The 56,037-nt window shown below is 42.2% G+C and overlaps 1 protein-coding gene across 2 annotated transcripts; it reads left to right on the top strand.

The window, feature by feature from the left end:
- The first annotated feature begins 20,069 nt into the window (after nucleotides 1-20,069).
- LOC129813173 (protein EURL homolog) lies at nucleotides 20,070-48,232 on the top strand. Of its 2 annotated transcripts, none has more exons than XM_055865444.1 (5): nucleotides 20,070-20,228; nucleotides 26,464-26,595; nucleotides 42,859-43,386; nucleotides 44,319-44,381; nucleotides 44,786-48,232. In XM_055865444.1, exons 2-5 carry the CDS (start codon nucleotides 26,469-26,471, stop codon nucleotides 44,959-44,961), a joined length of 894 nt encoding a protein of 297 aa, XP_055721419.1. In that variant the 5' UTR covers nucleotides 20,070-20,228; nucleotides 26,464-26,468; the 3' UTR covers nucleotides 44,962-48,232. The 2 variants fall into 2 exon arrangements, with proteins under 2 accessions (XP_055721419.1, XP_055721410.1); XM_055865435.1 differs by having other exon boundaries at nucleotides 26,468-26,595.
- The last annotated feature ends 7,805 nt before the right edge of the window (nucleotides 48,233-56,037 follow it).

Raw genomic sequence — 56,037 nt, forward strand, 5'->3', positions numbered from 1 at the left:
CTGCAATTTCTGAGGCTGGTAACTCTAATGAACTTATCCTGTGCAGCAGAGGTAACTCTGGGTCTTCCTTTCCTGTGGTGGTTCTCATGAGAGCAAGGTTCATAACGCTTGATGGTTTTTGCGATTGCACTTGAAGTTCAAGAAATGTTCTGGATTGACTGACCTTCATGTCTTAAAGTAATGCTGGACTGTCATTTCACTTTGCTTATTTGAGCTGTTCTTGCCATAATATGGACTTGGCCTTTTACCAATTAGGGCTATCTTCTGTATACCACCCCTACCTTGTCACAACACAACTGATTGGCTCAAATGCATTAACTTCTCTGCGATATGTGGGACGGTAGCATCCCACTTGGCCAAAAGCCAGAAAAAATGTAGCGCGCCAAATTCAAATATATTACTATAAAAATCTATCTTTTATGAAATAACACATGAAAGACACCAAATTAAAGCTACACATGTTGTGAATCCATCCAACATGTCTTATTTCAAAAAGGATTTACAGTAAAAGCACACCAAACGATTATGTTAGCTCAGTACATAGCCACAAAAAAACACAGCCATTTTCCCAGCAAAAGATAGTAGTCACAAAAAGCAGAAATAGAGATAAAATTAATCACTAACCTTTGATGAGCTTCATCAGGTGACACTCCTAGGACATCATGTTACACAATACATTTATGTTTTGTTCGATAATGTGCATATTTATATCCACAAATCTCGGTTTACATTGGCGCCATGTTCAGAAATGCCTCCAAAATATCCGGAGAAATTGCAGAGAGCCACGTCAAATAACAGAAATATTCATCATAAACTTTGATGAAAGATACATGTTTTACATATAATTAAAGATACACTTCTTCTTAATGCAACCGCTGTGTCAGATAAAAAAAAAAATATACGTAAAAAGCACACCATGCAATAATCTGAGACGGCGCTCAAACATAACAATTCTCCGCCATGTTGGAGTCAACAGAAATACGAAATTACATCATAAATATTCCCTTACCTTTGATCATATTCATCAGAATGCACTCTCAGGAATCCTAGTTCCACAATAAATCGTTGTTTTGTTCGATAATGTCCATTACTTATGTCTAAGTAGCTACTTTTGCTAGCATGTTTAGTGCACATGTCCAAACGCTCGTGCAAATGCAGGTGAACTCGGACGAAAACTTCAAAAAGTTATATAACTGTGGTCGAATAAACTGGTCAAACTAAGAAGAGAATCAATCTTCAGGATGTTGTTATCATATATATCCAATAACGTTCCAACCGGAGCATTCCTTCATGTCTGTAGAAGTTATGGAACGCAAGGCGATATCATGAGGAAAGCGCGTGACCAGGAACTGGCAATCTGACAGACCACTGACTCATTCCCCTCCCATCCGGCCCCACAACACAGCATAAGCTTCATTCCACGTTCTACAGACTGTTGACATCTAGTGGAAGGCATAAGAAGTGCAAACAGATCCATATCTTACAGGGAATTGAATCGGCGATGAGTTGAACATTGACCAGTCTCAGAATTCTCACTTCCTGTTTGGATTTTTTCTCAGGTTTTTGCCTGCCATATGAGTTCTGTTATACTCACAGACATCATTCAAACAGTTTTAGAAACTTCAGAGTGTTTTATATCAAATAGTAATAATACTATGCATATATTAGCATCTGGGACAGAGTAGAAGGCAGTTCACTATGGGCACGCAATTCATCCAAAAGTGAAAATGCTGCCCCCTGTCATAAAGAAGTTAAGAAGGAAAGAAATTCCACAAACTAACTTTAAACAAGGCACACCTTTTCATTGAAATGCATTCCAGGTCTATACCTCATGAAGCTGGTTGAAAGAATGCCAAGAGTGTGCAAAGCTGTCATCAAGGCAAAGGGTGGCTACTTTGAAGAATCTAACATCTAAAATATATTTTGATTTGTTTAACACTTTTTTGGTTACTACATGATTCCATATGTGTTATTTCATAGTTTGGATGTCTTCACATTCTACAATGTAGAAAATAGTAAAAATAAAGAAAAACCCTTGAATGAGTAGGTGTGTCCAAACTTTTGACTGGTACTGTATATATTTTTGCTGTTTGTTCTTTGTTATAGAGCCCAAAAAATTGGAGAAGTGGTATATCCATACATTTCCATACACAACTCTTTGTGTTGTTGTTAGTTTAGTGTGTTCCAATTTTCCCAGAAGTGGTTAGATTCTATGGATTCTTCAGTTACATTGATCTGATTTCTGATACGCTGTACCTTATATTTATGTCTGTATTGGTATTCTGGGTCTCTATATTTTTGGTTCTATAGGTTTCTCAGTTTCTTTCTTTGATCTTTGCATTCTTCATCAAACACATTTGTCATAGTTGTTAATTTTCTTAGGTTGTCTGCTTGAAATGTTTTGATTTGATTGGAAAGCTGAGAGGTCAAATACAGTGCATTTGGAAAATAAGGTATTTCAGTTTTGTAAAAATGTCTAAAAACCTGTTTTCTGTTTATACTGTTTAGGTTTTCTACTGCCAAGTTTCCACCTTCACTATTAGTGAAACATTTTGTCCAGGAAGTTGTATAAAAAGGACAGAATTTGTTGTTGCCTAATTGTTTTTTCATAGGTTTCTACACTACTTTCCTTCCATCTATAGCATTTCTTAACATTATGCATTTCCTTTGGCTTTGATGCCTCATGATTGAGTATTGCTCTGTTCAAGTAGACTGTGATTTTGCTGTGATCTGATAGGAGTGTCAGTGGGCTGACTGTGAACACTGAGAGACTCTGGGTTGAGGTCAGTGATAAAGTAATCTACAGTAGTGCTGCCAAAGGATGAGCTATAGGTGTACCTACTGTAAGTCCTCTCGAAGCCTACCATTGGCTATGTACAGACCCAGCATGTGACTGAGCTGCAGGAGTTGTGACACGTTTTTGTTGGTTGTGTCTTGGGGGGCATATTTGGGACAGAATGCTGTCACCTCCAGGTAGGTGTTTGTCCCCCTGTTTGCTGAGAGCATCAGGTTTTTTGTCCAGTTCTGGCATTTAGGTTGCCACAGACGAGTACATGTCCCTGGGCCTTGGATGGAGAAGCTGTCATCATTAAAGTATGTGGATCCTATTGGGGGGAGATATATGTAGCGCACATGAGGACATTTTTCTCTGATGTAAAATGTTCCTGTTTTGACTAATTTAATAGATAGGGTTAGGTCTGCTCTATATCAAATTAGCATACGCCCAGAGTCTCTTCCCTTTTTTCACACCTGGTAGTATGGTGGATGGGACTACTAGCTCTCTGTAACCTAGAGGGCAACCAGTGGGTCTGTCTCCTCTGTACCATGTTTCTTGTAGGATGACTGTATTTCCAATTTATGTGAGGAAGTCTGGGTTCCTGCTGTTTAGGCCAAAGACAGATGACCTCCGACCTTGTATATTCCAGGATGAGATAGTAAAAGCTTTGTGTTCAATCAACCATGTGGGTATATGCTTCTAAAAACCAATGAGGAGATGGGAGCGGCGGGACTTGCAGTGCATTAAGCTTCAAAAATAGTTATATTTTAGCGTCTGGCTACACAGCCTCGTTAACCCGCGCGAGCAGTTGGGATGAAATTATTGAATAACATGTATGTGTACATTTATTTTGCAACGCTCAGTCATGCAATGCAGCAGTGTGTTCAGAATGTAACTGTGCTTTTGGCAACAATTAAATAATGTTTTTGTTTTTTTTACATTTACTGATGCAGGTCATATTCAACGGCTGTTACGCGTTTGCAAATTCCTCAGTTAATCTGCACTCTGGCACACAGACTAGAGTGCTCTGAAATCGTAGTAGAATTTACAAATGCACCCAATTAATAATATTGTAGCGACCTGCTTGGACAGTTATTTGCTTGTGTTCTGATGTTATTTTGTTGTGTGGTGATTAGAACACGTTTATCACTTTGCTCTGTATTTCGCAGAGAGCTTGATCCTATGTCCTGAACATTCGTTTTAAACATGATCTAAATAGATCATTACAATATCATCTCTAATGGTAGCCTATTTGGTTTGTACAACAGATACATTCCTGAGGTGATTCCATCTGAAAGTGAATAAAACCCAACTGTATTTCATTAGAAACAAGATGTTATTGTCTGCCTTCTCTGTGTGGTAATCTGACTAGCCAGGCCTTTTTCTGTTGGGGTCTGTCTCAAAAGTAAAGAGATCCCCACCCTGGAATACACTGGTACAGGTTGTGCTCACCTGGATGCTACAACAGGGACTTTTTGTGACGAATGGAGTCAATGACAGGAGACTTATGCTGCGTTCAAAACAACTGGGAAGTCGGAAAAATACGAGGTCAAATCATGATGTCAGTGACCTTGCTGTCGGAAAATGTCGGAGCTCTAGAAAGAGGAATGATTTCCCGAGTTAGAATTCCGAGTTGGATGACCATTCAAATCGTTTTTACCCAGTTGGAGATCATTTTTTCCCGACTTCCCAGTTGTTTTGAACGCACTGAAATCGTGAAGTCAGACATTTCCCAATTCCAAGTTCCCAGTTGTTTCAAACAAGGCAAGAAGACAAGAGTCTAAAGGTTGAAATTACGCAAGCCTGTAGTCTATTTGTCATCTTATCAGACACTCTAGTCAGTAGTCAGTCACACAACTGTAGCATTAGCCAAATAGACTGACCCGTTTAAAAAATAAAATATACCAAATTGAAAGACTGATTAGAGAAGGGGATTATCTGAAACAGTGGTAACATAACAGTAGCCTAACATATATTACACCATAGAGCTAAAACGATTCACATGTTCACTGAAATCTGAGGACTGTTTTGCTTTCTTTATTTGTAACCTGACAGAGCTCGTCTAACCAGATCTGAGCTGGTGTCGCTGAAGTTGTGAACAAGCAGCAACCTGTAGACAAGAGATCGCCCCGGGGTTAAGATGTTGGTGCACTGAGGCAGACATGATGATTTCATATAGATTAATGGCTGGATATGTAGACGCTAAAAGCACAGTGTTGAACTCATGGAAAGTTACTCATTGACTGAGTCGAGAGGCAGAGAGAGAAGGGGGCTGGTTAGTGGGTGTTTTCACAGGCATGACCAGGATCATGTCCAGTGAATTGGAAAGCAAACAGTTTAATGGATATTATTTCTGTTGTGTCTAGATAACTATGTTACTGTGTGTCTTATTATTGATGTGCCTATTTTCAATCTGTACATTTTTTTCAACATTATTTACAGATTAAAACAGTATGTTTGGCTCTGTAGTTGTATGCCCACATACAGTGCATGCCTGCATAAGTCATTTGAGTTGTTCATCCTCTTCCAATCCAAGTGCTTCTTCAAAGTGAATGAGATCCATTTTGGGAGCTGGTTACATGATTAAATAAATATTTGTTCCTAACTTTTCACCCCTAAAATGCAGAGAACCAAAATGTTCACCCACCCCACCTGCTGGAGGTCATAAGAGACTTTGTTCAGGTTGTGTACCTGTAGCACTTTGTCTGGCCAGAAGGTGGCTCTGTTACCCTGTCTTAAGATGTGTTGCCCATCATTTTTACACGTGTGTTAATTGTGATGTTGATTTTTAGAGAACAAAGAAAATATTAGCATAGTGGTACATTTGTTATGGTTCACAAGCTCCTCAATTACACCCGTCTACTGAAGCTACAGCTGTTTGTTTGTTTTCGTCCCTATAATAAAGCTAAAGGTGATGGCTACTGAACAATCAATTCAACATAAATCAGATTTCTCTGATTTGAAATGGGGACGGCATGTTTCTGGTTTGATAAAGCAGAATCACTCAGACAAAAACAGCTCTTTATTCTGGTGCCAAATTGAAGGTGCTGTGTGTTGTGTCCATGATGCTGGCATGAGACGAAACACAAAAACAGGCTGATACATGTCACGTATTAATGACCATTGTTAAATTGTACTGAAATAGATACAGAAGCAGGCTGCACTGAATCAACACACGTTGTTTTAGAGGACAAAGATGTTGGATTAAGGACATTTTATACTTGAAAAACACATATCTGTGGACCATCAGAGGGCCTAATTAGTCATTAAGCCTCTTTCAAGATATGTTGCTGCCATATAATCATTGAGCAACAGTAGATCTCTGCATATAGAAGTCCATGTGTTTTGGTATTAGACTTGAGCAAATTTGTAAAATGAGGACTGTTTAGGGAATACCCTCCTGAAGTAATTCCCTTTATATGGGCCAACTCATGGTGGCTGATGATAATGATACTGCAACTGCTATGTGGCAATGGAGAAAACACTCAATTGTCAGTTTCCAATGGGGCCATAATAACCCTGATGGGGAGTAGTAGGTCATAAATATTGTCATGGCTTCATGATCAGGATGAACAGAGATCACAAACGGCAGGGTGTAGTAGGGAGGCCTAACAGAGGAGGCCAGAGAGACATAATCACTCATTGCTTGTCAAGGGATCATAAATTCACAGCACCACTCCATAATAGGACAAAGGACTCATTTATATACTGCTTCTCAGTCCTGGTCATAAGCGGGATTTGTCTCGTGGGAAAAAAACATTTCAGTGGACCCCCCCTTAACAGTGGAGAGACACATTTTAAGTGTCAAAGCTAATTTCCTGCAATTCTACATATTTTTGCCATGACATGCCATTTTTGGTCTTAATTTAATGTTCAGGTTAAGCTTAATGTTAGCAGTGTGGTTAAGGTTAGGGTTTAAGTTAGGGTTAGGTTTCAAAATTGAATAAGATAAATTGTAGAAATGGTTAGGTTTAGCCATAATTGTGACTTTGTGGCTGGATTCAAGTTGAATGTAAATGCATATCTTTGTAGGGTGGTTAATGGAGATATTTGGAGAGGTTCGGTGAGATTTTGTTTACATACAAAGCTTCTCTTTCTCACCCTTTCATAATCTGTAGCCTTGTCCCAGATGTGTGTGCTGCCTTGTCAACTCTTATGGACAGGTGTGACAATTTATCACATAATCAGAATTACTTTTATTCACCAAGCACATTTATACGTACTCAGAATTTTACTTGGTGATATGGTGCTGGTAGTGATAGACAAAGTTTAGAGACAGAACACAGACAGCAGAGTTTAAACAAAGTTTACATACATTATATACAACTTGGTAGAGTGAGCATAGAGCTATAGAGAATGGGCAGGGGATATACAAATATACAAACAGTAGGTATACAGTTGATCTACAATGGATGTACAAATGTACAGAATCAGTATGAATATATCTAAATGCAGAGAGATGAACAGAGTGCTAAATGTATAGTATAATGCAGTTATTTTGTGTACAGTTCAGAGATGGCTTAATTGTTGTGCAGCTGAGAGTGCATAGTCCTTTACTCTCTATCGGCCAGTTGGTGAGGGCCACAGCCCGGGGAAAGAAACTGTTCAAGTAGCGGGAGGTTTTGGTCCTGAACTGCCTGCCAGAGGATCATTTTTAGAAGAGAGGTTGACCGGGGATGGAGGGGTCAAATAGCCCTTACACAGCCTGTAGGTGTGTTTTGGGTCATTGTCTTGTTGAAAAACAAATGATAGTCCCACTAAGTGCAAACCAGATGGGATGGCGTATTGCTGCAGAATGCTGTGGTAGCCATGCTGATTAAGAGTGCCTTGAATTTAAAAAAAAATCACAGACAGTGTCATCAGCAAAGCACCATCACACCTCCTCCTCCATGCTTCATGGTGGGAACCACACATGCAGAGATCATCCGTTCACCTACTCTGCGTCTCACAAAGACACGGCGACACGACATACTCGGATACATATCCCGAAATAAATAAATGATCTCACTCAATACATTTTTATAGAAAGTTATCAAAAATAGATAAGATCTTGCAACCATGGAAAGGAAAATAGTTATCTATTTGTGGAAAAATTACCCTGATTAACTCTTTAGTCATATCGCAGTTTACATATTTGCTTTTGGTCTTGCCTAACCTAGCAAACAGTTATTTAAATTATATGAGAAAAAAGATTCAATTTAATTTGGAACGGCAAGACAGACAAAATTAAACAGGCCTATTTATATAATGAATATGAATTCGGAGGGCAGAAATTATTCAATATTTAAGCGTTAGACCTCTCATTTTAGCCATACAAAAGTTATACTTAAATCCAAACTGGTTATTTTGCTAATTAATAAGAATGTCTCACCCCATGTTCAAGAATGACCTTTTCCCCTTTATTCAGATTACAACCTCGCACTTTCAGTTATTTGAAAAGGAAATAATCTCTCAAATATCGCTATTCTTATAACAAGCCATAGAATGTTGGTTGCAATTTCAATTTAATCCACCAGTGTCACAGTTGTGTGGAGAGACGGACCAAGGCGCAGCGTGATTAAAGTTCCACATATTTATTTATGCGAAACTTCCAAGCAAAAAAAGGAAACAAACAACGAACCGTGACATCAGAGGTGCCACATGCACTAATTCAAAACAAGATCCCACAAAACACAGTGGGTAAATGGCTGCCTAAATATGATCCCCAATCAGAGACAACGATAAACAGCTTCCCCTGATTGGGAACCATACCAGGCCAACATAGAAATAAAACAACCTAGATCACCCACCCTAGTCACACCCCGACCCAACCAATAGAGAGAATAAAAAGGCTCTCAATGGTCAGGGCGTGACAACCAGAAAAAAAACATAACAAATAATACAACAAATATTGTGGTTAAACTCAAATATACTAATAGATTTTTAAAAACTATTTTTTGAAAAAGAAAAAAAAAAGTATAATCTTTGTAAATTATATCATAAATAGGACTGGTGGAGTTATGTCACGCATGCAGCTAACAGAAATATATGGAAATGTCTACCTAAAATTGCAACCAACTATTGCAGCATTACCGCAAAAATGGAAGAGGAAAGTGGAAGTGGGAAAAGGTAGGGAACATTAAAGACCACAATTGGTTAAAGAAAATTGTGATGAATAAAAAAGTATACCAGTTTCATTTAAGGACCAATAAATTGACAGCTGTGCCATTGACAGCTTTGCAAAATAGTTGGGAAGAGATGTTTGACGTACCGATTCCATGGCACATGATTTATGAACTAATAGGAAAAACAACGCCAGATTAGAAACAACGCCAGATTTAAATTTTTCAATTTAAATTATTATACAAAATTCTTACAACCAATATGTTATATATATGGGGGATACAACCTTCCCAGCTCTGCAGATTTTGCTGTGAAGAGACAGAATCATTACATCATTTGTTTTGGTACTCTCCATATGTTTATTTTTTATTATTTTATTTCACCTTTATTTAACCAGATAGGCCAGTTGAGCACAATTTCTCATTTACAACTGTGACCTGGCCAAGATAAAGCAAAGCAGTGCGACACAAACAACAACACAGAGTTACACATGGAATAAACAAACGTACAGTCAATAACACAATAGAAAAGTATATATACAGTGAGTGCAAATTAGGTAAGATTAGGGAGTTAAGGCAATAAATAGGCCATAGTGGCAAAATAATTAGAATTTAGCAATTAAACACTGGAGTGATAGATGTGCAGAAGATGAATGTGCAAGTAGAGATACTGGGGTGCAAAGGAGCAAAAAAAACAAAAAGCAATATGAGGATGAGGTAGTTGGGTGGGCTATTTACAGATGGGCTATGTACAGGTGTAATGATCTGTACGCTACTCTGACAGCTGATGCTTAAAGTTAGTGAGGGAGATATAAGTCTCCAGCTTCAGTGATTTTTGCAGTTTGTTCCAGTCATTGGCTAAAGAGAACTGGAAGGAAAGGCGGCCAAAGGAGTAATTGGCTTTGGGGGTGACCAGTGAAATACACCTGCTGGAGCGCGTGCTACGGGTGGGTGCTGCTATGGTGACCAGTGAGCTGAGGTAAGGTGGGGCTTTACCTACCAAAGACTTATAGATGACTTGGACCCAGTAGGTTTGGCGACGAATATGAAGCGAGGGCCAGCCAACGAGAGCATACAGGTCGCAGTGGTGGGTAGTATATGGGGCTTTGGTGACAAACGGATGGCACTGTGATAGACTGCATCCAATTTGCTGAGTAGAGTGTTGGAGGCTATTTTGTAAATGGCATCGCCAAAGTCAAGGATCGATAGGATAGTCAGTTTTACGAGGGTATGTTTGGCAGCTTGTTTTTTGGTGGCTTGTTTTTGGTCACAGGTCCTGGAATGGCTGAAGAATTGCAACATTTACCTGGAGCTAACTCTGCAGATAGCACTACTGGGTGATCTGAAAAGTCATAGTCAATCGATCAATAATATAATAATACTTTAAGCAAAAATGTTTATTTTTAATTTACAATCTGTAGAAATTATGAGAATAGAAAGGTTCAGAACTTTTGTGAAACATTCAGTATATGGCAAATAGAAATCCAATACGGATGGTGTTAAGAGATAGGTGGGAGGGATTGGATGGAGCTGAAGGTTAGGAATAATAACAAGCTAACTAATGTACTGTGTCTGTAAAATGTATATAGATTAAAAACTTTTGTGAAAGAAATAGATGGGAGAGATTAAGGTTAGAGGAAGGACAGGACTAAAACAAACAAAATATAACTATTGTAAAATAAACTGTGCCCGTAAAATGTATATATATATGTATAAGCTGGAAGTAGAAGCCTACGCTTTGTTGTTCACTAGTTTACTCCAATTAGGGGAGGGGTGGTAGGGTTAGAAAGTAATAAAGGGAATATATATATATATTGAAGGGGTTGTGCAGGCTGAAATTGGGGTTGAGAGTTACCCTTTAATGACCATTTTTTGGAACGAAAAACAATTTTATTTATTTCATAGAAATCTGGAAAAACTGGAATGTTACTTAGCAGCATTGTAGAAACGAGTGCATTACAACGTAACGACTTGATCAGTGTAGTGTTGGCTGACTACACAGTTGTCTTTGCTATCTTTGATTTGCATTTGTTCGATCTTAGCTAGCTACTTAGCTGGCTACATAGCCGTCTTTGTATCGGTGATAATTGTGTAGTTATCAAGGTTCGCTGAGGTTCGCTTGCCAGGTATTCTCGCCCTAACGTAACGTAACGTAGTAAACCCTGCTAGCTAGCCAGCTAGCCACCAATTAGCAGCACTGTAGAAACGATTACATTACAACGGAACGACTTGACTTGTGTAGTGTTAGCTAGCTACATAGTTTTCTCTGCTATCTTTGTATCTAAGATAATTGTGTAGCTTTGAGTAATTATCGGTTAGCTAGCCAGCTATTTTTTCGCCTGCCGCGCTGTCGTCCTCCTACCTAGCCAACGCTGCTAGCTAGCCAACTTCTACCGAATAGCAGCACTGTAGAAACTTACATTACAACGGAACGACTTGATTAGCGTAGTGTTAGCTAGTTGTCTTTGCTGTCCTTGTATCCACGATAATTGTGTAGTTTAGAGAAATTTAGTGAAATTGTCGAGGTTACCTAGCCAGCTTCACTTTCAACAACGTAGCCACTGCTAGCCAGGCTACTTCACCAGCCAGCAGTACTATATCATTTTAGTCAATAAGATCTTGTATTTTATTTTTATTTTTTTGCAACGTAAGCTTAACTTTCTGAACATTCGAGACGTGTAGCCCACTTGTCATTCTAATCTCCTTTGCATTAGCGTAGCCTCTTCTGTAGCCTGTCAACCATGTGTCTGTCTATCCCTGTTCTCTCCTCTCTGCACAGACCATACAAACGCTTCACACCGCGTGGCCGCGCCCACCCTAACCTGGTGGTCCCAGCCCGCACGACCCACGTGGAGTTCCAGGTCTCCGGTAGCCTCTGGAACTGCCGATCTGCGGCCAACAAGGCAGAGCTCATCTCAGCCTATGCGTCCCTCCAGTCCCTCGACTTCCTGGCACTGACGGAAACATGGCTCACCACAGATAACACTGCTACTCCTACTGCTCTCTCTTCGTCTGCCCACGTGTTCTCGCACACCCCGAGACCGTCTGGTCAGCGGGGTGGTGGCACCGGGATCCTCATCTCTCCCAAGTGGTCATTCTCTCTTTCTCCCCTTACCCATCTGTCTATCGCCTCCTTTGAATTCCATGCTGTCACAGTTACCAGCCCTTTCAAGCTTAACATCCTTATCATTTATCGCCCTCCAGGTTCCCTTGGAGAGTTCATCAATGAGCTTGACGCCTTGATAAGCTCCTTTCCTGAGGACGGCTCACCTCTCACAGTTCTGGGTGACTTTAACCTCCCCATGTCTACCTTTGACTCATTCCTCTCTGCCTCCTTCTTTCCACTCCTCTCCTCTTTTGACCTCACCCTCTCACCTTCCCCCCCTACTCACAAGGCAGGCAATACGCTTGACCTCATCTTTACTAGATGCTGTTCTTCCACTAACCTCATTGCAACTCCCCTCCAAGTCTCCGACCACTACCTTGTATCCTTTTCCCTCTCGCTCTCATCCAACACTTCCCACACTGCCCCTACTCGGATGGTATCGCGCCGTCCCAACCTCCGCTCTCTCTCCCCCGCTACTCTCTCCTCTTCCATCCTATCATCTCTTCCCTCTGCCCAAACCTTCTCCAACCTATCTCCTGATTCTGCCTCCTCAACCCTCCTCTCCTCCCTTTCTGCATCCTTTGACTCTCTATGTCCCCTATCCTCCAGGCCGGCTCGGTCCTCCCCTCCCGCTCCGTGGCTCGACGACTCATTGCGAGCTCACAGAACAGGGCTCCGGGCAGCCGAGCGGAAATGGAGGAAAACTCGCCTCCCTGCGGACCTGGCATCCTTTCACTCCCTCCTCTCTACATTTTCCTCTTCTGTCTCTGCTGCTAAAGCCACTTTCTACCACTCTAAATTCCAAGCATCTGCCTCTAACCCTAGGAAGCTCTTTGCCACCTTCTCCTCCCTCCTGAATCCTCCTCCCCCTCCCCCCCCCCTCCTCCCTCTCTGCAGACGACTTCGTCAACCATTTTGAAAAGAAGGTCGACGACATCCGATCCTCGTTTGCTAAGTCAAACGACACCGCTGGTTCTGCTCACACTGCCCAACCCTGTGCTTTGACCTCTTTCTCCCCTCTCTCTCCAGATGAAATCTCGCGTCTTGTGACGGCCGGCCGCCCAACAACCTGCCCGCTTGACCCTATCCCCTCCTCTCTTCTCCAGACCATTTCCGGAGACCTTCTACCTTACCTCACCTCGCTCATCAACTCATCCCTGACCGCTGGCTACGTCCCTTCCGTCTTCAAGAGAGCGAGAGTTGCACCCCTTCTGAAAAAACCTACACTCGATCCCTCCGATCTCAACAACTACAGACCAGTATCCCTTCTTTCTTTTCTCTCCAAAACTCTTGAACGTGCCGTCCTTGGCCAGCTCTCCTGCTATCTCTCTCAGAATGACCTTCTTGATCCAAATCAGTCAGGTTTCAAGACTAGTCACTCAACTGAGACTGCTCTTCTCTGTATCACGGAGGCGCTCCGCACTGCTAAAGCTAACTCTCTCTCCTCTGCTCTCATCCTTCTAGACCTATCGGCTGCCTTCGATACTGTGAACCATCAGATCCTCCTCTCCACCCTCTCCGAGTTGGGCATCTCCGGCGCGGCCCACGCTTGGATTGCGTCCTACCTGACAGGTCGCTCATACCAGGTGGCGTGGCGAGAATCTGTCTCCTCACCACGCGCTCTCACCACTGGTGTCCCCCAGGGCTCTGTTCTAGGCCCTCTCCTATTCTCGCTATACACCAAGTCACTTGGCTCTGTCATAACCTCACATGGTCTCTCCTATCATTGCTATGCAGACGACACACAATTAATCTTCTCCTTTCCCCCTTCTGATGACCAGGTGGCGAATCGCATCTCTGCATGTCTGGCAGACATATCAGTGTGGATGACGGATCACCACCTCAAGCTGAACCTCGGCAAGACGGAGCTGCTCTTCCTCCCGGGGAAGGACTGTCCGTTCCATGATCTCGCCATCACGGTTGACAACTCCATTGTGTCCTCCTCCCAGAGCGCTAAGAACCTTGGCGTGATCCTGGACAACACCCTGTCGTTCTCCACCAACATCAAGGCGGTGGCCCGTTCCTGTAGGTTCATGCTCTACAACATCCGCAGAGTACGACCCTGCCTCACACAGGAAGCGGCGCAGGTCCTAATCCAGGCACTTGTCATCTCCCGTCTGGATTACTGCAACTCGCTGTTGGCTGGGCTCCCTGCCTGTGCCATTAAACCCCTACAACTCATCCAGAACGCCGCAGCCCGTCTGGTGTTCAACCTTCCCAAGTTCTCTCACGTCACCCCGCTCCTCCGCTCTCTCCACTGGCTTCCAGTTGAAGCTCGCATCCGCTACAAGACCATGGTGCTTGCCTACGGAGCTGTGAGGGGAACGGCACCTCAGTACCTTCAGGCTCTGATCAGGCCCTACACCCAAACAAGGGCACTGCGTTCATCCACCTCTGGCCTGCTCGCCTCCCTACCACTGAGGAAGTACAGTTCCCGCTCAGCCCAGTCAAAACTGTTCGCTGCTCTGGCACCCCAATGGTGGAACAAACTCCCTCACGACGCCAGGACAGCGGAGTCAATCACCACCTTCCGGAGACACCTGAAACCCCACCTCTTCAAGGAATACCTAGGATAAAGCAATCCTTCTGCCCCCCCCCCCCTTAAAATGATCTAGATGCACTATTGTAAAGTGGCTGTTCCACTGGATGTCATAAGGTGAATGCACCAATTTGTAAGTCGCTCTGGATAAGAGCGTCTGCTAAATGACTTAAATGTAAATGTAAATGTAAAGGTTGACTTTGGGCCAAAATGCAAACATAACAGCTTTAAACTGTATAACTGATCAATGCATCATCATACCAGGTCATTTAATGCATAAAAAAAACTGATGAATAAGATCAAATCAAATTTTATTTGTCACATACACATGGTTAGCAGATGTTAATGTGAGTGTAGCGAAATGCTTGTGCTTCTAGTTCCGACCATGCAGTAATATCTAACAAGTAATCTAACCGAACAATTTCACAACAATTACCTTATACACACAATATATATATATATATATATATATATATATATATATATATATATATATATATATATATATATATATATATATATATATATATATATATATATATATAAATGAGTGATGGCCGAACAGCATAGGCAAGATGCAGTAGATGGTATAGAGTAGAGTATATACATATGAGATGAGTAATGTAGGGTATGTAAACATTATATAAAGTGGCATTGTTTAAAGTGGCTAGTGATACATTTCTTACATCAAGATGGCAAGATGCAGTAGATGGTATAGAGTACAGTATATACATATGAGATGAGTAATGTAGGGTATGTAAACATATAAACGTGGCATTGTTTAAAGTGGCTAGTGATACATTTATTACATCAACATGGCAAGATGCAGTAGATGGTATAGAGTACAGTATATACATATGAGATGAGTAATGTAGGGTGTGTAAACATTATATAAAGTGGCTTGTGATACATTTATTACATCAAGATGGCAAGATGCAGTAGATGGTATAGAGTACAGTATATACAGTACATATGAGATGAGTAATGTAGGGTATGTAAACATTAGTGGCATTGTTTAAAGTGGCTAGTGATACATTTATTACATACATTTTTTCCATTATTTAAGTGGCTAGAGTTGAGTCAGTATGTTGGCAGCAGCCACTCAATGTTAGTGATGGCTGTTTAACAGTCTGATGGCCTTGAGATAGAAGCTGTTTTTCAGTCTCTCGGTCCCAGCTTTGATGCACCTGTACTGACCTCGCCTTCTGGATGATAGCGGGGTGAACAGGCAGTGGCTCGGGTGGTTGTTGTCCTTGATGATCTTTTGGCCTTCCTGTGACATTGTTTGGTGTAGGTGTCCTGGATGGCAGGTAGTTTGCCCCCAGTGATGCATTGTGCAGACCTCACTACCCTCTGGAGAGCCTTACGGTTATGGGCGGAGAAGTTGACGTACCAGGCGGTGATACAGCCCGACAGGATGCTCTCGATTGTGCATCTGTAAAAGATACTTGGCAACAGAAGTAAAATTTCTTACCAATCTCTACAGCTTCAGACCAAAAACAAATCCTTAGAAATTATATCAACACATACTGGACGAATTACTGGCTAGCTACAAGTGGATAGCTTTGCTAATGAACTAGCTACATCGGTCGCAGCGCGCATGACCAGAATGACACATCGATGAACCACCAAATGCACACACAAGAGGAGGAGCCAAAGTCGACCGTTAAAGCTAATTTCCTGCAATTCAACACATTTTGCCATTGCTTATTATAATAAAGGTTACATTTAAAAAAATAAAATGATGACGTGTTAATTAATATGCTATCTGGGGAGCCCCGATGAATCAACCTGTTCTAAATATTGGGGAGGACTAGGGCTGTTGCAGTACCGCCACACCAGCAGTCATTAGTCATGACCACAGTCAAATTCCATGTGATCGTTTAGTCATGGTAACTATGCTTCTCCAAGCTCTGATGCTGCTGATGGTCATTAGTAGCCTACCAAACTTGCTAACTGCCTGGTACTCAGCACTCTATTGTCCCTCTAATCACTCTGACGTCAATGCAAAAGTAATCGAAAATCAAATCAAACACTTCATGAGAGCCCATGAGCTCATGTTGCGCAACATTTCTATAGGCTATACAATTGCATGAGAAAACAGAGTTTTGATGGCCTCTATTAAAAAGAGGAGGATCCCATCAGCTTTCTATAAGATAGGGCTACTAAATTGATTTCTCAACTTTCCTAATTTTAACTACATTACTTCTCTTTACAACAGGAGTATAGCCTACCTGGCTGGCATGAAAATGAACCACGAGAAAAGCGTCCTCCGTTCGCTATTTAAGTGCATAATTTACATATATTTTTTCCCCTGCCCATTTCGAGACAGGTGTATGATAATGGTCCATTCTAAATAAATACAAAATTCACACATAGATTATTTAGTATATGTGAAGACAAGATTAAATCAATAGTCTGATGGGTGACATTATTAGCCTATCACTTGTGAATGATGCCCAGTTTATGTACAGTAAGGCAAGAAACAGCACATGCCTTTTTTTGCTAGTTTTTCAAATCATAGTCGCACACCTAATGTAGCCTAGCCGAGGGTTTGTTTCACTAAACTAAAGTGGCCAAATAACTTCTTAAAATTCAGCACATTAATCTGCTTTACAACCGGTGTAGAGACTAACTGGCATACATAGGAGGTGCGTGAGTTTCAAATTTAGGGAAGAGAAATTTCACTATAAAAATGCACCTTTATAATAAAGCATTGCATGCATAATCACATTTGTTATTACTTTTGAGAAAGGTGTTTTCCTGCGAATTGATTGCATTTTGGAACATTCGCGCTTACTGTTGTGTGCGCATCGCTGCACTTATAATGTGAAGAAATAGCCTAATAGTTTATCAACATTTTAAGCTAAACGTTCTGATCTTTTTACGTTTACCCTTTAATGCTAGTGGTTATATTAATTTGGGATCAATCGCATCCCACAACTGTCCCAAACTATGTTTGGAAAATGTGTTTCTCTCACAGAAGGACAAGTAGACCAATAGAATAGGTCAACTTTTGTAATTTGGGGGATAGTAAATTGACATAGGCTAGTGCTTTCGCTGTTCATTAGGCATACTCATCTTGTTCGCTGATGAAAAGTAAATGTGAACAGTTTTTCCAACATCTTCAATATTGTCACGCCCTGACCTTAGTTATCTATGTTTTCTTTATTATTTTGGTTAGGTCAGGGTGTGACTAGGGTGGGTATGCTAGTTTTGTCTTGTCTAGGGTTTTTGTATATCTAGGGGTTTTGTAGGTCTAGGTATATATATGTCTATGGTGGCCTGATATGGTTCCCAATCAGAGGCAGCTGTTTATCGTTGTCTCTGATTGGGAACCATATTTAGGTAGCCATTTTCCCTGGGGTATTTGTGGGTTCTTGTCTATGTGTAGTTGCCTGTTCAGCACTCATTTGAATAGCTTCACAATTCGTTTTGTTATTTTTGTTCAGTGTTCATTCTTAGAATAAAGAAGAATGTATGCATACCACGCTGCGCCTTGGTCTCCTCCTTTTGACGGCCGTGACAGAAGAACCCACCATAAAAGGACCAAGCAGCGTGTTCAGGAGAAATGGACCTGGGAGGAGATTTTGGACGGAGCAGGACCCTGGACGCAGGCAGGCTGGGGAATATCGCCTTCCGAAGGAGGAAATAGAGGCAGCAAAAGCAGAACGGCGATAATATGAGGAGAAATACAAACGAGGCAAGCACGAGAGGCAGCCCCAATAAAAAACATTTGGGGGGCACACGAGGAGATTGGCTGAGTCAGGTTGGAGACATGAGCCAACTCCTCGTGCTTACTGTGGGGAGCGTGTGACTGGTCAGGCACCGTGTTATGCAGAAATGCGCACAGTGTCTCCAGTTCGCATTCATAGCCCGGTGCACTCTATTCCAGCTCCTCGCATTTGCCGGGCTAGAATGGGCATCCAGCCAGGACGAATTGAGCCAGCTCTACGTTACAGATCTCCAATGTGTCTCCACGGCCCAGTGTATCCTGTGCCTCCTCCCCGCACTCGCCCTGAGGTGCGTGTCCCCAGCCCGGTACCACCAGTTCCGGCACCACGCACCAGGCCTCCAGTGCGCTTCCACAGTCCAGTACGGCCTGTGCCTCTTCCCCGCACTCGCCCTGAGGTGCGTGTCCTCAGCCCGGTACCACCAGTTCCGGCACCACGCATCAGGCCTCCAGTGCGTTTCCAGTCCAGTACGGCCTGTGCCTCTTCCCCGCACTTGCCCTGAGGTGCGTGTCCTCAGCCTGGTACCACCAGTTCCAGCACCACGCATCAGGCTTCCAGTGCGCTTTCATAGTCCAAAAATTATTAAAAGACAAAAAAGCGATTGTGATTGTGTTTGGAAATAAAGATAAACATGGTTTTAAGAATGTAGTGGTCATATTTCATTCAGTACAGAAATGTGTACACGGCTTAATTTACCCTGTCCCGCGGCTCAATTTACCCCATATCCAGGGTAAGTTGTGCCAAGAGACCACTTTTTAGGACAAGCTATGTTTTCAAAACTGTAATGTTTCATTAATTCTGATTATTTCCAGGGATACACAACATCCTAAAATATATGTAGATACTGTATCTCCATTCAAAGTCTCAATCATGGACACTTACTGACAGTTGTGGCTGCTTTGCATTATGTATTGTTGTCTCTAGCTTCTGGCCCTTGTGCTGTTGTCTGTGCTCAATAATGTTTGTACCCTGTTTTGTGTTGCTGTTGTGTTGCTACCATGCTGTGTTGTCATGTGTTGCTGCCATGCTATGTGTTCTTTGGTCTCGCTCTATGTAGTGTTGTCTCTCTTGTCATTATGTGTGATTTGTCCCATATTTCTTTTAAATTTATTTTTAATTCCAGCCCCCGTCCCCGCAGGCCTTTTGGTAGGCCGTCATTGTAAATAAGAATGTGTTCTTAACTGACTTGCCTAGTTTAAAAAATCTTTGTTAGAAATAATACTATATATCCCTCAATGGCGTGATGCTGAATGTAAAAAATTCTAAATTTACCACACTCTCCCTACAGTATAATTATAGCATGGAATCGGTGTCATTGTTCGAAAGGAGTTATTCTGTATCCTCGTTGACAATAATGGGAATCCACCATAGTTATTTTCATGAAAGGAATCCCTACGTGTGACTTCATGTGAAACGAAAATGAAAGGGGTGTTGGATAGTCCGGTCGTTGATAGATCAGTTTCTCTTCTCATATTTCGCTCGCTTCGTTATTAAAATCTGAATACCAAATTATAGTGTAAACATTTCCCCTATGTAATCATATTAGGTCATACATGTAGCTATTATTCTATTGTTCGAACAATTTTTCTCTTCTGTTGACGATTCTTAAATATACCAAGTCTAAAGGGGTTAAATTATGAGGAATGCATTTGAAAAGGCTAATATAGAGCTCGAATAATGATGATCCTAGATAATACATCGACATAAAATTGTTCCTTTACTTCGAAAGTGTGTAATGTATTATATATGCAAAACGATTTGCATTTAATCTATATTGATATAATAACCCACCCGCTGATGTATAAGTAGTTTGTTCCGAAAAGGTGGGGGGTTTCCCCTCCGCTGAAAGTAATGTGCTGTTCTGCGAGCTACCATCAACAACACTTTACTGCCCTACAGGCGCTCAAGGACTGAGGTAAAGGGAAAACAAATACCCGCGAATTCCCCTGAAGATTTGACAAAGGATTACAAGGTAAATGGCCGTTAGACAGAATACATAGCTAGCTACATCGTATTACATTGCCACGTTTAATCGCTACTATCATTTTATTTGGCTCCTGTTGGACATTATTCATCTTGACGACCAGATAATGGGTCACGATTCAGTTAACGTTATCTATGTTGGCTAGCACGGCTAGTCAGTACTGGCAGCAGCAAGTGTCATAACAAGGTTTTGCTAGCAGCAAGCTAAGTCGTCTACAGTAGCTAGCTGGTTAGCCATTCACTCAGCTAACTACCTAACTAGTTCAATGTGTTGGTATCTAGCTAGCACTATAACGGACGCCGCCCGTACTATATAGGGCTAGCTAGCTAGATGGTTAGTTTAGGAGCTAGCTAGCTCTTGATCAGGACTCAGTTCAATAACAGTACGTTACACATGTCATTGGATGAAGGAGTCTTTATAGGGTTAGTGTTCCAATACATTCATATCTCCATGCAGGGCCGGTCCTTGCCTTTCTGCTGCCCTAGGCGATAATATAGTAGTAATAGTACAATCATTTCCCTACACCCGCAATAACATCCGCTAAACACGTGTATGTGACCAATAAGATTTGATTTGATATAGGTAAAATACCTGTTTTCCCGATGTTAGGTTAAATGTAGGTTCTGAATGAAAGGTAAAAAAGTTTTGTTTAAAATGCACATTTTCCAGGACATTGAAGATGCATCTTTTCCAGATGTTAAAATCGGTTCATGTTAGGTTCTGGATGAGAGTTGAAAATACTTATTTTCAGCGGCACTAGAGAGTGTGCTATGAAATAGACGTGTTTTGTTAGAGCTCTGCAAAATTGAAACATTCATATTTATCTTAATCTCTCACGGCCTATGATTTCAAATCATTGTCTGACAATATGACTAAAGGAAAAGGCACAAAAAGGGGGTGTAAAACAAGATAATTTGGACAAGACACAACGAACCGATGTCAACATCGCTGACACACGATGTACGCACACTCAAAAGGTTCTACAGCTGCAACGTCGAGAGCATCCTGACCGGTTGCGTCACTGCCTGGTAAGGCAATTGCTCGGCCTCCGACCGCAAGGCACTTCAGAGGGTAGTGCGTACGGCCCAGTACATCACTGGGGCAAAGCTGCCTGCCATCCAGGACCTCTACATCAGGCGGTGTCAGAGGAAGGCCCTAAAAATTGTCAAAGACCCCAGCCACCCCAGTCATAGACTGTTCTCTCTACTACCTATGGCAAGCGGTACCAGAGTGCCAAGTCTAGGACAATAAGGGTTCTCAACAGTTTTTACCCCCAAGCCATAAGACTCCTGAACAGGTAACCAGATGGTTACCTGGACTATTTGCATTTTGTGCCCCCCCAACCCCTCTTTTACGCTGCTGCTACTCTGTTCATCTTAAATGCATAGTCACGTTAACTATACATTCATGTACATACTACCTCAATTGGCCCGACCTACCAGTGCTCCCGCACATTGGCTAACCGGGCTATCTGCATTGTGTCCCTCCACCCGCCAACCCCTCTTTTTACACTACTGCTACTCTGTTCATCATATATGCATAGTCACTGTAACCATACCTACATGTACATACTACCTCAATAAGCCTGACTAACCGGTGTCTGTATATAGCCTTGCTACTCTTATTTTCAAATGTCTTTTTACTGGTGTTTTATTTCTTTACTTACCTACACACACACACACACACACACACACACACACACACACCTTTTTTTCGCACTATTGGTGAGAGCCTGCAAGTAAGCATTTCACTGTAAGGTCTACACCTGTTGTATTTGGCGCACGTGACAAATAAACTTTGATTTGAGTTAGCTGAAGATACTTGCTCCCCACAGAACCCACTCCGATTGACCTACTAGTCGCTATAAACTCACTAAGCGAGAAGGTGGACACAAGGTTTGCTGATATCTCAAAGAGTCTTGGGACTTTGACTGAAACTGTGAAGGCAATCAAATAAAACAAAAAAGGTTTTCATTTAACTAGGCAAGTCCGTTAAGAACAAATTCTTAGTTGGGACTCCCAGTCACGGCTGGTTGTGATACAGCCTGGAATCAAACCAGGGTCTGTAGTGACGCCTCCAGCACTGAGATAAAGTGCCTTAGACCGCTGTGCCACTCGGGAGCCCGAAGTCCAGGGTCCATGAGGTCGAGCAAATGACAGTGGATCACGAGGCCAAAGTTCCCCCTTAACTACAACGGAGTCAGGGTGTCTTTCTATCCAGATCTTTGGAGGTGATAAACCAACGGAAAGAGGATGATGAGTTGCACAAGAAATGCAGGGCGGCCAACATCCGATATGGATTCCTCTTCCCAGACCGAGGGATCAACGCGCATGTTTGACACCCCAAAAGAGGTTGAACTGTTCTTTTCATTCAAGCTCCCTGGGTGAGTATACAGAACTGCTGTGTCAGCCGGCTACGTGGCCAAATATAGGCCAGGGATGGTTGAATTTCCTGCCGATGTCTGTCTTATCCATCAGAAGATCAGAAATTGGGACTTATAATACAATGGGTGAGATTGTATTGTTTTATATAGCATTGTTTAGCCTATCATGTTTTAGTCCCACCCACACACTAACGTGACAGTTAAGTGTTATTTAGTCTTTGTTTACATGCAGAAAATCTATAGATTTAGTTTAGGTTTTATGTCTAGTCACCCTAAGCTATGTTAGTTAATCAAGGAGTGCTTCATTTGAGGAAGTCACTCAGTAATGGGATCGGGTCTGTGTTTTATGTTCACTTTTAGTACAGGTGGCATGACAAGATCCCACATGTTTTGAGTTTCAAATAACGGCAACAATTTGCTCTAAAATAAGTAATGCCACATAGTGACCGGGCACAGCCATGCCTCCTTGCCTGTCCAACATTTCCTCATCTCCCAGCCCTTCTAATACGACTAGCCCCAGTGCTCCTCACTCTTTTCCCCTTGCCCCGCTACAGTTTCTCCCTGGAGGCAGTCACTGAGTCCGAGGTGCTAAAGGAGCACCTTAAACTTGACCCCAAATTAACATCTGGGTCAGATGGTTTAGAACCTTTAACTATCATTGCTGAGCCTATCTCTGACTGTTTTAACCTGTCTTTCCTCTCTGGGGAGGTTCCCATTGCTTGGAAGGCAGCCACAGTGCATCCTTTATTTAAAGGGGGAGATCAAGCTGATTCTAACTGTTATAGGCCAATTTCTATTTTTCCCTGTTAATCAAAAGTGTTTGAAAAACCAGCCTGTTGACTACTGACAAGTTTTCTTGATGCCTCTAGTTTCCGGTCAGGTTATGGATGTGTCACTGCAATCTTAATGGTCCTAAATAATGTCACCATTTCCCTTGATTCTAAGCAATGTTGTGCTGCTATTTTTATTGACTTGGCCAAAGCTTTTGATACGGTAGACTGTTCCATTCTTGTGGATTGGCTAACATGCTGACCTAACCGCGCACATACATCTGCATTTTGATTTTGTCCCCCCACACCAGACACGGTCAGGACACGCAGGTTAAAATATCAAAACAAACTCTGAACCAATTATATTGATTTGGGGACCAGTCGATAAGCAACCATTTCTGGTAATTTAGCTAGCTAGCTTGCTGTTGCTAGCTAATTTGTCCTGGGATATTAACATTGGGTTGTTATTTTACCTGAAATGCACACGGTCCGCTACTCTGACAATTCATCCACAGATAAAAGGGTTAAAGTTTGTTTTTTAGTAATCTCTCCTCTTTCAGGCTTCTTCTTTGGACTTTATATGGTGGTTGGCAACCAACTAGATTCATTTTCTGATCCTTTGATTGGGTGGACAACATGTCAGTTCATGCTGCAAGAGCTCTGATAACTTCAGGAGGACGTCCTCCAACCTATCATAATTACTTTGAAAGTCTATGGGAGGGGGTGAGAACCATGAGCCTCCTAGGTTTTGTATTGAAGTTAAAGTACCCAGAGGAAGACAGAAGCTAGCTGTCCTCTGGCTACACCATGGTGCTACCCTACAGATTGCTGCTGAGGCTACAGTTGACCTTCATTGCAAAACAGTGTTTTAATGAATTATTTGGTGACGTAAATTTATTAGTATAGTTTTTTTCTAAACAGGATAACTTAAATGGTTCATCATTTATATTTTTCTGAAATTCAGTGAGGAGGATGGTCCTCCTCTAGCCTACCCGCACAGCCTACTCTCACTGTATCTGCAAGCTGTTGGCTTAAGTGCTGGGGACAATAAAAGGCCACTCTAAAATGTGCAGTTTTGTCACACTACACAATGTCTCAAGTTGAGGTAGTGTGCAATTGGCATGCTGATTGCAGCAAGGTCCACCGGAGCTGTTCCCAGATCATTTTATGTTAATTTCTCTACCATAAGCCGCCTCCGTTGTTTTTGAGAGTTTGGCAGTACGTCCAACAGGCCTAACAACCGCAGACCACATGTAACCATGCCAACCCAGGACATCCACATTTTATGTCTTCCTCAGCAGCCACCCGAACAGCTGATAAAACTGTTTGTTTGTACAAACGGCAAATTTCTGCACAAACTGTCAGAAACCATCTTAGGGAAGCTCATCAGCGTGCTCGTCGTCCTTACCAGGGTCTTGACATGACTGCAGTTAGGCGTCGTAACCGACTTCAGTGGTCAAATGCTTCAAATGCTTCAAATGCTTCAAGCTGAAAATGTCCTAGTTCTTCCATGGCCTGCATACTCACCAGACATGTCACCCATTGAGCATGTTTGGGATGCTCTGAATCAACGTGTACGTCAGCGTGTTCCAGTTCCCGCCAATATCCAGTAACTTCGCACAGCCATTGAGGAGTGGGACAACATTCCACAGGCCACAATCAACAGCCTGATCAACTCTGTGGCGATGTGTCGCACACAACCAGATACTGATTGGTTTTCTGATCCACGCCCCTATCTTTTCTTTAAGGTATCTATGACCAACAGACACATATCTGTATTCCAAGATGTGAAATCCATAGATTCATGAATTTAATGAACTTTAACTCAGTCAAATCTTTGAAGTTGTTCCATGTTGTGTTTTTATTTTTGTTCCGTGTAGAATATTCAGATGAAAATCTGTCGCCAATTGGATGGAAACCTAGCTACTGATACTTGTTTTTTCATGGCTCTCTCTTGTCCCTCTGCAGGAGACATATGGTGGGCAATATGTTTGGAACATTGAATTGCAATAAAATCTGTCGAATCGCAGTTGCTTATAGAATCGTAAGGATTGCAATACATATCGTATTTGCAATTAAAGTATCGTGATAATATCGTTTCGTACGGTCCCTGGCAATTCTCAGTCCTATTACATACACATTTTCACTTTTTACCTGGAGTTGTTTTCAAATGTCAAATGATGCTGATAATATTTAGGAACAGTGTGAAAGAAGAATGGAAACCTAAAATATGTGCCCCTGCTTATTCATTTTAATTTTTTTTTATTTATTTTTTATTTTACCGTTATTTTACCAGGTAAGTTGACTGAGAACACGTTCTCATTTGCAGCAACGACCTGGGGAATAGTTTCAGGGGAGAGGAGGGGGATGAATGAGCCAATTGTAAACTGGGGATTATTAGGTGACCATGATGGTTTGAGGGCCAGATTGGGAATTAATCTCATTTTGCAGTTTTGTTCTGTAATCCTTAGATAAACGCAGGGAAGACAAGTGTCCTAGAACAGAAATAATAACATTATATTCACATTGTAATGAATAACCCCCTTGGTTATCACATTCTGGAATGGTCACCTTATGTGAGCCAGGGTAAGCTAATTTACCATTTACATGGGTCACCGGACACACTATTTTCTTTCTCTGTGAGATCACTGTTGGGTCCTCGTTTACATGGCAGTACTCCTACGACTTTTCCATACGTGTTCTAAAAGTTGTTCCATCCTGTTGTCACCTGAAAATCAGCACAAATCTCTCCTCTCAAAAAATGTGATCCCTATCTTCAATGCCTTGTTATTTCATTAGGCATAATGCTTACAGGGCACTGCCTTGAGCAAACCATAACTCTCGCTACTATCAGCATAGTAATGACATTCTCGTGATGAGCCACTAACGTCAGTGTTATTTTTCCATCTAACTAATACAAGCCAAGACGTTAGTTTGAAAGAGATTCTGTTCAAGAATGAAGGAGGACTCTTGACTTCTAAATGTCAAAACAAATGTTGGATGTTGTGCAAGCCCTTCATGCCTCATGTCCTGCCATGTGCTCTTGTCTCTGTTTGTTTTTCCCTTTGAGGCAGTATGGACAAAGCGGAGCAGTTTGTCAACATCGACCTAAACGACGACAACATCTGCGGTGTCTGCAAGCTGGAGACCGACACGGGGACCATGTCCTTCTGCCATGTCTGCTTTGAGCTCAGCATCGAAGGTGAGAGAGGCGCCAGTCCCCAGGGCTTGTTTAGCAAGTGGGAATGAAGAGCAAACAAAGTGGTTAAAAAACAGTGGGGAATTGACACCCTTGATCTGAAATTGACACCCTTGATAATGATGAGCAATGTTGACTGTATAAAATAAGTAATTAAAATACTGCGCTATATTGTATGTGCAAATTATTATTTTATACTATTACAATAGTTTTAGTTTAACAAGTTATTTATTTATTTTTCTCAAAGGTACTGGTCAAAATTGACACCCCTAAATATTCTTATAAATAAAGTACTCAAAAGTTGAGTATTTGGACCCATATTCCTAGCACGCAATGCCTACATGAATCATGAATAAGGATGAGTGAGAAAGTTACTGAGGGGCAAAACTTGAAATGGTTTTGTATTTTTTTTACTAGCTACTTCTGCATTCTTGCAGGGCAGTACTTCAACCACTAGAAACTGTGTGTAGGCCTACGTGTGGTCTCAAGTTTCCAGAAGGATAAGCACATTCTCAAGTTCAGTTTTTATAAATGCTAACTTTTGCGCCAACTGTCGCACGCATGTTTTGAGGCATATTTTGTGCGTACGTAGCATTTATAAATGAGGCCCCAGGTGTTTACATTTGAAAACAGAGCTCTTTGGCCACGCACAACAGTGGTGGGTTTTGCATCGAAAGAAGGATGCATAAGCAGGAAAGACCCCATAACTTCTGTAAAATATGGTTGTGGATCTTTGCTTGTTATGTGACTTTTGCTTCCACTGGTTGTTAAAGTCAACAGCATCATAAACTTTACCAAGTACCGAGACATTTTTGACAAAAACCTGGTTGGCTCTACCAGGAGGCTGAAACTTGGCAACAAGTGGATCTTCCGGCAAGACGATAACCCCAAGCACACATCAAAATCCAGATGTAAAAAATTTGATTGACCACAAAATCAACATTTTGCAATGGCCGTCTGTCTCCCGACTCAAATCCCGTTGAAAACCTGTGGAATGAATTGAAAGGGCTTTTCCATAAGCGCAGACTAAGGATATCAAGGAACTGCAAAGATTTTGGATGGAGGAATGGTCTAAGATCCTTCCCGACGTATTCTCCAATCTCATAAAACATTTGAGATAAAGGCTCAGTGCTGTTATCCTCGCAAGGTGAGGTATTGTTAATAATCATTTTGACCCTCTGTTTTTGAGAGAGAGAAAAGTATTACTTGTTAAACAAAATCTTTCTCTGAGCAATAATTTCCCTATTTTGTTGCGCATTCAATATACACTATATATAATAAAGTCTGTGGACACCCCTTCAAATTGGTGGATTTGGCTATTTCAGCTACACCCGTTGCTGACTGGTGTATAAAATCGAGTGCACTGCCATGCAATCTCCATAGACAAACATTGGCATTAGAATGGCCTTTCTGAAGAGCTCAGTGACTTTCAACATGGCACCGTCATAGGATTTGGAGGATGCCAGGAGAAGGCTACCTGCCCCAATGCGTAGTGCCAACTGTAAAGTTTGGTGGAGGAGGAATAACGTTCTGCGGCTATTTTTCATAGTTCCAGTGAGGGGAATCTTAACGGAACAGCATAAACTTTGTGGTAACAGTTTGGGGAAGGCCCTTTCCTGTTTCAGCATGACATTTCCTCCGTCCACAAAGCGAGGTCCATACAGAAATGGTTTATGGAGATGACCTCAACCCCATTGAACACCTTTAGGATGAATTGGAACATTCGACTGCGAGCCAGGTCTAATCGCCCAACATCAGTGCTCGACCTCACTAATGCTCTTGTTGATGAATGGAAGCAAGTGCCCACAGCAATGTTCCAATTAGAGGTCGACAGGTTATGATTTTAACACCGATACCGATTATTGGAGGACCAAAAAAAGCCGATACCAATTATTCGGCCGTTATTTTTAAATATATTTGTAATATTGACAATTACAACAATACTGAATGAACAATGAACACTTATTTTAACTTAATATAATACAGAAATAAAATCAATTTAGTCTCAAATAATGAACATGCTCAATTTGGTTTAAATAATGCAAAAACACAGTGTTGGAGAAGAAAGTAAAAGTGCAATATGTGCCATGTAAAAAAGCTAACGTTTAAGTTCCATGCTCAGAACATGAGAACATATGAAAGCTGGTGGTTCAATATTCCCAGTTCTTCAATATTCCCAGTTAAGAAGTTTTAGGTTGTAGTTATTATAGGAACTATGACACGTCGACTATTTCTCTCTATACCATTTTTAGAATAAGGCTGTAATGTAACAAAATGTCAAAGTCGAGGGGTCTGAATACTTTCCAAATGCCTACCGTTGCCTGCCTACCGTTGACTATCAGAGCGTCACCCACCACTTTGCAATGTGGGCTTGATGCAGTATAATGATGCAGTATAATTGTTTGAATCCTGGACATTTTACTTTACTTCAAATAATGAGGCATGTCTTACCTTGCTTCAAAAGTAGCCTTGTGGAAATCATCCATAGAAAACCAATTATTTTATAAAGAATTCCTCATTCCATTAACAAGCATTTCTCTCTTGTTCTATTGCTTTTCATATCAACATTCTTTCGTTGTCCAGAAGCCAAAGACACAATCTTAGTCATATTAGCAACCCATCATAGTTGTTGCGATTAGATTCCCCCTTTTTCGAAGTTTCTAACTGAGATTTTCATCTGTCACATATGGAAGTTGCATCTTCAATAATAGGCTATATAGCCTTTTGACTAAGACGATCGGCTTGCTATTGTTGCATGTTTCCATTTAAGCTCTTAATGACACATTTCTGGTCCGTGTGTGTGCATAATATCAGAGCGTAAGAGGCGAAGCGAGAGGTTTCACTCTCGACAAAATCTGTACAAAATAAGCCCAATGCGTTTCTATGGGCTTATTTTGGGCCTAAGCTTGTTGCCTGCCTTCCCGCCTTGGGACAACTCCCATTGTTAGATCGGAAACATATAATGACGAGACGCTTCTACAGATCTCTGATAGTATTTTCTGTTGGTTACGTTTGTTGACCGGTTAATGAGGGTCAGTTAGTCGGCAGCAAAATTGACAAAATTGCATCCCTGCTAGTTAACTTCTTATGGGCAGGTAGGATGGTAGCGTCCCACCTGGCCAACATCCGGTGAAATTACAGAGCGCGAAATTCAAACTACAGTATTATAAATATTTAACTTTCATAAAATCACAAGTGTAATACATCAAAGTAAAGCTTAACTTCTTGTTAATCCAGCCGCAGTGTCAGATTTCAAAAAGGCTTTACGGCGAAAGCAAACCATGCGATTATCTGAGGACAGCGCCTCGCATACAAACACATGAAAAATATATTTCAACCAGGCAGGTGTGACACGAAAGTCAGAAATAGCGACATAAAAAATGTATTACCTATTACCTTCTTCTGTTGGCACTCCAAAAGGTCCCAGTTACATCACAAATGGTCCTTTTGTTCGATAATGGCCTTCTTTATATCCATAAAAACTCAGTTTAGCTGGCATGCTCCAGTCAATAATCCACCCAGTTTCCCTCCATCAAAATGCATACAAAATGAATCCCAAACGTTACTAAAACTTTTCCAAACACCCCAATATGTAAATAAACGATCAAATTTAAGACGGAGAATCGTTATTGTCTTTACCGGAGAAAAATACCAAAGAACGCGCTCTCTTCCACACGCTTGGAAACACTACAGTCAAAATGGGAGCCACCTAGAAAAACTACAATTTCTGGCTAATTTTTTCAAAAACCAGCTTGAAACTCTTTCTAAAGATTGTTGACATCTAGTGGAAGCCCTATGAACTGCAATCTGGGAGGACTTGGCCTTGTAGTAAAAGTGATAGCCATTGAAAATAGAGGTAGGCTGAATTTTTCTTTGTGGGGGGGATGGCTTGTCCTCGGGGTTTTGCCTGCCATATCAGTTCTGTTATACTCACAGACATAATGTTAACAATTTTAGAAACTTTAGAGTGTTTTCTATCAAAATCTACCAATTATATGCATATCCTAGCTTCTGTGCCTAAGTAACAGGCTGTTTACTTTGGGCACGCTTTTCATCCGGACGTCAAAATACTGCCGCCTATCCAAGAGGTTAAACAGTCAAAAATGACCTAAAACTAATGTTATGCAAGGTAGATGTCAATTCTACTTAGGTAGCTAGCTAAAAATTATTTGTGGCTAGCCAGTTAGCCCTATTGACTTGCAATGGACTTACCATTCACTATACCTTCTTCCAGCCAGGACAATGGCAATAAATACAAACAAGATTATACATAAAGCAAACGTTTTACTTCATAATTATCAGCTAGATATATATGTGAATCGAGCTGACAAGATAGTTTAACAGGCGAATATGACCTACAACTTAAGTTATGCAAGGTTAGATGTAAATTCTTTGTGGGTAGCTAGCTAAGTAACAGGAACGTTAGAAGCTAGCCAGTTTGCCCTATTGACTTACTATGTGCTTACGATTTACGTACACTACAGTCGGTATTGTAGGCAGGGAAACATGCCAACATTAACACAGTATGTATTTATTAACGTATCAAGATAAAATATTGTAGTCAGGCAACATATGAGATGTGAATGGGCAACATAATTCCGAAATCAGTTTATTTTCTCACGCTTCAGCTCAAATAATCGGCAGCATTAATTTCAAGAAAATTTGCATTGCTGTTACGTGGTTGCGTCATATTCCTGTGACTACTTTCCGTTGAAGCTTGCATCTATGCATGCTTCAAAATATGTACAAATGGAGTACACATCCCAGAAGTGCCCTCTGTGTGCCGTTTCGCATACTTAGATTTGGACTCATAATCCAACCCTCCCATGCTCCAGTTTGCGTGCTTGGAGCACGGTAGTATACATTTTGAGAAACACCCACAGTGTCTCGCTCGCTCGGACTGTACCTCATGGGTGAATTAGCGCTGCTGAATATTCATCAACGCGACACCACATTCTCATCTACTAGGATACACTTGATAGTTCAAGACAGATGTTATCTAGGCCTAGATGCTCGAACAAAAAGACATATGTTGCCCTTACACAGTGTGTATACCGCAGCAGTGCACTGTTGTTGGAGGGAAGGCCTATAGGGCTGTTTGTGCGTGTCTAACCACTTTCAACTCCACACCCACAGCTTCCCCCTAACGTAGCACGAAGGATAGATGTTCAGGCTTGTCTGTTTTTAGCTGCTGACACGCACACTCCTTACATGTAGCTAGAGTCAGACAACACACTGCACCGACATACAGCACGAACAAGCTCTAGTCCACACACACACACACACACACACACACACACACTCTGTAGCTAGCAGGAAGACTTGTCAGGGTACAGTGACAACATATCAACAAAAAAAAAAGAGGTTGACGTTGACACTTTTTTTGTGGTCATTGAGTTATTGACTGTGTAAACCACGCAGACAACAGGGCAGGTCCAGTAGGAGCAGTAGCAGTCTGTTGTTTTGAATAGGTTGGAAGAGGAACTGTGCAGCCTGTCTGGCCCCTTCAGTGTGAAGAAAGGATATGAAGAACAAGCTCTGTTCTGTCATGTCTGAGTGTGCTTGCTTATGTTTGGTCAGAGGTCTGCATGACATTTAATGTTCGTGACATTCAGGCCCTACCCTACCCAGTCTGATTGCTTCCTCCAAATTTACGGCCCTGCCCTGCTGAATCAGAAATAACTTCCTCCATATCCATTAGTTGCTTGTCACTGTCTGTCCCTTGCTCCCTGAGCTGCCGCTCTGCGTGTGTGCGTGTCCATAGCAACGGCTCTGCTTTGGGCTTCTCAATGGCAAGACGTGAGAGAGCTGTTAGCTAGCTACTTTTTGTCACTCTAAATGTATTTTCTGTAGACAGTGTTCTGGTCACCATGTTATGATCTTAGTAAGATGTGACTGTACAGATACATTGCACAGCAGGGCAGAAGCAAATGTGTGATCAATTTAGTAATTCTTGAAAATGATATCCGAGAGCGTTTGATGAAAGAACATGCCCTACCTGGCCCTAACCCAATGTCTAGTGTTGGGGGCCGTCCAGCTCAGGTCTGGTAGCAAAGCTCTAGTATGTTTGTGTCCATGTGCTTCTGTCAGTGGCTACAGCAGTAATGGTAGTGGCTATTTATACACTGCTACTTCAGTGCTAGCTAGGTGTTTTTCCTCTCCTCTGTTTCCTCCTGCACCAGCTGTGTGTGGCGATGCTTCATGGAGATTGGTTGCTGCACTGGGACCCAGAGTATTAACACAGTGCAGACAATGGAACATGACTATTACTGCAGTCCTTCCCTCACACCCCCAACAGTCTTCCAGGCCAGACAAGCTACAGTTTGATGTTCCTCTGTGGGAGAGATGAGGCTGTTTTTAAAGTAGTTGTGGTTGGCTATAGTCTAGCCTATGTTTTGTCTCTCTAAGCCTTTTTATATTTGAGTTTAGGGGACATTTGAGCTATATTTTTTTGTTTTTAAATGGTGTTTTTTGCACCTCTGAGTGCCATTCACCACAGCAGTGAGTGCTCATCCCTCTATGTAAATGGGATCCTGGGAGCTCTTTCAGAAGAGCACTAAACACATTCAATATCCTTTGAAGATTTAACCAGCTATGAGTCAGAATACATAAGTTTCACAACTGGAGTTTGTTTTTCCCTGTAGCTGACAGGCCTCCGGCTGTTGAGTCAGAGTAGGCTAACCACCTGAGAGAGCAGCCACTCTAACCTGAGCCAACGTCAGAGACGAGAGAGACTCAGTCGGACTTAATACAGTGGAATGAGGGAGCTGATGCTGCCGCTATGTGCTGCTGTTAGGGGTCATTGTGCTGCTCTCTGGTCTAAACAGCCTGCTCATTGTGGCTGAACGTCTCACCTTGAGGTGCAAACCGCTCTGTTTAGCCTATGTTAAAGGCTGATCCCTCCTGGTGACCTGGAAGGAGTTATGTGATCCTTCCTTAACCCATAGGAAGTCCCATCCAGTTGACCAGCTCTTCAAAATGATGAATGTCTAAAAATGGCGCTGCTAGGGATGTGCATCTTTCCCCTTCAAGATGATTCGATACATATCTAGGTACATTGGTTCCGATACGATACAGAAACTATACGTCTTAGTTTGAAGTGAGTCAGTGCGATTCAGTTCGATTAGAGGAACGAATAGATGTGATCCGATGCACTAAAATTTGTACCATAAACACATATACATTTTTCATTCTAAATTAAAGTCTACTGCTGACAAAGCTCATGAGCTGGCCCTCTGAGCTGGATCTGTGTGTGTGTTTGTGTAAGTGTGTAAGTAAATTAGAACTATGGTCTATGTAGACACCTTAGCTGAGCCATAAGGGAAACTGGTCATCTACCACCCCACACTATCAGTTAGGAGGAGCAACTTTTGATTTCAAATCACCATCGCCCACTAACTAATTTGTCATTTTTAGAGATTAAAAGTGTTAGAGCTAGTAATGTATTAATATTTATCTTTAAAAATAAACTATGACATAGCCAATGAGAATATACACTGCTCAAAAAAATAAAGGGAACACTAAAATAACACATCCTAGATCTGAATGAAATATTCTTATTAAATACTTTTTTCTTTACATAGTTGAATGTGTTGACAACAAAATCACACAAAAAGTATCAATGGAAATCAAATTTATCAACCCATGGAGGTCTGGATTTGGAGTCACACTCAAAATTAAAGTGGAAAACAACACTACAGGCTGATCCAACTTTGATGTAATGTCCTTAAAACAAGTCAAAATGAGGCTCAGTAGTGTGTGTGGCCTCCACGTGCCTGTATGACCTCCCTACAACGCCTGGGCATGCTCCTGAGGTGGCGGATGGTCTCCTGAGGGATCTCCTCCCAGACCTGGACTAAAGCATCCACCAACTCCTGGACAGTCTGTGGTGCAACGTGGTGTTGGTGGATGGAGCAAGACATGATGTCCCAGGTGTGCTCAATTGGATTCAGATCTGGGGAACGGGCGGGCCAGTCCATAGCATCAATGCCTTCCTCTTGCAGGAACTGCTGACACACTCCAGCCACATGAGGTCTAGCATTGTCTTGCATTAGGAGGAACCCAGGGCCAACCGCACCAGCATATGGTCTCACAAGGGGTCTGAGGATCTCATCTCGGTACCTAATGGCAGTCAGGCTACCTCTGGCGAGCACATGGAGGGCTGTGCGTCCCCCCAAAGGAAATGCCACCCCACACCATGACTGACCCACCGCCAAACCGGTCATGCTGGAGGATGTTGCAGGCAGCAGAACGTTCTCCACGGCGTCTCCAGACTCTGTCACGTCTGTCACATGTGCTCATGTGCTCAGTGTGAACCTGCTTTCATCTGTGAAGAGCACAGGGCGCCAGTGGCGAATTTGCCAATCTTGGTGTTCTCTGGCAAATGCCAAACGTCCTGCACGGTGTTGTGCTGTAAGCACAACCCCCACCTGTGGACGTCGGGCCCTCATACCACCCTCATGGAGTCTGTTTCTGACCGTTTGAGCAGACACATGCACATTTCTGGCCTGCTGGAGGTCATTTTGCAGGGCTCTGGCAGTGCTCCACCTGCTCCTCCTTGCACAAAGGCGGAGGTAGCGGTCCTGCTGCTGGGTTGTTGGCCTCCTCCACGTCTCCTGATGTACTGGCCTGTCTCCTGGTAGCGCCTCCATGCTCTGGACACTACGCTGACAGACACAGCAAACCTTCTTGCCACAGCTCGCATTGATGTGCCATCCTGGATGAGCTGCACTACCTGAGCCACTTGTGTGGGTTGTAGACTCCGTCTCATGCTACCACTAGAGTGAAAGCACCGCCAGCATTCAAAAGTGACCAAAACATCAGCCAGGAAGCATAGGAACTGAGAAGTGGTCTGTGCTCACCACCTGCAGAACCACTCCTTTATTGGGGGTGTCTTGCTAATTGCCTATAATTTCCACCTTTTGTCTATTCCATTTACACAACAGCATGTGAAATTTATTGTCAATCAGTGTTGCTTCCTAAGTGGACAGTTTGATTTCACAGAAGTGTGATTGACTTAGAGTTACATTGTGTTGTTTAAGTGTTCCCTTTATTTTTTTGAGCAGTGTATATATATCACACACCGTTCAAAAGTTGGGTGTCACTCAGAAATGTCGTTGTTTTTGAAAGAAAAGCAAAAATGTTGGTCCATTAAAATAACATAAAATTGATCAGAAATGCAGTGTAGACTTTGTTAATGTTGTAAATGACTATTGTAACTGGAAACGGCTGATTTGTTATGGAATATCTACATAAGTGTACAGAGGCCCATTATCAGCAACCATCACTCCGTGTTCCAATGGCACGTTCTGTTAGCTAATCCAAGTTTATCATTTTAAAAGGCTAATTGATCATTAGTAAACCCTTTTGCAATTATGCACAGCTGAAAACGGTTTTGATTTAAAGAATCAATAAAACTGGCCTTCTTTAGACTAGTTGAGTATCTGGAGCATCAGCATTTGTGTGTTCGATTGCAGGCTCAAAATGGCCAGAAACAAAGGACTTCCTTCTGAAATTTGTCAGTCTATTCTTGTTCTGAGAAATGAAAGAAACTAAAGATCTCGTACAACTCGGTGTACTATTCCCTTCACAGAACAGCGCAAACTGGCCCTAACCAGAATAGAAAGAGGAGTGGGAGGCCCCCGGTGCACAACTGAGCAAGAGGACAAGCACATTAGAGTGTCTAGTTTGAGAAACGAACCCCTCACAAGTCCTCAACTGGCAGCTCCATTAAATAGTACCGGCAAAACACCAGAGTCAAAGTTTAACCGTGAAGAGGCGACTCCGGGATGCTGGCCTTCTAGGCAGAGTTGCAAAGAAAAATCCATATCTCAGACTGGCCAGTAAAAATTAAAGATTAAGATGGGCAAAAGAACACAGACACTGGACAGAGGAAGATTGGAAAAAAGTGTTATGGACAGACGAATCTGAGGTGTTCGGATCACAAAGAAGAACATTCGTGAGACGCAGAAAATATCCTGGAGGGGTGCTTGACGCCATCTGTCAGTGCATGGTGGAGGCAATGTGATGGTCTGGGGGTGCTTTGGTGGTGGTTAAGTGGGATATTTGTACAGGGTAAAAGGGATCATGAAGAAGGAAGGCTATCACTCCATTCTGCAATGCCATGCCATACTCTGTGGACAGCGCTTAATTGGAGCCAGTTTCCTCCTACAACAGGACAATGACCCAAAGCACAGCTCCAAACTATGCAAGAACTATTTATGGAAGAAGCAGTCAGCTGGTATTCAGTCTATAATGGAGAGGCCAGCACAGTCACCAGATCTCAACCCTATTGCGCTGTTGTGGGAGCAGCTTGACTGTATGGTATGTAAGAAGTGTCCATCAAGCCAATCCAACTTGTGGGAGGTGCTTCAGGAAGCATGGGGTGAAATCTCTTCAGATTACCTCAACAAATTGACAACTAGAATGTCAAAGGTCTGCAAGGCTATAGTTGCTGCAAATAGAGAATTCTTTGATGATAGCAAAGTTTGAAGGACACAATTATGATTTCAATTAAGTCATTATAACCTTGTCAACATCTTGACTATTTCCTATTCATTTTGCAACTCACTTCATGTGTGCGTTCATGGAAAACAAGGACATTTCTAAGTGACCCCTAACCTTTGAACGGTAGTATGCATACAGATTGTTTCAAGCAAAACTATTCAGGTTCACCCTCAGCAATAATCTAAATAAAATGTAATGTAAACCCTGATCAGCATGTAGCCTTCCTATAGACAGATGAGTTGTGGTAGCTTAGGCTACTTTTATTCCGGTAAAAGACCATTTTCGACAGTGCATTTGATAACAATAACCTAGCAAATTACGTTGGTTGTCACTCAACAAATAATGCCTAATATTGCGCAAGCCATTTTACAAACATTTGAATGCTGAAGGTGATGCGCAGATGTGCCTGTACAGGAATATGCCTCCCTCTCTTTGGTCAAGGTGCGACTCTACGCATAGCGCACAGTTTGACTAGGCTACTGATATTGTCTGGGGTTGTTTGACATTCAAAATGACTTGCAGATCAATGACTGTCAACATAATTACATACTTAGCTCGACACGAGTGGACGCAGTTGTCACAAAAGATTAGGTATTTTCGGAAGGTAAAAAAAGTTGTGGACCAGTGAATTGTAACATAGATTTTCTGACCGACGCATGCAACATTTGGATCGTTTTGGGTCCCAGGGACCAATTCACTCATATCTTAAACATTTGAACCCGGGGACCGATGCATATCGGTGAATCGTTACATCCTTAGGTGCTGTCCATGTTAAAGCTTTTGGGCACTAGACCTCTCTCTATAGTTGGAGATTGAGAAACATGCTGTCTTTGCCGTAGATGAGCCCAGAGCCACACTTCCACCACCCCACTGAGCATGAATGGCTTTCAGAGTATTTATTTTGGGGTGGTAAAGCGTAATCTGTGGCTTTCAGTACTAATTCCAGCTTTGGACCAAATGCCTTTTATAAATTGTGGTAATAGGCCTATGTTTTGGGAATACAGTAGAATATTTAGGCTAATACATTAATAATTTGCACCATATGCTGTTCAGCTCTATCTGGATGGACCTGCCTAAATACACTATCACCCATATGAATGCAACGTAAAAAGGTAATAGATGTCTGCTTAACCCACTATATGAACCTTTTGGGTTAGTTTTGGTTCACCCCAACCAGTTAAAAGCCCCTCTTCTTCCACGTCCACCACTCAGTAGAGCAGCGGAAGGACCAAAGTGTGACCAATTAACTCTCTGGTGTACTGTACAAATGTGAGCTCTGTCTGTTCTCCAGGGTTAGCTCTGCAGCTGTTGACATCTGCTACACTTTCAGCCATGTCAAGTGCTATTGCTATTTGGACATTATCACCATGACCTCTGCCCCATTTCTTACTCCCAACCTCCTACCCCGGCCTCAACGACTCCTAAACTGTGTCAAGAATCCAATGTAGGCCTACACACACACACAAAGCAGTTACCTAAACCAACGTCACATCATGATAGAATTCAACTCATTTTGCCAAGAACACTATAAGGAACCGTGAGTTGTTTTCAGAAAACAGAATTTCCATCACCTTTTGTTCTAAATGGCCTGTTAGTGACATGTACAGTAAACAACTACACGTCTACAGTAGATTTACAATGGTGATATTCTATCGATCCTCTGAAACTAAGCCTGGCCATACCTCTAGAGACATAATCAGAGGTGTGGCCTACTATCTCCAGTCCAGGACAGCATTGATGACTAGTAGAGAAGGGAAAGAACAGGTTCTGATGGAGTGAGTGAGCCTGAGCCATGAAAATACAGGCTGTCTGGTCTTAGATTACATATGATAAGATTAGGCCTACGGTATCCATGACAGCCCCCACATTCACTGACTCTCCCAGCCTCCAGTCTGGAGAGTTGTGGCAAAGTGTGTTTGCTAAATAGACAGAGCAGTATTAGATCAGATGGATAGAGCACGACTACCTTATCCCCGGGGATTAGCTGTAGCGTCTCCAATTGTAGTAAGTTACTACTAACCATGGCATGGTGACACATTCTTCATGTAATGTTTGCCTGCTCTATATATGCTCCCTTAGCTTTTACTCTGACACCATTCAATTCAAACAGGAGTTACCCTACTCACTGATCATTTGCGTTTGCCTGTCCTATCTATGCTCCCTTAGCTTTTACACAGACCGATACCATTCAAACAGTGCTCTGACTCTGAGGGCATGGTGGATGGTTTACGCAGTGCTCAGATGAGGTTGTTCTGTGGCTGCTCTGTGGCTTTGTTTCTCTGAAGGCCAGGTGATGTGCTAAAGCCAACAAAAGGATGATTCACAGGCCTGTGTTCTGGAGCCTATTTCTCATCAGCGTCGTTCTGCTGCTTATGCTGCTTATGCCTCTGACGAGTTGACTGCCACTGCCGAAGACATTGACTCACCTCTGAATTGTGTGTGTGATAGAGAGTAGTGCTAGCTAGCTGCTAAGCTGCTTAGCGCATGGCTGGGAGCTTAGCTCCACTCTGTTTGGCTGGTGGTACACTGCTCTGGTTGTGGGCCTGTGATTTGACTGTTGGGCCTGTGTTATTTTGTGACGGGACGAACCAGTCGGTGGTCGAAGCCTGATTATCTGATCGGTTTAATACATTGCTTTTGGCTTGGTGGTTTATGAAGCCCCTGGTAACTGGTGTGCAGGTTGGACTTAGGGAAAGTTCAGTAGCCAGACACACACACACACACACACACACACACACACACACACACACACACACACACACTGTCCCATACCAGCTCTCCAAGCCACACACACACACCTATTGTATAGGCATAATTTGGCTTGTTCTTAGTATAAACACAGTGTGCTTGTGTGACGGGTTGGTTAGCACAAGCAAGTCAGCTGATGATCATATCTTAAAGCCTACAGCGTTGAACAACTCAATGCTTTTCTGTTTTCTGTGACAGGCAGCCAAACTGCTCACAGTGTGTTCGTTTTAGCGTTGGCCGATATATCGTGAATGGGTATGGATCCATGTACTGGTATGGATTTTTACAATACCGTTTTATAACAATATTTTGATAGTGCTAAATTATACTGAACAAAAATATAAACGCAACATTCAACAATTTTACTGAGTTGCCATTCATATAAGGAAATCGGTCAATTTAAATAAATAAATTGGGCCCTAATCTAATGGATTTCACATGACTGGGCAGGGGTGCTGCCATTCACTGGAGAGCTAGGTCCAGCCAGTCAGAATGAGTTTTTCCGGGCTTTAGTACAGACAGAAATACTCCTCATATCCATCAGCTGTCGAGGTGGCTGACCTCAGACAATGCCGCAGGTGAAGAAGCTGGAAGTGGAGGTCATCGGCTGGTGTGGTTACACGTGGTCTACGATTGTGAGGCTGGTTGGACGTACTGCCAAATTCTCTAAAACTAAGTTGGAGGCGGCTTATGGTAGAGAAATGAACATTAAATTCTCTGGCAACAGCTCTGGTGGGCATTCCTGCAGTCAGCGTGCCAATTGCTGGGGCGGCAGGTAGCCTAGTGGTTAGAGCATTGGGCCAGTAACTGAAAGGTTGCTGGATTGAATCCCTGAGCTGACAAGGTAATAATCTGTCGTTCTGCCCCCGAACAAGGCAGTTAACCCACTGTTACCCATAGGCCGTCATTGTAAATAAGAATTTGTTCTTAACTGACTTGCCTAGGTTAAAGGTTCACATTTTCTTTTAAATCTCATTTTAGTGGCTTTTTATTGTCCCCAGCGCAAGGTGCACCTGTGTAATAATGATCATTCTTCTTGATATGCTGCACCTGTCAGGTGCATGGATTCTCTTGGCAAAGGAGAAATGCTCACTAATAGGGATGTAAACAAATTTGTGCATAAAATTAGAGAAACTATCTTTTTGTGCGTATGGAAAATGTATGGGATCTTTTTATTTCAGCTTATGAAACATGGGACCAACACTTTACATTTTGCATTCATATTTTTATTCGGTATAAATGAAAAGTTCTACAAATTGGACAACTTCACTGTCAGTTTTGTCAAAGTTTGGTTCAGTATAAAACTATCAGAATGGAGAAAAACCATTTAATATCACTAATACATTTTTTAACATATTTCTAATTAATTATTTAACATTTTTTAACATATTTCAAACTTTTATTATTCAGAAACATAAAATACTGCCACACTTCCATAAATGAGAAAAATATTGTGATATGATATTTTGGCCATATCACCCAGCCCTAGTGTTTGTGTGAGAGGTGGGCTGGCTAAAGTTCTTGGCCTCCACTTCCTCTTTTTTCTGGGAAATGGCTTCAGTTAAGTGTCTTCCTGTTGGCCCTGACATGAACAAAAAAGAGCAGGAAATAGCCTTATCACGTTGACATGATTTAGTTTGAGCTTTCATTTTTTTCATCCTTTATCTTAAAGCTGTGTCGAATGCTTTCTGATGACTGATATTGACTGAAATTTTTGGGGGTAGTTTATAAGCCTAGCACAGTAGACTCGTCATTTGGTGGCCGTATGCCATCTTTACCTCTTCTCTCTTTCCTGGAGAAGTGTTTGAGGTGAACCTACCTAACAAGAGCATCCGTCTTACTGCCTTGTACTCAGTCTTGACCTCGACTAATCCCCTAGCTGCAGGCTCCAGCACGTCTGTCTGCGTGATATGTAGGCTGAAGACAAAGCTTGTACAAACATGCTCGCTTGTTTGCTCACTTTCTCTCTCAAAACACATGCACAAATGAACACACACACCGCGCACGCACGCACACACTGTGTGCGCTCAATTCAGTGTTTACATGATTGCCAATGTCCCCGGTTTACTTCAAGGTTAGTTTGACTTTGGATGTGGTGTCTGAGGTAAATTCCCCTGCATTTTCTCTGTGTGTTAAATGCGTTAGAGAGAGTGGCCTCTTGCAGTCCGAATTGAGGAGTGTTGTTAATCCCAGGTGATCCTCTCCCTCTGAGGAAGCTGGAGGTTCTAATATGACTCAACCCAACGCTCACAGTCTCTGAAGTGATCACACCACAGCAGAGCAACTTCTCTCTTAATAGTTACTCAATGAGATTCTTCAGAAGGATTTCAGAAATATCCTTAAAAAGGAAGGTCTGCCTAAAACATATATCTTTGAAAATAATGGTACTTAACGCTGTTCTTTTACAAATTCGGTTAACCTGAAATGCAGTAATGGCCTAGTTTCTTTGAAAAGCTGTTTTAGATAGAGAAGATGATAGCTAGTCATTTAGGTTAGTCTGTGCTGGCAGGTCACTGCAATCTTTAGATAGGAGAGTGGTCTCTATTAAAATTGTAAATTCAGCTCAGCATATATCTGTGCATTTTAAGATCGGTCAATCTCCCAGCCCTGCTCTCTCAATGGTTCCGAAGGTAAGCCCACTATAAGCAGCTTTCCCCTGGACATCAAAATACTTAAATCTGCCTATTTTAGGCTGCTTTCAATGGGTTTATTCCCAAAAGGAAATGTTTGTCAAATGCGGTAAGTCAGTACTGTAAGACTGTTATAGTTTTATGTCCTTCTAGAACAGTATCTAGAGCAGGAAATCATTGAAATCTGCAGTGGCTTGACTTTGAAAAAAGAGCAAAGAGCCTTTTTTTTACTGTATCATTTTAGTTCGTAGTCCTCTGTTTCCTAGAAATATGCCCCTCAGTTCAATACCTTGAAATACATATAGTATTTATTGCTAAACAGAACATGTAGCTAATTGTCTTCTCTAACTGATTGCTATGTGTCTCGCTTTGCTTGCTGCAGGTGTGTCCCATGCCACCCTCCTGCACTCCAAATCCCTACGGGGTCACCGGGAGTGTTTTGAGAAGTACCACCTCATCGCCAACCAGAAGCTGTCCCGCTCCAAGGTCTCCCGCAGTGCCTACGAGGGAATGAAGCTGGCCCTTAGCCAGAAGATCAGCCGTATTGTTCAGTACGCCCAGAACAAAGACTCTGTCAGCTTAGAGGGAGGTCCGGGCCGCCGGGGGGGCAAGCACCAGCTCCTTTGCTACAGCCAGAATGGAGAACGTAAACTTCTTCCCCAGTCAGACGCCCAGGTGCCTCGTTACACCCCATGCTGGAACCAGGGGACGGGGACAGGAGGGCTGCCGGACTACGCCACAGGCATGCTGGAGTGCCACTCTGCCGAGGGGCTGGGGCTACTTGAGGACGGGCAGGGCCTGGGGGGCATATGGGGGTCCACAGGGAGGAGGGGTCTTCATCGCCACAGCCAGTGTTCTGGAGGAGACCACCAGCTGCTGCACTCAAACAATGGCCACAGCAGAGACGAGTGTGAGTTCTTTATACTAACTGTAATGAACACTAACTGGCTTCCTCTATTCCCAACACACCACACTGGCTGTGGTCAGATGTTCTACCCCTCTGTTCTCCAGAAGTGAGCTCTCTGCATACAGAAAAAAACATTTTATTGATGTAGCCTAAGCATGGGGCCAGAGGAAGCCTTTGGGAACGAGTGCACCATTTTAGGAGGGTAGAGAAGTCCGACTATAGCCAGTGTTATTTAGCCCAGTCATCACTGGAGAGGCTTCAGGGTATCTGCCTTTCCTGCATACATTCCCTTCATCAGAGACATCTCAAGGCTGGATCAGAAGGTGTCTGCCTCTGTGATGAATGGCATTGAGTGGGAGGAGGCGTGTTGAAAAGGGAGGAAACGTGGGAGGGAGACAGATGGGATGCGCCGCATCCATTTCTCTCCTCCCTCTGATCTTTGTTATATGGACTCCTATCTCTTCCATCTCCCCTACTACTCATTAATGGCACACAAGACAATGTAGTGATGCAGGCAAGGGCTCAGTTTTTAGAGCATCCTCCTCACACATTCCTCCTCGACCACCACTTTCCCTCCTTTCCCCACACCATCACACTCCAGAGAAAAGCTTTCTCTCTCCTACCTCAGTGTCCATGTCCCGTCCCTGAAACAGCACCAATGTTTTTTGTGCCTGCTGCACGTCCTCTGGGAGAGAGGGATATCTCCCAAGGACGGTAGCTCTTTCATGCCGTTCTTAGAATTCCATTCCTTTGTAAATGACGACAGTGTAGCTATATGACTCTTCGCTCTGCGTAGTTCGTTGTTGCTATGTATCAAGTCCCTGAGGTCGCGTTAGTTGTTTAGTTAGAGGACTGTTCTGAACAAGTTTGCTTTACTTTATCACACATGCTGTGTCGCTCTTGTTTTGTGACCCAATCTGTGTTTTATCTTCCAGTGATTAAAATGAGTGTGGATGAACTCCACCACCTGAATGGCCAGCTCCTGCTACAGATTCAAAGTAAGAACTTCAATATATGGCTATTAAAGTGTAACTGTGACCAGATGCCTGAATTATATATTGGAGTGTATGGGTTTGAAATGTCTCTTGTTTTAAATGACCATAAATGGAAGGAACTGAATATGTTGCATTATTGTTTTGTAGCGTCTCTTCTGTGCTGGTGTCTTTGATGTGTCTTTGTGAGGTGGTATTATGTTTTGCTGGTACTGTGTTGTCATTGCTGTCTGCCCCCTCTGCTTAATCTGTTTAATTGATTTCCTTGTTTGTCACAAATTTTTGTCTTTGTGTGTGGTCCCTGGCTTGCAATATACTGCTTTGCTCTATGATCTCTGTCATGCCATCCAGTGTGTGTGTGTGTGTGTGTTAACCCTGTGCTATACTGATCTCTGCCTCCCCCTCTACAGAGGTGTTTGAGGAGCTGACGGTGGCTGTACAGGAGAAAGACTCGCTGGCATCGGAGCTGCACGTTCGTCATATCGCTATCGAGCAGCTCTTCAAGAACTGTGCCAAGCTTCCCTGGCTGCAGATCAGCCGAGCCGGGTCCGGGGTCAAGGCCAGCAGCAATGCCCCCGTGGAGTGAGGGGAGTCTGGGGGTACCTACCTGGCTTGGCTGCCTCTCTCAGGGGGCTGGCTGTCTCACTCCCAGGGCTACAGACACAGTCTGGCCTCTAGCCAGTGCCCTTTGTATTGTGAAAGACTTGCTGCGTGGTGTGGTTTGTCGCAGATGAGTGAGGAATGGACTTGGCCTCCTCTCATCATGCTTAAGGCTTTCTGACTGCAGTACTTGAATAAAGGGCTTGAGGAAAGGCAATACAATTGAAGGACCTTGGGATCCATTGACTTCCAAATGGGAACTGTGGGTTGTTGATCCCCTCTGTTGGTGGACCTGTTGCCTATGCAGATAAAGTATTTTTTAAAGAATATCTATTCAAATGTATTTGATTCAGTGACGTGAGCAAGATCTTGTTTGCATATCTAGCTAAAGTTGTTTTCTTTTCACCAACATTTCATTTTTTGGTTTTCATCTTTTATGTTTAGCCTTCATTTGTTATTTTAATCACACCATTTCCTCGCTCCTCGGCAAATATCTGGTTGACTTATTCTGCAGCTGTGGTAACTGTTTCTAAATGACGAGTGAGATTTTATTTTGTAATCTGTGCAGTGAAACCTACTCCTGAGGCTTGAAGATTCTGTTACATCACCCACAATCTAGTTCTAAGTGGAGGTGGGATTTTAGCCAGTTTTGGATTAGGGTTGAATTGATGTTTTTTTGGTTTTGTATTTTCATTTTTTGTTAGTGGCATGCTGCAAATGCTATTCTCTGATAGTCTTAACTTAAGTTTTCTTGATTTCAACTGGTAAGGTATTTTATGGCTGTCGAGCACAAGTCATGCCTGTAGTTGAACAAGGGAGTGACATGAAATACATGCTGATAGCAGAGAAGGCCTGACTGAGCGTTACATGGTCCAATCGCCAAACCAAAGTATTTTATTTGCTTCAAGGCAGCAAATGTCAGTATTTATTATTTTACTTGTGGCCTACAAGTATAGGCCTCGCTAGACCAACTAGAATTGATAGTGAAATGCAATAGAATACACTGATACCAAATTCACCTGAAATGTGGCTCAATGACAAACGTGTGATTCTATAACATAGGTTTAGCTGTAAAGTCCTCTGTTATGAACCGTTCAACACTTCTCCCCTGGTTTCATGGTCTGTCAAGTTTTGTTGTGTTATGAATGTATGTAATCAATTATTTGAATATTGTTTTACTCTTGTGGTTTTGGGTTTCAAATGTGCTTTGGTTTTTACTTATTTTATTTATAATTTTAGCCAATTATTTTCTGGGGGTAGGCCTATGCCTTGTGGAGTTCAAATTTATGGATATGTGAACTCAAAACAGGATTCGGCAGTCTAGTTTATCTGAACAGGATGTGTCCAACAATTACCCTTGCCTCCTGCTTTAAGGGCACTGATTGGAAGGAACCAATATAGCTGAAAGAACCCAAGTAATGATTTGTTTCACCTATCCAGCCTGGTCAGATCAGTGATTTGAGAGAGAAAAAAAGTGACAAACAAATGAACTATTCATGAACATTTGGGAAACAGCTGTAGTAAGAACATGATTTTTTATGTTTAGGCACCCTCAGGTGGTGGTTTAAAATTACTGCAGAGGTTCTTACCACTGAAGTGGAGCCTCTTGGGATAGTTCTATAATTGGCCCAACATGAATTTGTATATTTTGGGAAGAAAGAAACACTTATAATCAGGTTGTGATGTATTTGAATCTCCCAATGTCAGTCTCCCTCTTTATAAGAGATCAGATTTGACCCCTTTGGGGTTTACACAAAAGGTTGTACCTCTGCTTTGCCTCATCCTGGTTTTGTTTGGATTAATACGTGTGTTCTGAGCAGGAGTTACTGATTTTTTTTTTTATAGATACACTTAAAATAAGGGTTGTGTTTCTTGTAGACTTACCCTGGTGTGACGTTTTGATAACCATGTAAATCTCTCTCGGACAAGGTGACTTATCAATATATTCGGCTCTATTTACTCTGATTTGAAAATGCTAATTTGCATCAAAGTAGACATGCAAAACTACAAATCCCTGCAAGCTCCTGCAAGTCATCTCTAGCTGACACGTTTGCTAACATGTATTGTCAGTTTAAAACTTGCTCAAGACAGTTCACATGATTGTCGATTTTTAAAGAAATGTAGACAATTTATTAATTACTACATTTAGCTAACATTAGATACTTAATCCAGAGATTCTTGCCTCGATTCTGCAGTCTCACCAAGATCATCATGCCATTTGTAGTTCTTCATGATAGCCGCATTAGCAGCTAATTTAGCGTTTCATTTTTTGGGGGGTAAATAAAGGCGAACATATTGTTAAGTTGCCTTGTCCTAGAGAGATTTACATGGTTATAAAAACATCACACCAAGGTAAGCCTGCATGAAACAACCCTTATTTTTTGTGTTTCTAAAAATCCACTATGGGGAAAAATTAATGGTGGAAGAACGATTTGAAACATTTCCCTGTTTGACTGCTTGTCTTCATGGGTATTATGACTCGTACTGTGGTACTCTATAGTGTACTTATACCAGGGGATGGGGTGCCATTTCAGATTTTTCCACTGAGTGGTTTGTAGGTTTGGTAAAATGATATGTCTGAACGGTTGCTTCCCTGGTTGGAAAGACCTGTGAGCCACCTGTGTCTGTCTGGGGTAAAGGTCCATTAGCTGTGTGTGTATCTGGATATGTGTACATACATACCCGTTACATTGCTTTCCCCTTTCTGCTAAATTTGACTTGACTCATTATTTACTTGGTCTGATATACATTAAAGGGATAGTTATACCAAATTACAAAATGACATTGCTTTCCTTACCCAGTAAAGTATGACAGCAATCCATGTTTTGTTTTTATTTCCCTGTCACTGTTTCCCGCATTTGGCATATTAGCTTTTTTTGTGAATCATGTCCAACTATTTCGATAGTATCTCAAATGTATTGTGAAACTCAGTAACTTATAGATGATTTGATCATGATGTGCAAAAAATGCTAAAGTCGGTACCAGGACTTGAATGGGATTTGTGCCACAAATGCTCCAACGTTAGCATTTGTAAGTGGTGCCAGGGAAACTTAACCGAAGCATGGATTGCTGTCATACATTGTCCAATATGTCATTTGGGTGAACTATCCTACATTTTGTAATGTGTGAACTATGCCTGTGCTGTGTGGATTTCTTTGTAGAAAATGTTTATTTGTGGAGCTGACTGCCTATATGAAATGTCTAAATAATTGTTTTGTATTCTTTCCAAAATATTTCAATAAAATATTTTTCATACATTTTCTGTTTGGTGTCATATTGTCTGAGTAGATGTAGGCATAGTATGACAACAATTAGTTGTCTACAGAACAACTTATGAGACCATGTTATGGAATCTAGTCAATTACCTAATCTCTAATCAGAGCCCTCTGGTGTTGTGTTCGAGACAATCCAAGACCAGAGCAAATCAAGTCAAGATGGGGGGGAATGAGACAGTCAAAACCAGAAAAATGCGAGTCCAAATCAAGACCATGATTGTAATTTTGTCAAATCACCACGAGTTCAAAATGTCCAGTATTTCTGTGTTCATATTTCAGAACAACATATGGATTCTTTAGACATTCTATATTGTGAAAGAATGCATGATGAGGGAAAATAGAGCAATTCTACAAATGATTGTTCCCCACTGTGTTTGGGTTAATAATGAGTCCCCTCTACACCTTCAGAGAAGGGCTAAGGATTTATACAATTATTATTATAATTACAACATTTTCAATTATGTTCTGATTTAATCTCTTCAGTTTTTTCTGTAAAGGAAAGGGTTGAAGAGAAAAAAAATCCAATCAGGATTTTTCTTTGCTGGTCACTGCGGAAATACATCTAGCTAGCTAAATCAGCCACTGGCTAGGCCAATAGAAGCTAGATAAAGGCATCTGCCATTCAACTGTATTAGGGCAACATGTGGATAGTGGAATCAACCAATCACATTTTGACTAAATGGATGGGACCGTTCTTACAAAAATGTATGGAAACTGCTGCCTTCTTGAAGGTCAACAGGTCACTGCGTAATAGTGAGCAGTAGTTTTCCCACAGTCTAGCTAGATTTTGTTGTCGGCTAGTTTGCAGCGGCTGCAGCAGGTGTTATCAAAGATGATGTTGTTGCTAGTTTGTTAGCTTCTCCCTTTTCAAGAATAACTTTCAACAAGAAGTTAACTTTCAAAAGATCATCATCTGGTGAGTGGAAATGTTTTTTATTGCAGCGCGCTTGCTGTTAGCCATCTTTTTGAAAATAACTTATCTGTGTGAAACATTGTTGCATTTAATGTGGAACTGACACCATTTTAGCAACATGAAATCTTATTTAAAAATGTTCATATACACCCCCGGGAAGAATGACACTTAATAAAACAGAAAATCTGACGAGACCACTTAGATATGATAATTTTAATACATTCTTAGAATGTTTGGGAATTACATATACTAAGGCATTTGTGAATATTCTGGAGTGGGAAAGCGGTCATGCATTTGGACAGTTTAATAGACACTGCAGTAAATAAAACTGAATAAAAACATCTGTCTTGTCAGGACCAGAGTCTACACAGACCAGTGCGCTATAGCCAATCTGAGCTACTGTAGGCCTTTATACAAACAAGTAATTTGCCTGACATCATTCACTTTGAACGATACTGTGTGTTTACAGGCAGTTGCAATAGCGCGACTTTAGATCATTAGAACGCATTCCCCAAAAGTCACAAAATACACCTGAATGGATGTAATGCAAATATGTAAACATATGGGAACTTTACAGTCCTATTGATCAAACAACCATGAAAAGGTAGGCTCTCTCTCCCTCAGTTATGCACATCAACAACAGCAGGATCAACAACTAATGCTAGCCAGAGTAAGATGAGTTCAAATTTAACGAAGGAACATTAGATAAACCCTCTCAAATCTTTTCATCTAGTTGGCCGTCAAAATTGCACTGATAAACAATGGGGAAGTGTAGCCTCCTTATCCTTGTGCTGCTTGCCTGCCAATGCATGCTTCTCCCAACCAAGCACTCAAGCTAACTGGCTAAAGTTGGCTAGCTTGCTAGTGAGCTACATTCAGACACAAATGAGAGAACACCTCACTCTGACCATTTGACTCGCCATAGCAGAGCTGGTTAGTCTGTTGACATGTTATCTAGAGTGTTCTTGACTAACTATTCCTTCCCCCCTATGTTGACTGACACCGGTCATATTCAGAGGGAGTTGGGCATTCGTAAATTCAACAGTTGTTCTGCACTCTGGCACACAGATGATTGTGCTCTGAAATCAGAGTAGATAGCCAGAGTGAATTTGCGAACACAAGAGATATGCTAACTGGATAACAGTTGTTCAAGTTCTTGTAAACTAACCAAATGACACCTGCATCTCTAGCTGTGTATAGCCACTGAAAAACGATAAGAGGGGAAAAAGTTAGTCACTCACCCACTCCTCTAATGGAATGACATGACATCCTCCTAGCAGTATGTGGACACCAACTTAAAATTAGTGGATTTGGCTATTTCAGCCACACCCGTTGCTGACAGGTGTATAAAATCGAGCACACAGCCATGCAATCTCCATAGACAAACATTGGCAGTAGAATGGCCCGTACTGAAGAGCTCAGTGACTTTCAACGTGGCACCGTCATAGCATGCCACCTTTCCAACAAGTCAGTTAGTCAGATTACTGTCCTGCTAAAGCTGCCCTGGTCAACTGTAAGTGCTGTTATTGTGAAGTGAAAATGTCTAGCAGCAACAACGGCCATAGCAGCTTACAGAAAAGGACCGCCGAGTGCTGAAGCGCGTAAAAATCGGCTGTGGTCAGTTGCAACACTTACTACTGAGTTCCAAACTGCCTCTGGAAGCAACATCAGCACAAGAACTGTTCGTCAGGAGCTTAATGAAATGGGTTTCCATGGCCGAGCAGCCTCAACAGAAGCCTAAAATCACCATGCGCAATGCCAAGTGTCTGCTGGACTGGTATAAAGCTCGCCACCATTGGATTCTGGAGCAGTGGAAATGTGTTCTCTGGAGTGATAAATCACACTTCACCATCTGGCAGTCCGACGATCGAATCTGGGTTTGGCAGATGCCAGAAGAACGCTACCTGCCCGTATGCATAGTGCCAACTGTAAAGTTTGGTAGAGGAGGAATAATGGTCTGGCGCTGTTTTTCCATGGTTCGGACTAGGCCCCTTAGTACCAGTGAAGGTAAATCTTAAAGCTACCGCACACAATGACGTTCTAGACGATTCTGTGCTTCCAACTTCGTGGCAACAGTTTGGGGAAGGCCCTATCCTGTTTCAGCATGACAATACTACCATACACAAAACGAGGTCCATACAGAAATGGTTTGTCGAGATCGGTGTGGAAGAACTTGACTGGCCTGCACAGAGTCCTGACCTCAACCCCAGCGAATACCTTTGGGATGAAATAGAACGCTGACTGAGAGCCAAGTCTATTGTCCAAACATCAGTGCCCGACCTCACTAATGCTCCTGCGTATGGAACTCCGTTTGGGTCTTTGCATGTCAAAAAAGATACACGTCAAATAGCACTATTTCACAGTCAAATAATATTTTAATTTGACACGTCAAATAACACAACTATATTGTAGAACGTTGTGTGTGCTGAATTTGCACGTGCAAGCCAAGCGCCACCATTATGATCACTGTCAAAGCTGTACAATACTGCGTTGGTAATATGGCATTATTTGTTCTACCGAATGGGAAAATGTCTGTGTGAGCATTTGAAATGAGATCAGTTTCAAACGAGCAGGATTAAACATGTTTGCTAATCTCTTTGATACAGATGTTATTAGCAACTTCTGGGGTAGCTAGCTAGCTTTAGCATGCTACCTAGCTAGCACCATTGCAACCAGCCTGAAACTGCAGTCATTTTCAATATTCTTAGCAATGGTTTAGGAATCCATGTGACTAAGTATTAGCTAGGTAGCCACATTCCAAACTTGTAGTATGATCTATTATTCCATTATGGCATGATTCCACTATTTGTATTAATCTGTATCATTTTCAATTAGATAGCTCTGCATCTGTCCTCGTACTCCTAGACCTTAGTGCTGCTTTTGATACCATCGATCACCACATTCTTTTGGAGAGATTGGAAACCCAAATTGGTCTACACGGACAAGTTCTGGCCTGGTTTAGATCTTATCTGTCGGAAAGATATCAGTTTGTCTCTGTGGATGGTTTGTCCTCTGACAAATCAACTGTAAATTTCGGTGTTCCTCAAGGTTCCGTTTTAGGACCACTGTTGTTTTCACTACATATTTTACCTCTTGGTGATGTCATTCGGAAACATAATGTTAACTTTCACTGCTATGCGAATGACACACAGCTGTACATTTCGATGAAACATGGTGAAGCCCCATAATTGCCCTCGCTGGTAGCCTGTGTTTCAGACATAAGAAAGACAAAACAGAGATGCTTGCTCTAGGTCCCAAGAAACAAAGAGATCTTCTGTTCAATCTGACAATTAATCTTAATGGTTGTACAGTCGTCTCAAATAAAACTGAAGGACCTCAGCGTTACTCTGGACCCTGATCTCTCTTTTGACGAACATATTAAGACTGTTTCAAGGACAGCTTTTTTCCACCTACGTAACATTGCAAAAATCATAAACTTTCTGTCCAAAAATAATGCAGAAAAATGAATCCATGCTTTTGTCACTTCTAGGTTAGACTACCGCAATGCTCTACTTTCCGGCTACCCGGATGAAGCACTAAATAAACTTCAGTTAGTGCTAAAAACGGCTGCTAGAATCTTGACTAGAACCAAAATATTTCATCATATTACTTCAGTGCTAGCCTCTCTACACTGGCTTCCTGTTAAGGCAAGGGCTGATTTCAAGGTTTTACTGCTAACCTACAAAGCATTACATGGGCTTGCTCCTACCTATCTTTCCGATTTGGTCCTGCTGTACATACCTACACGTACGCTACGGTCACAAGATGCAGGCCTCCTAACTGTCACTAGAATTTCTAAGCAAACAGCTGGAGGCAGGGCTTTCTCTTATAGAGCTCCATTTTTATGGAATGGTCTGCCTACCCATGTGAGAGACGCAGACTCGGTCTCAACCTTTAAGTCTTTATTGAAGACTCATCTCTTCAGTAGGTCCTATGATTGTGTGTAGTCTGGCCCAGGAGTGTGAAGGTGAGCGGAAAGGCACTGAAGCAACGAACTGCCCTTGCTGTCTCTGCCTGGCCGGTTCCCCTCTCTCCACTGGGATTCTCTGCCTCTAACCCTATTACAGGGGCTGAGTCACTGGCTTACTGGTGCTCTTCCATGCCGTCCCTAGGTGGGGTGCGTCACTTGAGTGGGTTGAGTCACTGACGTGATCCTTCTGTCTGGGTTGGCGCCTCCCCTTGGGTTGTGCTGTGGCAGAGATCTTTGTGGGCTATACTTGGCCTTGTCTCAGGATGGTTAAGTTGGTGGTTGAAGTTATCCCTCTAGTGGTGTGGGGGCTGTGCTTTGGCAAAGTGGGTGGAGTTATATCCTGCCTGTTTGGCCCTGTCCGGGGGTATCGTCAGATGGGGCCACAGTGTCTCCCGACCACTCCTGTCTCAGCCTCCAGTATTGATGCTGCAGTAGTTTGTGTCGGGGGGCTAGGGTCAGTCTGTATTTCTCCTGTCTTATCTGATGTCCTGTGTGAATTTAAGTATGCTCTCTCTAATTCTCTTTCTTTCTTTTCTTTCTTTCTCTCTTTCTCTCTCTCTCTCTGAGGATCTGAGCCCTAGGACCATGCCTCAGGACTACCTGGCCTAATGACTCCTTGCTGTCCCCATTCCACCTGGACGTGCTGCTGCTCCAGTTTCAACTGTTCTGCCTGCGGCTATGGAACCCTGACCTGTTCACCGGACGTGCTACCTGTCCCAGACCTGCTGTTTTCAACTCTCTAGAGACAGCAGGAGTGGTAGAGATACTCAGAATGTTTGGCTATGAAAAGCCAACTGACATTTACCCCTGAGGTGCTGACCTGTTGCACCCTCGACAACCACTGTGATTATTATTATTTAACCCTGCTGGTCATCTGTGAACATTTGAATATCTTGGCCATGTTCTGTTATAATCTCCATCCGGCACAGCCAGAAGAGGACTGGCCACCCCTCATAGCCTTGTTCTTCTCTAGGTTTTTTCCTAGGTTCTGGCCTTTCTAGGGAGTTTGTCCGAGCCACCGAGCTTCTACACCTGCATTGCTTGCTGTTTGGGGTTTAAGGCTGGGTTTCTGTACAGCACTTTGAGATATCAGCTGATGTAAGAAGGGCTTTATAAATAAATTTGATTTGAGATACTTTTATTTTGAGAGTGAAAAATGGATGGTCTAAATCCACAACAATGCTTAAACCACATCAATACAGGATTAAGATTGAATTCTACTACACTGGATCTGACGCTCGTCGGATGTGGCAGGGCTTGAAAACTATTACGGACACAAAGGGAAACCCAGACGCGAGCTGCCCAGTGACGCGAGCCTACCAGACGAGCTAAATGCCTTTATGCTCACTTCAAGGCAAGCAACACTGAAGCATGCACGAGAGCACCAGCTGTTCTGGATGACTGTGTGATAACACTCTCGGTAGCCGATATGAGCAAGACCTTTAAACAGGTCAACATTCACAAAGCCGAGGGCCCAGATGGATTACCAGGACGTGTACTCAAAGCATGCGCGGACCAACTGGCAAGAGTCTTCATTGACATTTTCAACCTCTCCCTGACTGTAATACCTACACTACCGTTCAAATGTTTGGGGTGACTTAGAAATGTCCTTGTTTTTGAAAGAAAAGCACATTTTTGTCCATTAAAATCACAAATTGATCAGAAATACAGTGTAGACTTTGTTAATGTTGTAAATGACTATTGTAGCTGGAAACGGCTGATTATTTTAATGGAATATCTACATAGGCGTACAGAGGCCCATTATCAGCAACCATCACTCCTGTGTTCCAATGACATGTTGTGTTAGCTAATCCAAGTTTATCATTTTAAAAGGCTTGATCATTAGAAACCCTTTTGCAAGTATGTTAGCACAGCTGAAAACTGTTGTGCTGTGCTGATTTTAAAGAAGCAATAAAACGGGCCTTCTTTAGACTAGTTGAGTATCTGAAGCGTCAGCATTTGTGGGTTCGATTACAGGCTCAAAATGGCCAGAAACAAAGCCTTTCTTCTGAAACTTGTCAGTCTACTCTTGTTCTGAGAAATGAACGCTATTCCATGCGAGACATTTCCAAGAAACTGAAGATCTCGTACAACGTTGTGTACTACTCGCTTCACAGAACAGTGCAAACTGGCTCTAACCAGACTAGAAAGAGGAGTGGGAGGCCCCAGTGCACAACTGAGCAAGAGGGCTAGTACAATAGACTGTCTAGTTTGAGAAAGACGCTTCGCAAGTCCTCAACTGGCAGCTTCATTAAATAGTACCCACAAAACACCAGTCTCAACGTCAACAGTGAAGAGGCAACTCTAGGATGCTGGCCTTTTAGGCATTTGTTTTGTACACTGCTGCTACACGCTGTTTATCTATGCATAGTCACTTCACCCTACCTACATATACAAATTACCTCAACTAAGCCCTGTATGTAGCCTCATTATTGTATTACTTTTAATTTTTTTGTTTTTTTACTTTAGCTTATTTGGTAAATATTTTCTTAACTCTCCTTGAACTGCACTGTTGGTTAAGGGCTTGTAAGTAAGCATTTCACGGTAAGGTCTACACGTGTTGTATTCGGCGCATGTGACAAAGTTTGATTTGAATCTGACTGGTTGGACTTGTCATGTCCAATTTCTTGTCATGTCCAACCATTTCTATGCCAGTGGTGCAAACAGCACATGACGACAATTGCTCATCACTAATAGCTTACTAACCAACACTTTGGACGTAACTTTTTCAGTACCTGGTTTGCATACTAGACTATGTGTGTGGCGCGCATGTGAATATATTTCACGTTACATTGCTACTTTGTGCATGATTTCTCTGTTGAACTACATAATTGATAAATAGTATACCTCCACTACATACTGTGATACGCATCAATAGGGAATAAGAATGGACTAAATGCAATG

Source organism: Salvelinus fontinalis, chromosome 2 (assembly GCF_029448725.1).
Source record: "Salvelinus fontinalis isolate EN_2023a chromosome 2, ASM2944872v1, whole genome shotgun sequence".
In the NCBI taxonomy this organism is placed as follows: domain Eukaryota; kingdom Metazoa; phylum Chordata; class Actinopteri; order Salmoniformes; family Salmonidae; genus Salvelinus; species Salvelinus fontinalis.

Excerpts from the sequence above, each read along its gene's own strand:
- LOC129813173 (XM_055865444.1), top strand. The coding sequence starts at position 26,469 with ATGGACAAAGCGGAGCAGTTTGTCAACATCGACCTAAACGACGACAAC. Across the intron at positions 26,596-42,858 it reads CTTTGAGCTCAGCATCGAAG|GTGTGTCCCATGCCACCCTC; the intron begins GTGAGAGAGGCG and ends TGCTTGCTGCAG. Across the intron at positions 44,382-44,785 it reads GCTCCTGCTACAGATTCAAA|AGGTGTTTGAGGAGCTGACG; the intron begins GTAAGAACTTCA and ends CCCCCTCTACAG.